The sequence below is a fragment of the Rhinolophus ferrumequinum genome, chromosome 2, assembly GCF_004115265.2.
Source record: "Rhinolophus ferrumequinum isolate MPI-CBG mRhiFer1 chromosome 2, mRhiFer1_v1.p, whole genome shotgun sequence".
Classification (NCBI taxonomy): Eukaryota; Metazoa; Chordata; class Mammalia; order Chiroptera; family Rhinolophidae; genus Rhinolophus; species Rhinolophus ferrumequinum.
Window position 1 is genome coordinate 106,720,234 of NC_046285.1, and position 69,333 is coordinate 106,789,566.

Sequence of the window (69,333 nt, forward strand, 5' to 3'; positions counted from 1 at the left end):
TGTGAGAAGAATAGGACATTTCTGCATGGCCAGCTGTACATACGGCCCGTGGCTTCCAAACCAGTCCCGCAGTTTGAGAGTCCTAGGTTTCCTTCAGAGTCCCAAGTCGTACTTCACCTTTGCGGGCAATGTGTAGGACTGTTGATTTAAATGTAATAATTCTAGATGAAAAGGTATTTCATCTATTTTAAAATTGGTATTTCTTTAATTACTAGTGAGCTAATATTTCTGCACGTGAAGATTGGAAAGTTGTGTGTTCTCATTTGTATTAGTCTGGCTGGAACTCTTGAAAGGGCACCAAAGTGACAACATTATTAAATGATGTGTCCTTTTTTTATTGGGTGAAATTTGTAGAAATAAAGTGGACAGAAACTATGTCTAACCCTTGAACTCCATGGTGGTAGAAGTAGGTCGGGTTGGCAGTTCTTTGAGGTAGATTTCAGAGCCCCATGTGATGTTGAGAATTAAGACACTTGTTTGAGTTTGAACATAGTATTTACTCTTTGTGTAACAGGATTGTTTTGTGTAATGGGGATTGTTTCTAAATCTCAAGATCGCCTTTGGTTTTCGTGTAACGCCTACTAAAAACAGATTGTCACAATCAAAGGTGAGCCTGACGACCATCGCCCTTGGGTGGGGTCCTTTCACTTGTCTCCCCGGTAACGACAGGCGTCACTCAGGCTACTCAGGTTCTGTCTGGGGCCCGTCGCCGAGCAGATTGACTGAGACCGTGGCCGGGAGCAGGACGCCTCCTCCCAAACCCAGGGGGTCGTGCGGGATGAGCCCGTGAATTCTGCGGGGAGCTGTTTGCCTGCCTGCTTGCGGGACCAGTCCACGGGGTGTATCGTGCTGGAGACTGGAATCTGAGACGAGGAACGAAACTGCAAACGCACCTTCCGGGCGGTGGCGCTGCGGGCGGCGTGTGCGCGGCCCTGGCCGCCGGGGGAGCAGGTGGCGCCCTCTGCTGGCAGCTCCTCTCGGCTCCTTCGGGCCCTGTAGGAATACGGGTCACTTCGGTTCTCTGCCCCCTATTTTTTGCTCCGCAACACACGTTAGTCATATAGAGTTGCTTTTTAAAAATTCCTCACATGGTCTTCCATTGTAGAGAAAGGATATATTTTCAAAGGTTTTGACACAAATGTAAAAATTTTCCTTTAGAACAGTTGTATCAATTTATATCAGATATTGAAATTTTAACTGGTTTTGATAGAGAAGGAATGCAAGTCCATACGGTTTTGAAATAAAATTCTGATTTACCGCCAATATTTATTATGGGCATTTTGAAACACACAGAAGTTGGAAGAGCAGGACTGGGATCCCCCCAGCACCTCCATTCAACAGTTGTTGACTCGGCCGCGATTGGTTTAGTTGTGTGTATGCTCTTGTCCGTTTACAGGACACGGGGTACCATGACCATACCCCGGAACACCGCAGCCCTGCTCCTCTAAACAAAGCTGTGTCCGTGGACGGGCGGCGGCGTCACACCATGAGGAACCTCCGTCTCATGCTGGCGCAGACCAGCTTCGGATCCCCACGGTTCTGCCCAGAGTCGCCTAAACTGTCTTTAACAGCTTGTTGTTTTAACCAGGATCACACACTGCATTTGGTTGTTGTGCTTTAGTCTCTTAACCCAGAACAGTTCCCTCACCTTTTCTGTTTTGGTTTATGGGCTCGGCCTCAGGATGGGGCAGGTCTGGCCGCAAGTTCCGTTCTGTGTCCTTTTTGGGAGGCCCATCACGTTCACGTGTCTCACGACCGATGATGTGGTTTTCTACCTTTTGGTTAAGGTGTTTTCTGCCAGGCCTCTCCACTGTGATGTCACTGTGTTCCCTTATAATTCACAGGCTCTTGTGGCGGGTCTTCTGACACCACATGCCTTTCCATTTCTCGTCATGCTTCCACCGGCCAGTAGTGCCATCGTGAGGCTTCCTGCCGGAAGCGGTGATTACGTGCTGGTGGGTGGAATCCCACCCTCACCGCCGAATCGTTGGAACGCTACTGGTCTTTAGAGCTCCCCCCCATTTGTTTCTTTGCTTATGTATTCATATAAGTATGCACTTGTGGATTCTTATTTTATTCTCAGTTACCATCATTTTGTTGCTCAGATTGTCCCAGATTTGGCCACTGAGAGCTCCTGCAAGCTGGTTTATCTGTCCTTTTGACATATCCCCATAACTTGTGGAGCACCATTCAGGCTCATCTTATATTTTATGTGACCCAACCCTGGAATCGGATCAGCCATTTCTCTGAGGAGTCCTAATTCTTCTTATTGAGAATATTTATCAACCAAAATATAGGTGTTTAGTGCCTGTTGCTACTGGGCATCATTGCGTCGAGGCCCTCTCAGTGGACAGAGCCAGGCAAGTATGTGTTTTCATGCATGTGTGTCTTTACATGTGTGCCTATACATGCGTGCCTATACATGCGTGCATATGTGAGACACACACATCGATATGTCTTTCCAAATATCTGTGTATGTTGAAAACCATGAACTCATACTGACACCTCTTGCTTCCGTCCAACAGCAAGGATTCATTCTAGCCTCTCCCTTGCCCTATTTCTTGCTCTATCCTCTGGCACTAAGAGCCCTAAATTTCTCTACCATATATTTATGTTTCTTCTCAAACTAGAGCACTCTCCCAATCTTTAAAAAAATCTGCACATTTAACCTTTAACTAAAAAAGAACCCAAGGAAGTAACTTCTCCAATTTAAAGTCACTTGGTTATTGCAGGAAGCTCTAGGTTGATGTCCTTGCCAGTGTCCCGCCCATCAGGCGTGTTTGTGACTTTGTGCCTCAGCAAGGTGAAAGCTGTCCTGGCGCTCAGTGGCAGGAAGAGCGGTTTCGGACTTGAGTTCCAGGTAATGGGCTCTTTACGTGTGGGGCAGGAAGGCCGCATGGGCTCAGTGCTGCCGAGTCTCCTCTGTGCTTCTGCTTCTCCTTGGAACGTCACATCTGTTCCAGAATGCTGGTACCCTCAGGAGACTCAGGGCAGCTGATCAGTGCCAGTTCTCACACCTGAGTCCCTGCGGACGACGGAATGAGGGGCAGGTATCTAGTGTCTGTGATTGTCCCCCCCCCCCAGCAGGGTGCTGACCTCCCTCCCACGCCTGCTCGTTGTCCCTCCTCCGTCAGCCAGGTTAGCTCAGAGAGCCCGCGTGGTGAGACCTTGAAAATAGGCGTGGAGAAGGGCCTCCCAGCAGAGAGACAGCCCTCGCGTGGCTGTCCTGTCGTCTGCGCCTCTCCGTGCTTGTGCTGTCGTTGGTTTAGTTGCAGCTGTTTGGAATGTAGTGTGTCTGCAGACACCCCTGTAAGTGTGACACCAGTGGGTGCGTGCATGCAGACTCCTCCTGACACCAGTGTTTGTGGACTGCGTGACCTTGATGCAGAACTGTCCACTGCAGCATCGCAGTTAGCGTGGGGCCGTACTCTAGAGGACGACCACCAGTGGAGCTGGCAGCGGAAGCTCACGGCTGACTGTCCAGCCTGGTCAGGAAGGGGCTTGTCCATGGAGAGGAGGGCCCAGTCTTTTCCTTTAGTGTAGCTGTTGTTTGAGTGAGAGTTTTAGAAAATATTTTCTTTTGCATTTTGAGTGGTCTGAGATTGTCAGAGTACACGGACGGCTGGTGGAGAGAAGCCTCCATCCTCCCTGTGCAGCCCTGAGAAAACGGCTGCCAGGAGCCGAGTGCCAGGTACTGTGTTGACCCCCCCCCCATTTCCCGGGTAGGTCTGCCGCCTTGGGTGTCTTCGCAGTAGGTGAGGCTGTCACGTCCTTATTGCGGGTGGGGGTTAGACACATAGCACGGGTGGAAGAAACCCCAACAGATGCACCTTTCCTCCCACACGCGCCACTCTGTCTCTACGGCCTGGGGAGAAAGTTGTGATGTCAGGGAGTTACTTTCAAAGTCTGCCTTTTATGCAGAAAGTCACTGAACGAGGAAGAAGGTTTTCTCCATTTACGTGTATGTATGTGTGTGCTTGTGCGTGTATGTGTGCAATGTTATCATGCACACGTGTGTGTGTACACGCACATGCAGTGCACACTTGCATTTGTGGACATGTGTTGTGTGGCTGTGCATGTGCGTGTGTATATGCACACGCTAAGTGCATGTGTATGAAGACATGTGACATACATATGTGCATGTATGCACGCGCCTGTGCACACATTATGCACCCACATTTGTGCATTCACATGTACACATATGTGTGCATGTACGTGTGTGTGCGTGTAAGTAGCCTGGGAACTCGGATCACCCCGCAAAGCCTCCCGTTCCTCAGTACCTACCTGTCTGTTGGACCAGGGCTGGCAGCCAGCGGCTGTTCTGCTATCTGTAGGCAGAGTCTGACTCAGCACAGAACCTGGCCTTCATAGCTTTCCTTCCAGCAACTTCCGTTTTTCCCCGAAAATAAGACCTAACTGGAAAATAAGCCCTAGCATGATTTTTCAGGATGACATCCCCTGAACATAAGCCCTAATGTGTCTTTTGGAGCAAAAATTAATATAAGACCCGGTCTTATTTTCAGGGAAACACGGTATGTGAATACCAGTGATAGAAACTAGTGGTGGCCCAGAGTGCAGCAGGAGATTCTGGCACCCCTCCGGCAGGAGGGTGAGCGAGCTGGTGTGAACCCTGAGTCCGACATGTGCTGCGTTGGTGGCAAGCACTAGGTCGAGCTTGGGAGTCCTTCCTTTAGACGCCGGTCTTCATGTGGCACCTGCTTTGTATCCAACTGTGCTGGGGACGCAGCGGGATGGGCCCTTGGGCCTTAAGGAACTAGTAGTGGAAATAAACCACTGAGACAGCACAGGGCTGAGTAGGCTGTGTGTGGAGCCCAGGAGAGATGTACCCGTGGTGGGGGTGAGCCCCTGGGAAGACCTTGAGGGAAGGTGGTATGGGTGGCGACTTGTGGTCAGCAGGTGGCTGTACACGGAGAAGGCCAGAGCGTTTGGGTTAGAGCATCTGGGTGACAAGGCGGCCTGCGGAGCAACTACAGGTGGCCATCCTTTGTGTCCACACTTGGAGTGGGGGAGGGGTGGTGGTGGGGGCCGCTGTGGGAGGGAGGTGTTGACCCAGGGACTTGATCGGCCAGGGTGGTTTGGACCAGATTTGCACTTTGGAAAGGTGGAGGATGGAGGAAAGGAGGGCAAGACTAGGCCCACACGAGCTCCTGCTGTGGTCAAGGTGTGGGCGCTGGTGGGAGGCTGGGCAGGTCAGGGCGCAGGGAGGAGGGCAGGGCTTGGTCAAGGTGGAGACCATTGGGAGACGCGCATGGCAGGTCTGCAGGTGTGTGGGCCCGCTGTCAAGATTGGGGGTTCCGGGGACAGAAAGCAACGTCATGACTGTACGTGAGCTCCTTCCCAGCACAGCGGTTGCCGAGTCCTGCTGTCCCATGTGGGGCAAAGGTGCAACGGACACCATAGGGAGCAGGTACTCTCAGACCGAAGGACGAAGCAGGCAACTGCACAGAATATAACAGAATTCAGAACGGGGTAGTCTACCTGTGGGAAGATCCGCCAGAGCAGAACCATCAGTTCTGCACAAATTATTCCCTCCCCAGGACGACTGTTACGGTACTGTTTTTGTCATATGACTTAGGTACTAAGGATTGACTAGACAAAGGACAAAGAATGCCGTAGCAGCAGGGGCCTACCTCCTGCTGGCCTGACGAGTGTCACCAGTGGGATATTCATCTTGGTTGTCACCCCCACCATTACTAACAGAAGTACTTAGGTTACGGTTTAGGGGACAGAGATCATCACTTGATAAGCTTACTAAGGACGGTGGGGTTGGTCAAAGTCACAGCGGGGAAAGGACACGGAGATGGGGGTGGTTTTGTTCACACTTACATGTGACACCAGTTCTCTCCCGCCGCCCGCCCCGGGCAGGCTTTCCTCTCCCCTCCCGGCCGGCTCAGCCTTTCTCCTCCTGCACCCTCAGCTGCCTGAACATGGCTGACACTCCCCCTCTGTCCTTCTCCTCCCTTGGCATGGGTGGCATCACTTGCTTCTTCCTACTCCTGTCCCGCTGGCTGCCCCTCATTCTGTGTGGGTCCCCGTCTTCCCAGCCTTCTTGCACGGCCCACTTCCTCTCTCTTCTTGGGTGGTCTCCCCAGTCTGGTGGCTTTGCCGACTGCTTTAGGGTCTTGGGGCTGCCGTAAGCAAGTGCCAGTCCCTGGGCGGACAGGCACAACAGGAATAGATTCTCTCGGGTCCCAGTGGCCACACCTGGTGTGGGGACCACGCTCACTCTGGAGGCTCAAGCCTTCTGCCACCTGCTGGCTCTGAGCATGCCCCAGTCAGCCTGATTCACAGCCGTCCCCCCTCTGTCAGGTCTTCCTCTCCGTGCTCTGAGAGGACACCAGTCACGGGCTCCAGGACCTCCCGCCCTCCAGGAAGAGCTCATCCCGAGATCCGTAATAATTACATCTGTGAAGACCCTGTTCCAGATAAGGTCCCGTTCACAGGGACTGGGGTTAGGACTTGGGCATATCTTGGGGGACACAGTTCGCCCCTCTACATGTACTAACCATCCCCTGATGATTACTGAATGTGTATTTTTGGACCAGACTCATTGGCTCAATTCCCTCTTGGATTTCGGAGAAGCTCTTATACCGAAAATGTCCTGACTCTTGCTTTCTCCTCCCAGGCCACAGGACGGGCTCCTCACTGTCTGCCTCTCGCCGGGACATGTGGCTCTGCACTGCCAGTGGCTCAGGTGGGAACCCTGAGCCCGCTCCCTCACCCGCCCAGGCCATCTGCAAGCCCTGTGCTCCTGGCTCCCCTCGTCACACGACCGCTGCCTCTGCGTGCGCCCCAGTCACGTAGCCGGCCCTTTGCACAACCACAGGGACCCTCCTCAGGCATGAGCCATGTGACGCTTCTGCTTGCACCCTCCCAGGAACACCCCCAGTGCTCACTGTGGCCCATGAGAGTCTGTGTGACCTGGTCCCATGTCTCCCGGGCCCTCACCCTACCCCCCTCCACCCCTCTGCTCAGCCACGCAGCTGGCACTGCCGGCTCTTCTGCCTCAGGTGTCACAGTGTCTCCCTGAGTCATTCTCTGTCCTCGCCTGGTTCCCTCCTTTCATCACCTTCCGACATTTACCTGTTTGTGTGTTGACAGGTAAACAAGCCATGGTTCCCATCTTTGTATTACATAGACATGCTAAAAGGGTGCCCGCTCCTTCCTGGGGCAGGTCTCTGTCTCCTGCTGAAGGTCCAGTCTCCCGGTCCCAGCAGTCCTTGGGTCACGTCCTTGAGGTCTCACAGCCAGGGGCCACTGTCCCCCAGCAGGGGAGCCCGTCACTCTCTGACTTTCCTCTTGTTTATGGTCCCACTCCTCCTGGCCTGTCTGCCGGGAAAGCAGGCCCCCCCAGAACGGTGTCCTGCGTGTGTGGACGCGCATGAGACACTTGTCGGGGGAGTGAATGAATAAATCCAAATGGCTGGAGAATGTGACAGCACATGAGGCCCGGGTGCAAGAACAAACCCGCGGTCGCCGAGTAGGTGGGGGATGCCGAGTGGATTTGGCCGGTAGCACCATTAGGATGGGTTTTTCTCTCCGTGTAAAAATACGTATTTAAAAAATTATATGGATACTGGGTGTTAGGGGGCCAAAAACTGCACTACAATGATTAACTCATGCTTTTCTGCTTGTTTTGCAGACACCACTTGCTTTTGAGTCAAGATGATTTGATGCTTTATAATAAAACTCATTAACCATGATGGCAACACAGACGTTAAGCATAGACAGCTATCCAGATGGGCAACAAGTGAGAGCTGGAGTTTTATTCTGCACTTTCGTTACCATCCGTCGTCCTGGTGCTCGTATAGTAATAATTCACTTCCGTGAGGTTCCAGGTTCAGTTTTAGTGCGTTATGCTAAAGTATCTACTGTATGTTGCTGCTCTCAGAAGGCTCAGCTGTACAATTGTTCACATTATTTCCTCAGTGATACCCAGATTGCCAGTAGTTTTTGCCTACCCCAAATCATATTTTCTTGGGACTTTCCCAAGGCCCGAGTGCAGGCCTGCAGGACTTTCCTCGGCCTCCCACAGCCCTGGGTGTCAGGGGGGCTCATGGCAGGGCCACAGCAGGCTCTCGTATCGCCTGGGGATCCCCCCCCAACATGCTGCTCCCTCGAGGGCCAGAGGCATGGCAGCTGGGAACGGCAGGTGGGGGATAATCTGCTCATGGGTAATTGCAAGTTTACTGCAGCGGTTTTGTTTTTTTTTGTAAACAGAATTCTTTATGTTTAAGGATTTAAATACTTTTTACCTAACTTACAAATAACATAGCTAGTTTAAAGCAATTCGAATGATAACATCTTGAAGACTTCCTTTTATGTTTAATACTGTTTCTTTAAACACAGCTGGTCTTTGCTTTCTGAATACAGTGATTTAAAAAAGCTTTATGATTCTGTATTCCCGAAGTTTAAGGGTGGATGGGAGCATTTCAGCCCTGTCGCGCACGTAGCATATTGGGTCTGAGTGGCTTGTGGTAAGATAAGAAGGGCTTGGGCTGCTTGCTTACACTTGTCTTCTTGTCGTGTCATCAGTGTGGTGTGATAAAGTAGAGACAGGCAGCCACATTGCGTATGTCCCGGTTCCCTTCAGCGGTGGACAGTAAGTGTGATTTGGAAAATCATAAGCATTTCACAGGTGTCAATCCTCGTGTTTAAGTGGTTTGGAAATTTGATCTCTGTTTGAGCCATTTCATAAACATGAAATTCCAAGGAGCTTGTGGGTGGCAGTGTTTGTATCGTTGCCAGTTGGGGAGATGGCCGTGGCCGTCGCCACTGTCGTCCTGTTTGAGAATGGAATACTTAGTAGCAGTTTGTTTCCTGTTCAGTAACAAATTCTCCTCCTCCTTTCACAGATGCAAGTAGTAACAGAGTTAAAAACGGAGCAAGACCCCAACTGCTCTGAACCGGATGTGGAAGGAGTGAGCCCCCCGCCTGTGGGGTCCCAGACGCCCATGGATGCAGACAAACAGGCCATTTATAGGTAACGGAGTCGTAAACCCTGTGCGGTTTCGGAGGAATCGCAAGAGCAGAAAACGTTGTTAAACGCGGCATTAGAGCTGCTAGCGAGGCAGCGTGGTGAGGTGTGATGTGGTAACTCCCATGCTGAAGACTTTCCCAGTTTAAGATGTTATTCCTAATGTCTTTTTTAAAAAGTTTTGGAATATAAATCTGCATTTCAGTTGACCTTACAAAAGATAATCTTCAGGCCCAGGTAGTTTTTTTTTCTGGAGAATTTTACCAAAATTATAAAGAAGTAAAAAGCAGCAAGTCTATACAATCTCTTACAGAAAAGAGATGAGGGAATGCCTCCCAATTCATTTTACAAACAGAGCATCACTGATAACAAAGCCATACAAACGAAAGTATGGATAACTATCCCTCATGAATCTAGACATAAAAATATTAGCAAATTGAATCCAACAACAAAAAATAGTAGGACCGGGTCTTATATTAATTTTTGCTTAAAGATGCATTAGAGCTGATTGTCCAGCTAGGTCTTATTTTTGGGGAAACATGGTCTGTAGTGACCAAGGGAGTTTATCCCGGGAATGCAAGACTAGTTCACTATTCAGAGCTCAATAACAGAAACAGAACTGGCTCTATGTACAGAAAACATGATTGTCTGCATAGAAGATGCCAGTAGCTACCAGAAAACTTCCAGGACTAAATAAGTGACTTTAATAAGGTCACAGGTTACAAGTGCAACACACAGAAACAAATTCTGTTTCTATACCAGTAACATACAATTGGAAACTGAAATAAAAAGAAAATACATTTATAAGAGCTCCAAAAAAAATGTAAGTGTAAACCTCACAAAACACATGCAGAACCTTTATGTTGAAAATTATAAAATGCTGCTGCAAGCAATGACAGTAAACCTAAATACATGGCAGGACATACCATGTTCATGAATTGGAAGACTAACATAGTGAAGACGGCAGTTCTCCTAGAATCCTCCTGTACAGACTTAATGTAGTTCTAATTAAGTTTTAGCAGGATATTTTTGTCATATATACAAGTTAATTCTAAATTTTGTGTGGAAGTCAAAAGAGCTAGATCAGCTAAAACAATTTTGAAAACGAATAAAAGTTGAAGGAATCAGCCTATTTGATTTTAAGGATCTCTGTCTTACAGTAATTAAGACATTGTGATATTATTAAACGGTTAGACATGTGGATCAATGCCACAGATAGAGCCCAGAAATAAATCTACACAAATGTCATTCATTTGACCTTTGGCAGAGGTACAGAAACACTTCAGTGGAGAAAAGGTAGACTTGCTGACAAATGGTGGTGGAACAATCAGACATCTACAGGCAGAAAAAAGAGCCTTGACCTACTCTCACATTTTATACAAAAATGTCCTCAAGGGGCGGCTGGTTAACTCAGCTGGTTAGAGCGCAGTGCTCTTAACAACAAGGTTGCAAGTTCTATCCCCATATGGGCCACTGTGAGCTGCGCCCTCCACAACTAGATTGAAACAACTACTTGACTTGGAGCTGATAGGTCCTGGAAAAACTTATTCTTAAAGTAAATAAAAGTTTTTTTTAAAAATACTCAAAACGTATTATAGACTTAAATGTAGGATTTAAAACTGTAATACTGGTATATCCATACAGTGGAATATTATTCGTCCATAAAAAGGAATGAGGTTGATGATTGTTACAGCATTGATGAGCCTTGAAAACATCATGCTAAGTGAAAGAAGCCAGACACGAAAGGCCACATGTTGTATGATTTCGGTTATATGAAATGTCCCATTCTAACGGCAAATCTGTAGAGACAGAAAGCAGATTCGTGGTGGCCTGGGGCTGGGGCTTGGGGCTAACGTGGAGAGTGACTGCTCAGGGCGCCTGGTTTCTTCTGGGGTGATGACAGTGTTCTCACACTGACTGTGGGTGTGCTAAAAGCCATTGAACTGTACACTTGGACTGAATTACATCTCAATAACCCCACGTACATACATCCCAAAACATTCTCGTGCAAATGTACAATGTCCGTGTTTTCTGGTTTTCTTTCCCCCAGGCATCCACTATTTCCATTATTAGCTTTGTTGTTTGAAAAATGTGAACAATCCACGCAGGGCTCAGAAGGCACAACTTCTGCCAGTTTCGATGTGGATATTGAAAATTTTGTAAGGAAGCAGGAGAAGGAAGGAAAACCCTTCTTTTGTGAAGACCCGGAAACTGACAATTTAGTGAGTAAAATAAGTGTTTTATTTTTTATTTTTTATTTCTTCTGAACTTAAATTCTGTTCAACAAATTTTAAACTTCCGGTTAGAGCTGCAGACCGTTTAGGGGAGAACCGTCCAGTTCATGAACTGACTTCCTTTAGCGTGTGTGTGAGAAATGGCTTCTGGCCTTCTCTAGTTGCCCTTTGCTGTGATAACCAGAGAAGCTGGTTTGAGCCTGTGTCCTCGTGGACGGGGGTTCACTTCTCCCCTAAACGTTGGTACAGGTGTCTTAGGGCTGGTGTGCTCCCCTGCTTTCCTTCTCAGGCAGCATGTCTGCCCAGCTTCAGCACCTGGCTTTCCCCGATCATGGACCCATGACGGTTTTCCAGGACAGCTCTGTGTGGAGGTTCACACTGATTTGTGGGGGTGACAAGCTTATGAGACGGAGAGGCCCACGGGCACACAGCAGGGACAGGCTTACCGAAGGGCATGAGGCCCCCACTGCCTCCGAGGTCCTTCTGTGAGTGCCTCCTCCTGGTCCCGGGCTCTAAGGTTCAGGGTTCTCTGTGGAGTTAACATCACTGCTGAACCCCCAGGAGTGGTGCCTCTCCGTCTGCTGGAGCACGGTCAGCCGGGTCTGGGGCACGCACCTGCACTGGGTTTCTGCGAGAGCCTGCCGGCTTCCAAAGCAAACCCCATCAGGGCCCTTCTCAGCAGGCTGGGGTCTAGGGACCTTTCCTGAATACATTGTCCAGGTCTTAGTTACTTTTTAAAAATGTGTTATTACATATTCAGCCCTTACAGATTTGATAGGTGAGTTATCTAACTTGGAGTCTGTTTCCTCATCTTTGAATGGGGCTAACAGCGCCTGCCCCTTTGGGCTGAGGATCAGAAGCTCTCTCTGCTGTCAGTGAGTGGGGAGCAGGAGCGAGAGCGGCCAGAGTGGTCCCAGGCTGGCAGGGACAAGGCTCTGCTGACTGCTGTCACAGCAAAGCTTGATGCTTGTTACCAGTGGTTCATCCCACAGATTCGTGGTAATTGTCACACACCAAGGTCACGGGAAGGACCTGAGCTTTGGGTTGTGGATTTGCAGGCAGGTTATCACTGTCAGTTATCTACTGCTGTGGGACAAATTACCCAGACACAGTGACTTCATGTAAAACTATAACACTGAGAAAAATCGTAGGAGAAAATCTTCAATGTCTAGGGCTAATCTAGGCCTAGGCAAAGGGTTCTTAGGCTTGACAGCAAAAGCATGTCCATAAAAGGCAGAGGTGATAAGATGAACTTCATCGAAGTTAAGACCTGCCGTGAGGTGGGTACAGATTCATCCTCGTTCATGGAGGAAGAACCAGGAGCAGAGTGAGGGGTAGATGCGAGTCGGTGAGGCTGGCTGAGGCCTGGCTGGTCCTGGCACTGGACTTGCCGAGGTCGGCATCGGAAATGTCCCTCTTGTCTGCATAGCAGATGGAGTCGAAATGCCAAACCACGGGTCGGGGGGCTGGAATGATTTGCCATTTTGTGTGATGTCTGATGTTATTCCACTTCTGTTACTGGCAGCACAGATGGCAGTGGCTGCACAGTGTTCAGGCTGATGACTAAGAACTGTTGTTATATGGTGATCATTGTAACTTAACTCGATGCTGCCTTTTTCTCGTCTGAAAGTCTTCATTTTCTCTGCTTCTAGATGGTAAAAGCAATCCAGGTTTTGCGTATTCATCTTCTTGAGCTGGAAAAGGTTAATGAACTCTGCAAAGATTTCTGCAGTCGATACATTGCTTGTCTAAAAACGAAATGAACAGTGAGACTCTCCTGAGTGGAGAACCTGGAAGCCCGTACTCCCCTGTCCAGTCCCAGGTATTTATGTTTGGTCCCGCTCTACTTCCTGGTCATTGTAACACCGGCGAGGGTGGAAGGGGTTGGTTCCCAAGGCCACCAACCCTTTCAGCAGTGTCGCGGGCTGCCTTCATGGCTGTCCTGCTCAAGGGTCCTCCTGATCTCTGACCTTGGCCCGGGCTGGGAGAGATCTCTCCAGACAGACAGACAGACAGACAGCTCCCCTGGCTTTGTGTACTGAATGCAGTGAGGCCCCGATCTGTGCCCTGGACCCCATGTTTCTGGAAAATAAGTTCCAGCCATTTCTCGCTTTTTTTCTTTTTTTAGCATATATTTTTAAAAATTGTGGTAATATGCTCATATCATAAAATTTACCATCCTAACTGTTTTTAAGTGCACCCATTCAGTGGTTATAAGCACATTCACACTGTTGTGCAGCCATCACCAACCATCTATCTCCAGAACTTTCCATCTTCCCAAATAAAACACTGGCTCCCCATTTCCCCTCCCCAACCCCTGGCACCACCATTGACTGTCTGTCTCTTTGGATTTGACGACTAGAGACCATATCTGAGGGACATCATACCACATTTGTCCTTTTGTGTTTGGCTTCTTCACTCTTTGTAATGTCCTCAAGGTTCCTTCCTGTTGAACTACTGTTACATTTTAGCCGTTCTGGTCCTGTGTAGTCACATTTCGTCGTGGGGGTAGTTTGCGTCTGCCTGATGGCTAATGATACTGGCCATCTTTTCATGGGCTTATTTGCCATCTGCACATCCCCTTGGATAGAATGTCTGCTCGTGTTTTTTGCCCATTTCTAATTACTATCTTCTCCCATTTAGTAGGTCGTCTTTTCATTTTGTTGATGGTTTCCTTCGCTTTGCAAAAAGGTTTTAGTTTGATGTCATCCCATTTGTTTATTTTTTCTTTTGTTTCCTTTGCCTGAGGAGACAGATCCAAAAAGATATTGCTAAAAGTGATGTCAGAGATTTACTGCCTATGTTTGCTTCTAGGGATTTTATGGTTTCGGGTCTTACATATAAGTCTTTAATCCATTTTGAGTTTATTTTTGTTGATGGTGTAAGAAAGTGGCCCAATGTCATCGTTTTGCATGTATCTGTTCAGTTTTCCCAGTACCGTTTATTGAAGAGACTGTGTTTACCCCATTCTTTACCCTTGCCTCCTTTGTTGTACATTAAATGTTCGTATCAGTGAGGATTTATTTCTAGACTCTATTCAACATTTTTAAATATTGACAATCCTGTTTATTAACTTTTCCTTTGATGAGTCATGCTTTCCGTATCAAATATAAGAGCTCTTTGCCTAGCTCTAGGTCCCCAAACTTTTCTTACTTTTTTTCTGAAAGTTTTATGTTTTACATTTTTAAATCCATGACTCATTGTGAGTTAACGTTTGTATAAAGTGTGAGGGTTTAGGCTTAGGTTCATTTGTGTGCCTCTGGAGGCCACTTGCTCCAGCATCGTTTGTTTAAAAGGCTGTCCTTCATTAAACTGCTTTCGTACCTTGTCACAAGGTAGTTGGGCATATTTATAGGGTCTATTTCTGTGTCCTTTGTTCTGTTTCATTGATCTATGTATTTATACCATATAGTCTTGATTACTGTAGCTGTGTAATAAATTTCAAAATGGATAGGCTGATTCCTCCCACTTTATTTTTTTCAAAATATTTTAGCTATTTCTAATTCCTTTGCCTTTTCATGTAACTTTTAGAATAATCTTGTCTATTCTAAAAAAAAGTTAGCAAGATTTTGGTAGGAATTCATTAAACCTATATATTATTTTGGGGAGACTTGACAATCTTTTACTATGTTAACTCTTCCAGTTCACAAATATGGTATGTTTATTTACAACTGTTTATTTATTCTATGATTTCTTTCATTAGAGTTTTACAGTTTTCAACATATAAGTTTTACACATGTGGTTTGCATTATACCCAAGTATTTCATTTTTTGAGCAATTGTAAGTGGTATTAACTTTGCCAGTATATAGAAACACACTTGATTTTTATTTATTTATTTAGGGAATATTGGGGAACAGTGTGTATCTCCGGAGCCCATCAGCTCCAAGTCAAATCGTTGTCCTTCAATCTAGTTGTGGAGGGCACAGCTCAGCCCAAGTTCAGTCTTAGTTGCGGGGGGCGCAGCCCACCATCCCATGTGGGAATTGAACTGGCAACCTTGTTGTTGAGAGCTCGCGCTCTAACCAACTGAGCCATCCAGCTGCCACAGAAACACACTTGATTTTTAATGTTTTTCTTGTATCCTATGACCCTGTTAAACTCACTTATTGGTTCTAGAAGGTCCTTTTTATAGATTCTTTAGGATTTTTCTACCTATTCAATCATGTCATCTGCAAATAGGGACAGTTCTAGTTCTTCCTTCTGATCTATATGCTTTTTATTCCTTTTCTTCCCTTATTGCATTAGCGAGAACATCAGTACTATCCTGAATAGGATTGGTGACAGGCAGGCATCCTTTGCTTTTTTCCCAGTCTTATGGGAAAAGTGTTTGGCTTTCACTATTAATTTAATTTCAATGGTATTTTTTTTCCTAGATGCCCTTTATCAAGGTGAAGTTCCCTCTATTATTTTTCTGAGAGTTTTTATTATGTTGAATTTTCTCAAATGCTTTCCCTGCATGGATTAATATGATTATGTGCTTTTGTTTTTTACATTTTATTGGGGAATATTGGGGAACAGTGTGTTTCTCCAGGGCCCATCAGCTCCAAGTTGCCGTCCTTCAATCTAGTTGTGGAGGGCGCAGCTCAGCTCCAAGTGCAGTTGACGTTTTCAATCTTTAGCTGCAGGGGGCGCAGCCCACCATTCCATGTGGGAATTGAACCTGCAACCTTGTTGAAAGCTCATGCTCTAACCAACTGAGCCATCCAGCCACCCTTCCAGAAGCTCAGTGGCAGCTCATCTTCAATCTAGTTGTGGAAGGTGCAGCTCACTGGCCCATGTGGGAATCGAACTGGTAACTCTGTTGTTTAGAGCTGGCGCTCTAACCACTGAGCCATCCAGCTGCCCCTGATTATGTGATTTTTCTTCTTTTGCCTGTTAGTAAGTTACATTACTTGATTTTTTTTTTTTTTTTTGAATATTGAACAATACTTGCATTCCTGGAATAAACTCTGCTTGGTCAGGGCACATAATTCTTTTCATATGTATGGATTCCTGAATTCTGTTTGGCAATATTTTGTGAACCAATTTTTGTGTCTATATTGAGGGATATTGGCCTGTAGTTATCTTTTCTGGAACAGTCTTTGTCTAGGTTTGATGTCAAGATAATACAAGCTTCAAAAACAATTTGGAGAATAGTTCTTCCATTTTCTGGGAGAGATTATCAGAATTGGTATTAATTTTTCTCTACATGTTTGATGGAATTCTTCAGTGACAGTACCTTGACCTGGAGATTTCTTTTTGAAGGTTTCTAATTACGAATTCAGTTTCCTTAATAGTTATAGGGCTAGTCATATTTATCTACTTCATGTTGGGTTTTGTCTACAATGTCAAATTTATGTGTGTCAAGTTGTTCAAAGTATTCCCTTTTTGCCTTTTGATGTCTGTGGGGTCTGTAGTGATCTCTCCTATTTCATTCCTCATATTGGTAGTTTGTCTTCCCTGTTAGTCTTACTAGTCTTCTTTTCTGTTAGTCTTACTAGAGGTTTATCAATGTATCAATCTTTTCAAAGAATGCTGCTTTTTTTCATTGATTTTTTTTTCTGTTGTTTTTTTAGTTTCATTGTTATCTGCTTTGATCTTTATTTTTTCCTTCCTTTTGCTTGCTTTGGTTTTATCTTGTTCCTCTTTCTCTAGGTTATTATTATTTTTTTTTTGGAGGGCACAGCTCACAGTGGCCGTGCTGGGATTGAACCAGCAACCTTGGTGCTACCAGCACCACGCTCTAGCCAACTCAGCTAACCGGCCACCCACCTAGGTTCTTGATATGGGAGCTTGGATTATTAATTTGGATGGCTCTACTTTTACTTTGACCAAGTTGATGTGGCAGACTTTACGTGTACCTGCCAACACTTACACTTGCACATTGTAAGCTCACTACTAGCCCACAGAGTAGTCGTCTCTGGGTGATAAGCCCTTATGCTATGTTACTGCTCAAATACATGGGTGCCTGCGTGCGCCAGAGCCCATGCTACATGCCAGGTGCGGAGATCTCTTCCCTTGCCAACCACCAATCCAGCCATCACAGTCAGTGATGACCTAACTTCCGATGAGTAGAATCTTTGACATGGTGTTTACAAGCATTTGCATGGAGCGTGCTGCAAGCCAGGCCCAGCCCCAGCACTCCACACACGAGCACACAGGGAGGCGGGGCTCAGATGGGCGCAGTGCTGGGTAGGGCAGTGTGGAGCTGTGTGGGTGCGGGGCTGACCCTGCACCGCCCTGAACCTCCCCAGCCTGTGGCATCATCTTCTGAAAATGCTCATCCTGTCCAGGAGGCTTCGGTTCTTGGAAAATCAAGAGTCTGAGCCACACCGAACGGAAAGATGTGTGATGGTATTGGTAGTTCTGGTCTCTTAGTCATACCTCCAGGACCGTAAGGTGTGGTTAACATGTCATGAGATGAAAGTTAGTATGTTGGAAGCCAGACTGAAGCTAATGTCTCGGTACTGATCGTCATGTTTAATATTCAGCCAGCTTTGCATCTCTCGGTTTCCAGGTACGCAAAGCGGGCTTTGTGGAAGGCTTGTCATCTGACTGTGCTCTTTGCCTCAAGCATCTTTCCTTTACTTCTGAGGCCATTAAGCTGCTTGTTTTGAAGTTGTAAACACGGTGTTCTGTTTTCTAAGAATCCCTTCCTGGTTTGTTTCTGACCTACAGCAGATTCAAAGTGCCATCACAGGCACCCTCAGCCCCCAGGGAATCGTGGTGCCAGCTTCCGCACTGCAACAGGGAAACGTAACCATGGCAACCGTGGCAGGTATGGCAATGGGAAAAGGGACACCTTTTCCTGGAGCTTTTACAGAAGTCCTTTATAGTAGAACAGAGACGTGTATAAATACCGGGGGTGCCAAACATATGTACACATGGACACTCTGGTCAGCGTTGCTCAAGCAGTAGTTCACCATCATCAGAAGTGTCTGGATGCTGATGGTAACCACTTGAGCACCTCTTGTCATTGCAGAAATCAAAGGTGACTTGTATTCATCTGTTGTTATCGGTATATATTATTACAATTTTAATACAGATTTTTCCTTTCTTAAAATGTATGCGTGAAAAAACATTTTCTAGCTCCCTCTGTATAATTTTTAGTCAAAACAGTTCCCTAAAAGGAGTGCCAGCATCGACAGCTCTCTGAGTGCTTGTTTCTTGTTCTTGTTCAGTAACAAACACTTGATGCAAATTGTGTTTCCCTACCAAAAAATACTGGGAAGCAAGGTTTTATATGGGAGGGAACTATAGAGCAAAACCCAATTGCAATTTTCAAATAACGTTTTTTAATTGTGCGCTTAGCAGCACCTGGAAAATCTTAACTTGCATCCTTAATTGATGACAAGCAGATAAAAACGCAATCTTAGTCTCAGTGTTACTTGTGTAATAAGAACCACCCCAGGAAGGGGACACACTCGAGCATTCCCTGGCACACTACCACCATGAAAATGGGACTAGGCACATAAGGAAGCGGGAGAGATTTACGCAAAAAAGCCCCACAGGACAGCACAAAGGGAATCCTCCACCGGGAAATAAAGCACATTTCATCCAAAAAATAACTGTAGTTAGTTGCCATTTAATGCCTTTGGCCAGGTCCTTTGATACGTGCAACTGGGGAGAGTAGAAAACAGAGGCAAGCAGAAGGAAGGGGGTGCAAACCTCGGAGCCAACCGTGCCCTATGCCGCCTGCCTGCCTGTAAGGGGCACAGGGCTGCCCGTGGGCACAGTGCCTCCCTCATGGGCCTGAGCGCAAGTCGGCGAGCAAAGTGTTGGTCATTTGAAATGAAGTGAAAAGCTTCTCAAACTACAGATTTTATTCTTTCCATTGTATATTGAGAAGATTGGTTTTTAAATCACTGACATTTGAATGTAATTTAATTTTTTTCTTCCTTTTCGAGGTGGCACAGTTTATCAGCCTGTCACAGTTGTGACTCCTCAAGGTCAAGTAGTGACACAGGCGCTGTCGCCTGGTACAATAAGGATCCAGAACTCCCAGGTGCGTGTGCCCTTCCTTTGGAACAGTTCAGGGGGGGGGGGGGGGGGGGTGTTGCACAGATGGGGACGCAGGTCGAGCCAGACGTGAGCCGTTCCCTCTGCGTGAAGATACTTGTCTCAGATTTGCTTTCATGTAGCCATCTTCAGTTAATCTGTATGTCACTGTTTTGGTTTTTTTTTTAACTCTTCATCACCTTTATTGTAGAAAAGTTGCGAAGTTTAGAAAAGTGTAAAGAAGCAGAAAAAAAGCCGTCCATTATACCTCCCCTCAAGCAACCAGTGTTGTCTGGTTTGGCGTTGGACTGTGTAGCTGTCTCCATGTCAGGAAATGTGGGGCCGCGTTGACGGGCTCCCCCTGTGTCACAGCGGGGCCACAGCAGCTTTTCAGACCACACCCAGCTGCCTGCACCTCTGGTGTGTGTTGGCCGAGCTTGGCCTCTGACTTTTCTGCTGTGCCCCCTGCTAAGCCAGAGGAGGGCTGGTTCTCATGGTGTCCCAGCCACTTGGGTGAGGTCCTGCCACACCCTGGGGAGACCCTTGAGAGAGGGTTCCCCTTCCCCTCTCTTCACTGCCCAGTGGGGCCCTGCTCCAAGAAGGCTCATCTGCTGTCCTCCCCACAGCCCACCACCTGCTGGGGGACACCAGCTGCCAGAGCATGGGGACAGCTTTGCAGGCAGAAGTGACAGAGCTGCAAATGCTATGACACATTGTGACCTTGGGAAGGTCCTACCCTCTCTGCTCAGGGACCCTAAGTCTTTGGGAAAATAAGACAGACTCGATGGTCTGCCAGAACCCTCTAAGTTGTGGGGACACACCACACACAACACACACACACACACACACACACAAATGCACGCGTCACATGTAGCTGCGTTTAAATCAGCGACAGTGTTTCTGTTGTACGTTCTTATTTGAGGGCATCGATTCTTTCTGTCTGTTAGTTGCTTGTCTTTGGTCTGCATAGATGTTTTCTGTATCCTTATTAGCAACTTTGGGATCCCACTTTGGGGCTGCGGGTGTTTTCCTGCTTCAGACAGCAGATAGGAGAGGGCTGGCGTGTGAAGCCGGGCTTTCTACTTTTAACTTCAGAAAAGGTTTCACTGGACAAAGTCGCTGGGGTGGGGCAGTGGCTACCGACAGGGGGTTGGGGGGGTGGCGAGCAGAGGTCACCTGGGCACACACGGGCCTCGGACACAGCGGTGGGGGTGGGGCTAGGCCCCCTGCACTGTCCCTGGGTCCCCAGCTGCCTTCCTGTCCCCGTAGCTTCTCATCTATAGTCGCTGAGGACATAAAGCAGGGCCCCGTTTGCAGGGCTGCCCAGGAGTAAAGTGAGCTGTTGTGAGAGGGAAATAGTTTCATGAGATGCCTTACTCACCATTAGAGCTTCACTCGTCCTGTTGTTGGAGAAGGAAGTTTTCTACTTAACTGAGTTTTCTTACGAAGATTACTGGTTTAAATTACAAACAGACCAAGTTTGGATTATTTCAGTAGAACAGCAGCCCTTCGGCAGGCTGGTGAGCATGACGCCCTTGCTTCCTGGGCGTGTGAGCTGCGTCTGCGCTGGTCCGCAGTGGCTTCCGGGGGCCTAGTCCTCCTGGCCTGTCCTCCCTGTTGTTACTGCTCCAGAGTGGCAGCGCTGGGAAGCCAGAGAAAGGAGCTGGGCCCCTGAGAGTAACTAGACCTGCCAGAGCTGGGCGTCCTTACAAAGCTGTAACGCCTGTCCGTGACAATAACGATCCTGTCATAGCTATGTGGGCAGCTCTGGGCTCTTTTTCCTCCTTTTTGGCCAAAGTTTGGGTTCTTGTGCTTCGGTAATTAGGGTGAGTAGCTGACCGGTGAGAACTGCTATGTTGTTGGGTCAGAAGCCTCAGGCTTGGTTTTATCAAGCAAGTTGGTGATGACGATGACTCCTGTTGTCACTCTGCTGGTTGGCATCACGGGTGAACCGCGGCAGTGGGGGGCCGGTGGGGGGTGGCGGGGGCCGGTGGGGGCATAGGGGGCAGTGGGGAGCGGTGGGGGGACCGGTGGGGGGTGGCGGGGGCCATCATGGACTGGTCCCATGCCGTCCGGCCTGCCCCCAGCACCAGTCCCTGCCATTGTGGGGCACGTTCTGACCCAGTAGCGATCTGTCAGAAGTGGCAGGGTTTGGATTCTCTTCCTATGGCATTTCTACAGAAGCATCTTTAATTATACTTCTAGGACAGACCCACTTACAAACATTTATTTGAGAAAACGAGAAGTAACCAGGGGAGTCAGATTTCGTTGATCTCTCCCTCCCCTTTCCCCAGCAGTCTTATTTCTACAACCCTTATTCATATTGAAGACATTCTCAGGAGCTGCCTGAAATCTCTTTTAGACTAGAAGCTCGGATTTTATCAAGTCTATTTCTAGAGGAAGCGAGATGCGAGATGAGCACAGGTGGTGGAAGAGAGGGCGTGGGGCTCCCCTGTCTGAGGGTGCATGCCTCAGGCCTTCTTGGTGTCCATCGCATCTGCCCCCCGGAAGAGGGCTCTGCACAGCTGAGATACTAGGGGAAGTAGTTACAAAGCGGAAGGACCCGTCGCCTAGACACTAGCCCTGACGGCGCACCAGTGTCTATGGCTCTGCTGGAAATCAGTCATTTATCCCTGCGGCCTTGGTTATTTGCTCCGTCTGAGGTCGTGAACTGCTGGGATGCATCATAATTTTCTGTACTTTCTAACATGATTTTTCAATTGTTTAAAAGCTTCAGTTACAGTTAAACCAAGACCTGAGCATCTTGCATCAAGATGATGGCTCCTCGAAGAATAAGAGGGGGGTCCTGCCGAAGCATGCCACCAGTGTGATGAGGTCCTGGCTCTTTCAGCACATTGGGGTAAGGGCGGCGACTTCACGGGTAGCCAGGCCCTCCAGGACCTGTCTGGGCCAGTAGGCCTGCGTTTAAGTATCTGTATCTTTTTAACTGTCCATATTGGGTTCAGCGTGGGACAGAGGGAGGGTTACCAAAAAATGGAGGACGTCGCTTCAAGAACCTGAAATGAGGGGGCTCCTGGTGAACAGGGACTCCCTCCCTCGGCTTGTGTGAACTGTCTGCGTGTAGGACTCCCTCCCTCGGCTTGTGTGAACTGTCTGCGTGTAGGACTCCCTCCTCGGCTTGTGTGAACTGTCTGCGTGTACGTGGGGGCGGCTCCCGTGGGGTGACCGCTGAGGGAGGTCGGGGGCAGGGGGAAGACGAGGCTTTTGGGCAAAACCTCAGAAAAGAGCGCTGTTTCCTATGTTGGATTTTAAGGACGATGTGCTAAGGTCGGAGGTGGAGCTGGGGCGCTGGGCGTGGACAGGGCTGCAGACGGCCTGCTGACCTTGACGTGGCGCTGGCCAGCAGCAGCGCTGTCCCCCGCCCTGTGTGAGCGCCCCACTTCCTCAGCGGGTCCGGGCCGTCCTCTCCGGGAGGACGCCCTGTCTCGGGGAGCACACAGCTGCTGGCGGACTTACCGGGGCAGATGAGCTCACTACCAAGTTGAGTCCCTCAGGCCTCAGGCTGCTGACCTCAGGGGCAGCGCCATTCGGCCTAGCGGCCAGGGTCAGCACTGACCAGGGCGGCTGTGAGCAGCGGGCGGGGACAGGCACCGCTGCGTGACAGGCGTGTCGGGGCCGTGGGAAGAGCCTGCGGGGGCACAGGTGCCGAGGCCATCCCTGAGGTCCGGGGGACACGGCAAAGGAGTCCAGCAGGAGGCTGCCCCGTGCGCGGTTCATGAGAACCAGCTGTCCAGCCAGCGCTTCCCTGAGGTTTTCTCTGTGTACATGTGGTCGCCTGCTCCTTCAGCAGCCTTGCCCCCAGGCTGTCCCTGAGAGCGGGGCTGGCTCGTCCCCAGTGTGCCCCTCTCCTCCCTGCCCTCGTTATCCGCTCGTGCCTTTGGCTGCTGGCCGCGTCCTCTCCAAGCCCATCTTTGTCTCCATCCCGGTGCTGTGGCTGTCGGCTGAGGGGTCCGGGGGGGCCCCGTCTCCCCAGGCCCTTTCTCTGCCCTCACCCTTTCTTGGTGCCCGCCACCTGCGTCCAAAGCTTGCATTGGTCCCTTGGTGCCTTTCTCCATCCTCACCCTGAGTGTGAGCCCCAACAGGCTGGCTCAGCCATCACGCCTCCCTCTGGGTTTGGCCTTGTCACTGTTGCTTGCCCCCCCATACTCTAGTTGGCATTGGGCTCCTCTGAGGAGTAGGGACCCGGGGAGACTGGCTCCCGGCTTTGAATCGGCAGGTGATGCCACCGAGCAATCCTGAGGGGGTGACCCTGAAGGAGCCCCCAGCTTCTCCCTCCTCTGCTGTCCGTCGTCCATGGAGCTGCTCCCGCCATCAGAGCTGGTCATATGTCTGGACAGGGAACAGTGTGGCCACGTCTAGAAATTTGTCCTGAAAAGATTCACCAGACAGTGAAAGATTTGACGAATAAAATGGTCCAGTGGTGTTCGTTTACTAAGGAGAAAGGAGTTGGTGTGTGGATTAGAACGTATCAATTGGATGGAATATCATACAACTAGTTAACGTGGTAAATGGGGCTGCGAGCATCAGAAGCCTCAGGTAGATGGAAGGAAGTGAGCAGTAGGGCAGACGTGCTTTTAAATATGTTGTGGTTGTTACAAGCTGTAAAGGAACCTGTAATGTAATGACTGGAACATGCACAAATCAGTGGTGGGATTGGGGAGTTTCCCGTTACGTTTCCTTTAACGTTTTAATAATTTCTAAAACAGTAACCCTGCTAGTAGTCTCGGTTAAAATACCACTTTTCCTCCTGAGAAGCATTTTCTATCTCCTTGTGCCCTCGTTGCTCTGAAATACTGTCCTCTCCCTGTAGCTTTCCTGACACTCGAGGGCAGCATTTTGGGATTTTCTGTTTGTTTTCCCATTTGTGTACTTAGCTTTCCTGCCCCCTCTTTATTTCATGAGCTTTTTAAAGGGCAATGGCAATGTCTCTGTTTCCAAAACCTGTACCTCGGGGCCCTGTGCTCGTGTGTGGAATCAGCTGAGTTACTGCCAGTGAGTTCAAGGGTACAGAAGCTCCTGCGATCAGCTTGGCACTGTTCCGTGATCACTGTCACGGGCAGTGACTGCCAGCATCCTGAGTGGCCTCGTCAGATAAAGGCCAGGTAACCCCACTCCTGACTTTGTTTCCTCACGCTCTGGGGTCCGGGTTGGTCTGACATAAGAGACGTCGGTGCGTGTAGGTTTCAGAGTAAATGTCTTGCTGGTTTCTACACAGGGGCAGTAATCAGCTGTGGAGAAATTGTTTATTACTATAGATAGAAATTAGTTTCCTTCGGTACTTCTGTGAATTCTGAGATTTCCTTCTGGTTTAATTCTGTTTTTTAAAGTGAAATGTTTTAATCATATGTAAAAGGAAGAGGAATATAACAGATGCCCCCCCTTACCCCGACCCAGGCCTCGTGTTAGCCTAGCAAGACTGCCCCTGAAAGCTGTAGAGGACACGAGTCCATCCCAGTGTCTGTGTCTTCTTGATGGGTACCCGTGATAGAGACATGTCACCCCAAGTGACGGGCTGGAGCGGCCTGCCCGCCCTTTCCTGCCACCCCTGTTAACCAGTTGTAAGGTTGGGGGAGCTTATAAACTCTGTGCCTCGGTTTCCTCCTCGGTAAAACTGAGGTGACGACAGTGTCTGTCTCAGAGCATGCTCGTGAGGAATCAGGGTGTTACTGTAGAATGTGCAGGGCTGGCCTCGCTGGGACAGAGGTTTCGTGGGTCAGACTCAACCATTTGTCCACTTTAAATGGATTGCAGTTTATGGTTCATGAGTTATGCGTCAGTAAATAGACACCGAAACCCTGGACCGTCTCAGGTGCCCGGACAGCGCCCGGACGTGACAGCCCAGTTGGCGGGTCTGGCCCATTGTCCCCGTCGGAGCCTGACTCTGGCCACACTGCCTGTGCTTTCCCCAGCTGCCGCCGCAGCTCCCGGGCGCTCTCGGGCAGCGGGAGAAAGACTTCATGCCGTTTGGGGCATTTCTAAAAGTCACAAGACTATAAAGTTTAGGTTTTCGCCAAAAGCAGCATGGATACTTGTCAGTTATTGACAAATGACTACTATACGCCTGTTTTACCTGATAATCTCGGTTCCTCTTTAAAAACTGAAGTCATGGTGACGCTTTTTATTTTTAGCATCCCTACCCAACAGAAGATGAGAAAAAACAGATTGCTGCTCAGACAAATTTGACACTACTCCAAGTGAACAACTGGTAAGACGTGCTCGCTTTCCAGAACTGTGCTGGTCCACTTCACAGAACACGTGGAAATAGTGACTTCTGGTTGCACATAGATGAGTTCTTTCACCTAGCAAGACTTGTCAGGGCTGGAATCCGTGGCAAGCCACTGAAGAGTAAACCAGCACACACTTTGAACTTGCATGTTGAATGACCAGCACCTCCCTGTGGGCTTCTTGCCTGCGTCCGCCCTACGTGCCTGATTAGGAATGTGTTCTCTGTTGCCTTACTAACCCCAGGCCCCCACGGTCAGTCAGCAATGGGATGTGTTCGTGGCTGAGCTTCTCTAGAAGGGTGCTGGATGGCCGAGATCAGCTATCCTGACCTCTGGTGGCCCCTCGGCAGCCTCCCACCTTTCAAAGCCTGCGTCCCTTCGTCAGCTATGATTGGGGGTGACAACCCCTCAGCCGCCCATGTGTGGCCTTCCCCACGGCCAGGGTGCTAAGAGGGAGCCTTCCAGGACGGTGTTCCTTTATTAAGGAAACCTCCTGGTGTAGACCTGTGGCACCCATGACTGAGGACGCCTGGACGCTGACCATGGCTTTTCCCTTCAGCACTTAATTGTGTCTATGGCCATTCCTTTCATTTTTATTTACTTATGATTCAGACGTAGGAAATGATTTTAGCTTAATGAAATTGGCACACATAAAAGAAAAGGAAGCACGAATTCTACCACTTGCAAACATGGTTATCTTATTTTAACTGGTAAAATTTAAAATTGAAGGTCAGGGAAGTCCCCCTATAAATGATAAGCCTCCCGAGTTACGCAGATACACATACGGGAGGCACGCTTTGGCACTGGGCTAAATAGTTCTGTTATCCTGCCTCTCAGCCATCAGTTTTGACTTGGGAAGCAACAGTAGACCATGCTATTTGAATTATTTCCTGCTAAATCTCTCTCTCTCTCTCTCTCTTTTTTTTTTTTAAAGTTTATTGAGGCAACAGTTGTTAGTAGTTACACAGATTTCAGGTGTACAATTCTGTAACACATCATCTATATGTCACATTGTGTGTTCACCACCCGGAGTCAGTTCTCCTTCCATCACCATATACTTGATAAATCTTTTTAAGTAAACTGTTAACAGAAACCTAAGTTGCACGTTATTGCTGCTGTGCTGTTGTGACGTCCCAGTGTGTCCCAGTAGTTCTCTCGTGTGGGCTTGTGTTGACACTTGTGTTTGGTTTTAGTCATGACACTGATTGATTGCAGGGTGAGTGCACAGTTACTTCTTTGGTCTTCTGATGCTTTTGTCACCATTCAGCCCTCACCTTACTTTTCTTTGTTTATTGACTTCCTCATGTTCCCTAACAGGCTGCTCTGTGTTGTTCACAGGATTGTCTTATCTAGAAGGTTTAACATCAACTTTTACCTTTTAGAATTACTACCAGTTTAATGACATGACTTTCATAAATTCTAAAATTTCCAAAATCTTTTAATTACTATTTGTAGCTACTTTTACTCTTTGTGACTTTTTTTTTACTCTTATATTCACAAAATACTCTTATATTACATCTGGGACTGAGGCTGACCACAGCCTCGTTAGCTTATGTCTCTGCCTCAAAGCAGCTTTGAAGAAGAAGGGTGAAGCAGCAGCAGCGGGCTTCTGTCCAAGATGCCGCTGGAGCCAGGGGCGCTGCGGGCTGTCGTGAGGTCTTCTGGTTCAGGTCATGCTTGTGCCACAGGGACCGAAGATACACTCTGAGTGAAGCTCTCGGGCGGCTGTCATTGTTATCAGATGTGTCCACATGCAGTTTTACATGTTCTCGAGTCTTCAGATTTTAACGCAAAGCAGCCTTAGTGTCAGTCTACTTCTAGTCTGTCGTTTTGCATGTGGGCCTCAGAAGAGAAGCTGCCACGCCCTGACAGACCAATTTGACCTCTGCTCCACGCAGGATGTGCTGCCCAGCCACCCCGAGGTCAGCTTTCAGGGGTTAGCACGAGTGACTAGCAAGAGGTTGGTTCCCTCTGTCTGTCCCTCGGAATCCTGAGACCAAATGACAGAACAGCTCCCCAGGCTTGGCGGGTGTGGTTTTCTGTCCTGGGTCAAGCTGACCTGTGAGTCGGCTTTGCGGGACAGCTGTGGCTCTCCTGCCATCACAGGTCGTGGGGTGTAGATGGACAGGCGCAGGGGTCATTTTCTGGGCCCTCCAGAGACTGCGGACGAGTCACTGCCTCGTCCTCCCGCTTTCCCACATTGGGAGGCAACAGCCCGGGTCCTGGGAGGGCTGGGAATTAAAGAAAGCAGTCTTTCTTTCCCCATCTTTAAAACTTACTGCCGGATCTGTTTCTGTGAAAGCACATCCTGCCTTGCTTGCTGCTTGAGCGCTTTTGCGGCTCTCTACGTGGCGCTCAGTCTCAAAGAGCAGCGGAAGTCCATTTGATTTTATCCTGGTGCTAGCCGCATGTCCAGGGCAGTTTGGTGACTCGTGACTTCGCCATCTAAGAAGTAGCCTCCCACTCAGAATAGTCTTTGGAAGAGATGGACTCCTGCCTGAGACCACGCTCAGTGGTCACGATGGAGCAGCGACTGCACGCTCCAAGGTCGGGCTTTGTCCTCAGGGACACACGGCGAGGCCACGTGGGACGGGTAGTGCCGTTGTAACCTGTCTCTCCCTGAGAGAAAGTAATGTCACAGGCACACCTGACAGTGTCCGCACTGCATGATGAATGTCACCTTCACAAACGTGGACTAGATCAAAGTGGAGAAGAGGTGACAGGAAGGAGGTGGTCTTAGACCGTGAGTGGTTTTAAAACCAGCTCGCCCTCTTTTTCTGGACACGTGGCTAATGTACGTGTGCCTGGCGTCAGTGTCTGCTGGGCTGGAGTCGGAGCTTTTCCGACCGGCTCGGACGGTCCTAAAGCAGCTCGTTCCCTAGAGGCCCTTGTCGCTCCCGCACAGGCCTTCCCAGAGGCCGCTGTGCTGACGGCTGTTCCTTTGTTGGCCTCGGTGTGTAGGTTCATCAATGCTAGAAGACGGATTCTTCAGCCCATGTTGGATTCGAGTTGTTCCGAAACTCCAAAAACAAAGAAGAAAACTGCTCAGAACAGGCCGGTTCAGAGGTTTTGGCCCGACTCCATCGCGTCAGGAGCCGCACAGCCGCCGTCCGGTGACCTCGCCATGTCGGAAGGTACGGGCTGGCCCAGGGCGCGCACGTACGGTAACACTGCAGGGCGGTGATGAGCCGTCGGCACGAAAGGCCGCGATTGACCGCTGCTCCTGGGAGTGTAGGGAACGTGAAGTGTGTGCAGTTGCCTGGTTTTGCATCTGAGGCGTGACAAAGGCCTTAGCTGTGGACGCGTCATTCTGGGTGCCAGTGTGGAAGGGGCACCAGTGCTAGGGACCAGACGACACTCGGCATGATACACGATCCACACCCAAGACCCAGCGGCGACTGCCCTGGCCTGGCTCCTTCCCACCTCTCTCTTCCCTCGCACTCGGGGCAGAGTGTGGCATTGTCACATTTTCACACCTGGCCCTGTGCTTCTTTCCCTTTTAGTCCCTTCAGCCTGTGTCTCGCTTTTGCTTATCTGCCTTGACCCGTCCCTCTCTCCCCAGTCACAGGCCACCCCTCCGACATGTTTAATGTGCATCTTTCTGGCTTGTGTGCATATATATTTTTTTCCTTTTTTTTTTTTTGGCAGTTTTGTAACTTTATTTGACGACCAGCAGTTAGTTCTCATCCACATTAACTGTCTGCAGATTTTTGAAAGTGGTGACAGGTACGTAGGTAACCAATGTATAGAGCTTATTTGGTGAGTCTTCATCCTCATTACGCTTCCTGGACAACCGCACCCAGATGTGGTATGGGACATTCCTTATTCCTTTGGCCCAGACAGCTTTGTTGAGTCTGGTGTCAGTGCGCACATCTGGTGTTCCCATCTCCTTCATGGCAAATTTCCGGATCTCTGAGTGCCCGTGGGGCAGGCTTCTTGAAACCCACTCCATGGATGCGCTTGTGAATGTTGGTGGTGTACTCTCTGGTCACTACCTCGTTGATGGCAGAACGGCCCTTCTTTTTCTCGCCACCCTTCTTTGCGGGAGCCATCCTGCCCGGCCCAAGTTGGAAAGACTTGTGTGCATATATTTTTAAATGTATTACCAACGGTGTTACCATCTCATTCTCACTTTTTCATTCTCCATCTTTTTTTCACTCAGCAGCACGCTGTTACTAAGTTAGGAAAGTTTGGGCCATTATTTCTTCAAATATATTTTGTCTTTCCCCCACCGCCCTACCCCTTCAGGACCCCTACTTCCTGTATGTGAGGTGGTTAAAAGTCACACAGGTACAGACGCTCTTTCAGGTTTTGGATTCTGTTTCTGTTTCTCCACGGCTCGTTCCTATTTCCGCCCGTCGGCTTCAGCAGTCTCTTTCTTGTGCTGTGTTGAATCTTCTCTAGCCCCCCCAGCGGGCTTCTCACGTTACACATGTAGTTTTTGTCTCTAGGAGTTCCACGTGAGTCTTCGATGTCTCCCATGGGTCTCCTTAAGTGCTGAGCACAGAGAGAACAGTCGCAATACCTCCTTGGGACCCGTCGGTTGATTCTGTCCCGTCAGTTCTGGTCGGTTCCCACCGATGCGTTTTCTCCTCATTCTGGGCTGTTCTCCTGCCCGTCGCTGTGCCCGGGGATCTCTGGCTGGGGCCAGGTACTGGGAACGACCACAGGTCTTCCTGAGCTCTGTTCTGGAGCTCAGTCCATGAGGACAGTCTGATCCTCTTGGGCCTTTGGGGTTCCTTCTTGTTCTCTGGGCCCAGCAGTGCCTTGTTCCAGGCTCTTTGCCCCCCACAATTGAGCAAGACCTTGAGAGCGCCCCCGGGGGCCATGCACTGGCTGTGTCCAGTGCGGCTCTCAGCCCTGGACACTGTGCTCGGTCCTTCCCCAGCTGTGCTGGCCCAGGGCTTGGGGTGGGCCCCTCACAGTGGGCCGTGAATCATGCTTATTTTATTTCCACCTAATCCCTCGAGTTGTGGCCTGTGCGTTTAAAGCTTTGGCTTCATCATGTGGGTTTTGATATGTAGTGATCCTACATTCATATTCAAATAACTTCTTGTTTTCTCTTTTCATCCAATAATTAGAACGGTATTATTTCTCTCTCTCTGTCTCTCCTCCCTTCTACCTCCTTCGGAAAAGGCAGTATGTATCTATTAGGGGAGAAGTTCAAATAAGAATATGCAGTGAAAACAGATCTTTCCTCCATCCCGACATCTGTTCTTCTCCAGAGACGAATGACCCTTATCGCCGTGTCCTGTCCACGCCCCCAGCACACATGTGATGTGGTATTCTGTGCACAGACGTGAGTGAGCCTTTTCCCCAGACATGAACATATCCTGTAATGGTGTCTCCTCTTGCTTTCACCACTGGTAATACATCTGGAGATTTTGACAGATGAACACATGCCGCCCCTGGTTCCCAAGATGGCCAGGGCTTGGCACATCCCAGCTTTCTTGTTTCCCCTTTCAGACTGGTCTTCCCTGCTCCGGTTGTGTTCCCTCTGCTTTGCTTCTCCAGTTACGTCCATCTCGGCCTTTGTCCCACCTTCTCTGTTCTCTCTTGTTCCCCTTGCGGCACTTGGTTTCCGAGGGCGGAGGCCGCATCCCAGAGCCACACGGGGTCTTAACGTGAGGTCAGATGAGCAAACAGCACTCAGCTGGGGGACGAGGCATCTTCCCGCACGAGCGCCTCTGATTCGTGACCACCCCACTCTGCCGCAGGCGCCGTCGTGACGATCAGCACGCCGGTGAGCATGAATGTGGACAGCCTCCAGTCCCTGTCCTCGGACGGGGCCACCCTGGCGGTGCAGCACGTCATGATGGCGGAGCAGAGCGAGGACGAGTCGGTCGACAGCCCGGGGGCCGGCGGGGCCGCGCTCACCCCCGCCCACATCAGCGGGCTGGTCCTGGAGAACAGCGACTCGCTGCAGTAGGACCGGCGGCCAGGACCCGGCGGCGGGCCTGGCTTTCGACAGTTTGCACAGCAAACATTTTACACGGTTTTGTTTCTACCCTGTTTTATATGTAGATATAGAAGCGTGCACTTTTGTATTTCACGGTGAGCTTTGGGAGCGTCTGTGCAGAGCGGCGAGTTCTCTCACGTTGTGTGTGTGCGTGCGTGTGTGGGGGGCGGGGGGCTTCAAGGAAATTCTTTAAAGGTTTAACGCTAAAAATGTGATGAATGACAGACACCCCCGTGAGCCCCTCATTAGCTGAAGGAATAGTGTTGCCATTTTTCTAAAAAATTATGCAGTTTTCATTGAGTTCCGTGGTTTAAGCAGGTTTCAGTGGGCTGATCTGTTTGTGTGGCCCATGGATTTGAAAGAAGCTGCTGCGCTGGTGCGGGGTGGGTGACAAGGCGTGACAACAAACTGAGTGACTCGTGGCAAATTTACAGCAATCTAAACACAGTCAAGTTCTCTCCTATTCAGTGAGCCCTGTTTCGTTGGCTATCTATAAAAAGAAACTCCTATTTTTACCTTGCTGGAATTATTGGAATAAAAGCTATTTTATAAATTCGTGATGAATGGACTATACTATATTGAGGATGAAATTTCTAGAGAAGAAACCATACTGCTTACTATTTCCATTTGGAGTGTTCTGAATTGACCAAATTTAATGAACTTGCCTGCCCTAAGTTCGCTAGGGTAGTACTTTGCATTTACTACTATAAAAGAAACAACTATTTAATGAAATTTGTATCTTAAAATTTTGGTTTCTAAGTAAATGCTCAGATTGCATTTTACACTTGATCTAAACATGTATCTAAAGACATTTGCTAAATAGGACTTAGGTAAGTTAAGTGAAATGGTAGCCAGATATCAGTCAAAAGCTCTTACCATACATATTTCAGTCTAATTTAAATTTGACTACAGTTCGATGGTGACTATACCAATGTCAGCTGTGTATTGTTTTAGAATTTTTTAGTCAGCCATGTTATGCATAGAATGTTTATTATAAACTCATATAAAATGTTCTGTGTCCCATTGGCTCAGGGCTAGGGTATAACAAACATTCACTTGGTCACATAATTGACAGATATCCATGAAGTGACCAAACGCACGGGATGGTGCTGATGGAGTGACACGGATTCTCGTGTGCGGGCTATACTCGTGGCTCTCAGTCCCAGGGTCCACGCTTTCTCCTCGTACACGTTGCTCTGGAATTCCCGGAGCCCGCCTCTGACTCGGTCACACGAGATGCGGAATAGTGTTAGGACTTCCATTTCCTGGTGACAAGAGGAACCAAAAGCGCAGACTGGTTTTGTTTGCTTGGGTTGGTTGGTTTTCATCTATTCACTTGTGGGTGGGGCTTTTTCTCTGAGGAAACGGGGGCACCTTGTTTCATAGAGAAGGGCTTTATATAATCTTAACTGGGGTACCCGGACGCTCGGCGTGTCTCTAACGGATGGTTTCATGGTTTGGGAAGGTCACCAGTTCTTGCGATTCTACAATAGTAATGAGTTCTGGACCCAGGTTACTTTGAGGGATATTTGAGCTAGTGCAGAATTTTTTCTGGGACTGACTTCTCCTTCAAAATTTATTAATTAAAGTTTAATCCTAGGAAAGTCCTTCCGAGATAACTAGAAGACAGCAAGAAATAATAGACATTTCTTTTAAAACATTTCAGCTTTAAAAGAAAAACTTGACTATCAACTCTTTAGGGAGAGAATAAACATTCTTCAGCAGGTATTGAATTCCTTATTTATAAAGGTTTTTAATATTTTAAGTCTACACAAGTATGAAAGATCATTTTAGCTTTACTTCAGACTGTTGGATGTTTTAAGAGTAGGACCTGTGGAAGCCAGCCAGCCCTCCCCTTCTCTCCTCCCTCCCCTCCCTTCAGGTTGGTGAAAACATTCTTAGAACGTGGCTCCTCATAGGCCTTCTTCCCCCAGCAGAAGCCAAGCCCACTGGAGCGGCCAGTGGTTAGCTGAGGCTGCACAATCCATGTCGGGGTTACCCCCCCCCCCCCCGCTGGCCTGAGACTCCACCTTCTGTGCCCGGTGACATTGGTGTGTGCCCTGCAGCCCAAGTGGGTGTCCTTAAGCTCCAGGGTGTTGCTGCATTCAGAGTAGGGTAAAGGTCATTTAGAGAGAGGACACCTGTGCACGTAGCCTGAGGTTCCTTTAACCGCTCCCCAGTAACCACCCGACTGACCACCTGACGCGGCAAGCTGTCAAGGGTTGCTAAACCGCCGCCCAGCACATTTGCTGTCAGTTTGCACCTTATGAATCCCCATTTTCCTGCCCTCGGACATCTGAGAGAATCTGAGTACAGCCCACTGTGCTTTCATTGTCCCCAAGCAGATCCCATTGGACTTCGTTCTTGTTAGGTTCTTTCCTGATCATGAAGGACGCTTTTGAATGTGTTGTGAGCCCCGAGGGCAGCACGCTGGTGTGTGCGCTGCTCAGCTGACCGCAGGTAGCGGACGGCTTTGCCAAGCCCAGCGAGCCCCCTGAAGGACGCACCCAGCTCCGTCTTTTGGTTCCAGGTAGCACAGCAGGTTTAAGCATCTCTCCACGTGCAAAGGAGAGTGAGCATGGCGCCAGCTTGTTCAGACCACAGAGCAGCGAAGCTCAAATCTCACCCCTGGAGCTTCGGGAGTCTGTTCTGTGTTACCTGCCGGGTGACCCGACTCTGACCTGTGTGACAAAGTGTTGGAGCACTTTTTTCTTTTAGACAAACCACACATACTCGGAAGGTGTGAAAGGCCTATCTCTGGCAGTTAGTGACAGAAATTACTCAGTAATCTTCCTTTGTTTTAGTTGTTTGGTCTATGAACTGACAATCTTTAAAATGTGAATACTGTAACAATATGTTTTCTTGGATTGTTGTCTTTAAAAGGGATTTTTGTGAAGCAATTGGTTTATCAAAGCAGAAAAATTAAAAATAGAAACAAGCCTTATGGATGTTTTATTTTCTAAAGCTCATGTCACCACAAGCTGCTTTTCTGTTTCAAGTAAAACATTCAGATTGTTGACGTGTTTTGCTGGTGACACTTAGGGTCCATAGTGACCCCCGTACATTTTAAAAATGAGGATTGCACTGCATGGCGGCCTCCAGAGCCATTCGTTTTTCAAGAATCGCAGATTACTTCAGTTAGTCCTTGGTTTCCCAGGGAAAAATTAGAACATTTTTATTTGCTTTTTTATTGTATTTTATCATAAATCTCTTTGACATTAATGAGAAGAAAATGATTCCTCAGTGAGCCATCGCCTTTCCTGGGTCACGTTGTAAGCGAGGCCGTCGCTGGACACCCTGGAGAGGGGCGCTGGGACAAGTCCAGAGTGGTGTCTTCTTTGTGGTCAGTGTATGGACTTTGTGCTCCAAACTGTGTGCTCCCGGGCCACCGTGAGTCCGCAGACTCGAGTGTTTTCTAAAAGTGTACCTGAAATTGTCAATCTTGCTGGAGGCTTGGCTCCCAGCTGTGAAGTGTATTGTTTCAGGAAAAGTTCTGATTGATTTGATAGAAAGTGAGTCACTATGTTCTCTCTCCAACTCTGTAGGTCAGAGGTGAGAGGGTGGGCATGAATTTTAACCAGGTGAGACCTCGGCCCAGCCCTTGACCGGCACCTCCAGGCTTCCAGTGCTTTGTTTAATAAAAGGGAAGAAATTGGTTTATATGGTTTATTCTAGTTCAAAAGTACTATTTATGAATAGTGGAATTCTGGTCTCTAGAGAGAGATGAGTAAATAAGTAATGATCCAGCAAATCCTGAAAATAAGAAATATATTTGGATTAAATGTTTAGTGTTCACATTTTGTTGCATTTTGCAGATGTCCTTAATAACGTAGATTATGTTTGGCCTACATGCGTTGCTGGATACACTCTAAGGAGAAATTCTTAGCATAAACGATTTTTGCCCTTTTACAATTAGATCCTCTTAAACCTTCATTGAGACCTAAGATGTGTGTGCTATTTTCTAACTGAAATTTGCGAAACTATAGCACTGTATCGTCTAGATACACGTGACTTAACACAGTGCGTGCTGGTCTGGGAGGTGGGGCTGTGGGCCCTGGGCCGGCTGTCCATCACGCGGCCCCGGCCAGGGCTGGCTCTGCACAGAGAGGGTCCCCGCAAGGTCTCATCCAGCTCTACCCTTCTTAGTCTATAGAGGACTAGTTAGTGTTGTTAACTGAATAACTTAGTAGGTGTTTTACATATAGATAGTATGTGGAAGGCATTATTTTGCACAGAGGTTTGTTTTTTCTCTCATGATTTAAATGAACCCAAGACTTCAGCCTGTAAAAGCCAACGATGGCTTTGGCACAAACCAGGAGTCCTCTTATCCCACCGCGTTTGACAGGAACCTTTAATGATGTTGATGGCTTTAGTTGCTTAGACACTTTTAGGAAATGGCTGGTAGATAAAATCAGGTATATTTTTAAAACATTTTGCTGTATGTCAACTCGTGTTTTCCTGATATGATCTCTACACAGCATCCATGTCAGAGTAAACTGTGAATCCCTTAGTGGCTTATGCTCTGGCCATGTTAGTGTAGCCCCGAGTTTGCAAACCAGAAGGTTGTGCCAGAGAACAGCCAGGGGCTGGAGGAAATGCTCGACGAATCGAGCCAGAGAAGCCGGGAAGCTGCGTTTCCAGAAGCCGTGGCTGGAGGCACCTGGTGGCTCAGATAAGAGCAGTGCAGAGGAGTGGGGTAGGGACAGAGGCCGGCTCTCGGGTGACAGAAGGAGATGATGTGGGAGCTTGCCTCTGTTGCTTGGGGTGAGGACGACCTTTGAAGACCCCACGTGCGTAGGTGAGAGGGCAAAACTTTGGTGGGTTTGGCCAGACCCAGAGGACGGGTTCCTGTTCCGTGAAGGATGCCATGGACTGTTCAGTGGGTGACAACCTGAGAAGTCCTTTTCCCTTGTTTAACAGCAAAAGCTGACAGGGAGTTCCTACTTAGGATTAAGTGGGGATTCCTGCACATCAACAAGAAAAAGACTGGATATCAAGAGAAAAATGACAGGATATTCACTGGATATAAGGAAAACCCAAAAGGCCAACAAGCACTTGAAGAAGTGCTGCGCCCCCATAATCACAGATGCATAAATTAAAACCACTTTCTTAGGCAAAAGTTGGGAAGGGGCACCGCGTATTTGTGGAGGTGGGAGCCTGCTGCTGCTGGTGGAGTCCTAGCTGACGGCACTTAAGGAAATGGCACTGTGCTCGGGTCCTGCAGCCTTGGCCAGAGCACTCAGGGTCACGTGGGGTCCCACAGAGATGTCCGGGGCAGCACATCTCTTTTGACAGTGGGTTGTTTTCCCCTTGTTCAGTGTCTCATAATTTGTGATTGCCAGATTTTTTTTTTTTTTTTTGTAGAACAGTAGAGACCAAAGTAGGGAGTCCACATGCCCAGAAATGGGCATATTTCCCCCAAACGTGCCTTTGCTGCTTTTGTTCAAGTGTAGATATTATGTAGTAAGGTCCTTTTGACATTCGTCTGGCTCACGTACCCCTTCGCACTGTGTGAATATACTTCTATTGTCTGATCCTTCCAATAGTTTTGCAATAATTGGAGGTACATCGATATTCACTTTAGACGGTTATGATGAAGCAACCGGCACTCCTCGCTTAGGTGTTACGTAACCACATTCTCATACAGCCTTCCAGTTGTTGTTGTTTTCTAGGTGCTCACGCAGCCCCCCAGTCTACCAGACTTGAGTCTCAGCGCCTGCGCAGACCTCGGATGTTTCCTCCCCCCTCAGGGCATCACTCCTCAGCTCTTTCTGTTGCAGTCTGTCTGCCTGGCCCTGTTGTCCTGGGCTCTCCCTTCCCCGTCCTGCGGGGGAGTGCCCTCCATGACTTCTTGTTTTACTCCATTTAGGTGGGGTGCACCTTTCAGCGCTTTCCTGGGTAAGGAGGCCACTTGCCTCAGTGTAGACGTCCACACCCCTCCACTGGTAAGGAGTGTGCCGCGTCAAGGGTTCTGCACGGCACCCCTTCTCCTCTTGGATGTACTCAGGCTCCTCTCTCATCTCCCAGCCTCCACGTGGAGATGGAGAAGTTGGATGCCTGTCTCATTCCCGAGAGTTTCCACGTGAGCTGGGTTTCCCCAGGCACCTCTGGAAGCTTCTGTGGGGTCTTCTTGTCCCAAGTCATCTAACATCTCATGATGATGTTGCCCTGTGGGTCGTTCTCCATCCATTGTGCTGGGAATTGGGGGGGCTCTCTCAACCTGCAAAATTGTGTCTTTTGGGAATTTTTTGAATTAGTTCCTTTTTTTCTTTCTGGAGCTATTACTAATCAAATATTGAATCTAAGAAGCTCAAAGAATTCCAAACACAAGAAACATATTGAAAGCGAATGAGGACGGAGGATTTGCACTCCCTGACTTCAAAACTTACTACAGAGCGCAGTGATCAAACTAGTGTGGCCCTGGCGTAGGATACACATACAGACCCGTGGAACAGCGCTGCGAGTCCAGGAATAAACCTGTGCGTTGACGGCCAACTGATCTCCAGCAAGAGTGCCAAGACCAGTCAACAGGGAAAGAATGTCTCTTCAACCAATGGACATCCACATAGAAAAGAATGAAGTTGGACCCCCTACCTCACAGCACATGTCAAAGGGAACTCAAAATGGATTAGTGAGCTAACAAAAAGTATACAACTGTTAGAAGAAAATAGGGGCAAATTTTCATGACTTCGGATTTGGCAAGGAGTTCTTAGATATAATTCCAAAAACATAACAAAAAAAAAAATAGATAAATTGGACTTCATCAAAATTAAAAACTCTTGTGCACCAAAGTTCATTATCAAGAAAGGGAAAAGACACCCAACAGAACGGAAGAAGATATTTGTAAATCATAATTTTATAAGGCTCGAGCATCCAGAATACATAAAGAGCCCCTACAACTGAACAACCAAAACAACCCAATTTTAAAATGGGCAAAGAACTTGAATAGACTTTTCTCCAAAGAAAACATACAAGTGCTCAAGAAGCTCATGAAAGGAAGCCCAATGTCATGGTCATTAGGGAAATACAAACGCAAACCGCCAGATGCTAGGTCACACCCACTGTCATGGCAAAACATAAAAAAGGAAAATAAGCGTTGGTGAGGACACAGAGAAATCGGAATCTTTATGCATTACTGGTGGGAATGTAAAATGGTACAACCACTGGATTCCAGTTTGGCAGTTCCTTAAAAAATTAACCATAGAATTACCACATGACCCAGCAATTCCAGTCCTGGGTATATACACAAAATAACGAATGATTGTTATACACAAAATAACAGTCTGATCAAACAAATACAGCATCACAATTCACAATAGCCAGAGTGGAAACAACCTAAATGTCCATCACCTGGTGATGGACAAACAAAATGTCCATCCATCCATGCAATGGAACAGTATTCAGCCATAGAGGAATGGAGTCTGATACTTGCTACAATGTAAATGGACCTTGAAAACATCGAGTTAAGTGAAATAAACCAGACACAAAGGTCACAGATTGTATGATTCCCTTTTATCTGAAATAACCCCAATAGGTAAAATCCACAGACAGAAAGCAGATAAGTGTTTGCCAGGAGAGGAAGGAGGAGGGGGGAATGACTGCCTACGGGGGAATGAATGACAAGAATTTGGAGCTCGATGGAGGTGGTGGCTGCACAACACTGTGAATGTCATAAATGACACTGAATTGTACATTTAAAATGTGTTCATTTCAGGAATGTAAATTTCACCACAATTTAAAAAACCCCGAACACTCAAGCCACTGTAACCAGCACAGCCCCCAGCGGGTCCCTGAGCTGCCCCACGCTTCCCAAACTCCTTCCTGCTGCTCCCATTCTGGATTCTTCTCTGGAAAAGGCACTTCCTTCTGCTAATGCCCACTCTGCCCCAGTCATTGCATGGGTTCATCTTTTAATAAGAGTTCTCTTTCAATAAGATTGTCTTGTTGAAACATTTTAAGAGAAAGTTAAAGAAAAGCACATCTAATCTACTGAATCAGATTCCTTTAGGTCCCAGGTGTTTCTAAGAGGGAAGCTGTACCCCTGCTGCTGGCCCCGGGCTAAGCATCCTACACCTGCTCCTTGCTCCCTGCAGGACCGAGCAATGCCCAGCGTCCGGTGGTAAAGCAGCACGGTGCTTGTCAGTGTTCACGAAAGCACGACGGCAGGTGGCAGGGGGACTCAGAGCTGGGCTGCGGCCCCGCCGGCTCTGGGTTCCAAGGCACTTGCTGACTTGCTCATCTTCTGGTCCCGCTCCCGGGCAGCCACGAAGTTCAGCATGTCAATGGCAGTGACAACCCCGAACACCGTCTGCTTCTGACTGGATTTCTCGTGACTGTGGTCTGAGGAGGGAAGAAAGCAGCAAGCTCAAGGCATGGCCACGCGGGCCGCGGGGGCCGAGCCCCAAACCGCAGCCCTCAGCCGTCCCAGTGCCTACAGGCACCTGTGTGCTGTGGGAGCCCGACAGCAGGTGCCATCTTCTCCCCACAGGCGTCGTCTGGGTGAAGCCGCTGACAGCAGCTGCTGACCCCTCAGCCACGCCCAGTGGTCAGATGCCCGAGGGCCTTGCCGCTTCACAGCAGCCTGGGGGTCTGCCTAGGTGCCCAAAGCAGGACCTCCCAACTCCTCTCATACCCACGAGCTGCACTGCCTCACACCTCTGGCCTGTGATCGTCTTCAAACCCACGCTTTGCTCTCAGGCTTAGAATGAGTGCTGGCCCTGGCCTGCTCAGGGCAGAGAAGGACGCTGAGGTGGTTAAACACACGTGTCAACCTGACTGGGCCCCAGAGAGCCCAGATTCACTGAGACAGTCCCCTGGTGTTTCTGGATGAGATCATCTGAATCTGCAGACTGAGGAACGCAGATTGCCCTCCCCAGGGTGGGTGGGCCTCGTCCAATCAGTTGAAGGCCTGAATAGAACAAAAAGGCTGATGCTCCCCGAGGAAAAGGGAACCTTTCCTGTCTTTGGACTTAAACTGAAACATTGGCTCTTCCCAGGTCTCAAGCCTGCCCACCACCCTACAGGTGCTGGGACTTGCCAGCCTAATCGTGTGAGCCACTTCCTATGACAGGTCTTTCTCTCTGTACACGTATCCTGTCAGGTCTCTGGAGGGCCCCGACAGCTGTTGTAAAGTGCACAGAAGGCAGAGCTGAGGGGCCTAGGTTACATTTCATCCTCCAGGCCCCCTCTCAGCACCTCCACAGCCATCTGTCCCTGGGGTAGGGGTGGGGGACACGGGGCTAGGCCCCCTGCCGGCCTACTCTGAGCACCTCAGAAAATCAAGGGGATCCTGGAGGAGACCAGCTACCAGCATTTCAGGGACTTCTAGGCAAAGGGGCACTTTGGAGAAGCGTGATCCCCACAGCCTCTGCAACGTGGCCCTGCAGACCCCTGGGAGGCTCGGTTCAGGCATAGTCGGGGCCAGTCTGTCACAACCCTGCGGATCTGACAACAGCAGTGTCAGGCACAGCTGTGTCCAAAGACACTTTATTTATAGAGCCTGAAATTGGAACTCATACCCCTATTTTGGAAATGTTCAAATAGGAGTAAATGTGGGAGGAAGCAGAGGGACCCTCCCACCTGCGCTTGGGGGTCTGGGAGCCTGGACACTCTCCACGGCCCTCGGAGCCACAGTTCTGACTGCAGAGCCATTTCCGAGACAGGACAGTGGGCGTACATACCTGCAGGCCCCCCAACCACTCCTGCCAAGGCCTGGTCCTGCGCTGTGGAGCCAAGGACGGGAGAGGGGTTAGACTCAGCCCGCAGCTATGGGGGGAGAGGACGGTTCCAGGGTGCTCCCAATTCTCATTTCTACAACCCTCGCCCTGCCGGGCACCCGGGTCTGACCCACACAGGGGCCCCTCTGAGATCCGTGCCCAAGCCTGGGGGCGGCTGACAGTCAGCGCCAGGACTCCCCAGCGCGTATGGGGGAGCGGGGCCTCGCTGCGAACCCGAGCAAAGTGCATGTGGAAGGAAGCCTGGGGCGGGTCTCCTGCTTCCGCCCGCCCCCAGCCCCACCCACTTACACTGGATCTGCTCGTGGACCACCAGGGCGAAGTGGTCCATCTCCAGGATGTGGGACAGCTTGCCCAGCGGGTCGGTCAGGCGGATCTGGAAGGGAAGCCAGGATCAGTGCCCACGGGGCATCCCAGCAGGCCCTCGGCGGAAAGGAGCGTGAGGCAACGGGAGAGGCCTGGCATCGCTCCAGGAGGTTCTCTGTAGCCATTTGCTGATTTAGAAACTGCAGAAATCGGAGGGTGACGTGACACACAGAGAAAGACGCTCGGAGGAGCTATGTACCCACGGAAAGACGTGGAAGGGGCTCCCTGTATATCGTTAAGTGGGGCACAGGCAGCCACCGAATTTCCAACTCCGGGACATTCTGGACAAGGTGAAACTCAGAAAGAGATCAGAGGCTGCCAGGGCTGGTGGGGGGCTGGGAGAGAGAAACAGGCAGAACACGGGACACAGGGCCATACAGTGTCATCCGGACGGTGTCACGGGTACATGTCACTACACTTGTCACAGCCACAGGGCTTTAGAACACAGGTCAATCCCTCATGTGAACATGGGACTTCAGTTAGTGACCCAGTAATGCTGGCCACCAGTGCCAAACACCATTGTCTGGGAGGGGGAGGGGAGCGGAGGACCCGCTCTGTGCTACCTGCTCCACAGACAAATCATGGGGCCTTCTGATAAAAAAGAAAAAAAGGCACTGAGGATCCAGCTTTCAAAGGTAAGTACAACTGGACTTGCCCGCATCGTCATGGGGAGTTTGGGGAATGCGGAAAGGAGAAGACCCAGGAGTCAGTTAAGTGGCAGTTGGGGAAAACAGCCGAGGCACAGACCTCGGTCCTCCTGGGTGGAGGAGGGGCGAGCCTGACCATGGCGGCTCCTCTCCTGGTCATCATCCGTCAGCCCCCTCGGTCACGTTGCCACCAGCTGCCCCAGAGGCCCCGCGTGTCAGACCCTGCCCTGCTCCCTTCCGCCAAGTCTAGGTGGGTCCACGTGTAGCCCCCCCACTTGGGAAAGGCTGCCTGGACCTCCTCCTCCCACATCACCAGTGACCGGCCCGCAGTGGCACCTGGCACAGCTTGTCTCAGGGAAGACCCTAGAAATGGGTGGGGACGACCGCGGAGCCCCTCTCTCAGCCCGGGAGCTGGAAAGGGGACGTTCGCTATGGGCAGGAGGCCTAAAATGGCCCCAATCGCTGTTTCCCTGTTCTTTCAGAAGTCACGCTGTGGCTCCCTGGCCCCTGGGGGACTGGTCAAAGTCACCGCCGGCAGGCACCCCACGTGTCAGAGAGCGCGGCCGGCAGCTGCACTCAGGTGAAGACAGAAACGCCGCTCCTTGGGGAATCTGGCTTGGGGCAACAGGTTGAACTCATGTGAGGCCATAATTCCATTTTCAAAGGTCTTTTCTGGTTTTACATGTTCAGGAATTTCAAAGACAAGGTTAAGGGAAGAGCAGAGAAAACGGAGCGAGCTCACTACACACCCCCTCAGCTTGTTAAAAAGTGCTGAAGACCTGCAAGATTTGGGCGGCCCAGTCCCCTGCGGCCCCTCCACTTTTGGGGAGTTACAGGAGCGGGGGTGAGACACAGGCAATGGCCACAGGGCTGCAAATGGCGAGAATATACAGCTTCTGGTGACCTTTCAGCTGCGTGTGAGTGTGACGCGTAAACAGGAAGGCTAAGTTCATCCCTAGGTTGGGGCTAGTGCCCCTCACCGGGCAGCCGGAGAAAGCAGGGGTGGAACCTGGCCCAGGGATGGGGGCTGACCCCAGGCGTGGCCCTCAGGGACACGGAAAGCGCGTCCAGTCTGCTCTGCCCAGACCCGTCAGACAGTGGCCACCTTTGTCTCAGGACGACCAGCCCCAGCACACAAGGGGCAACGCGGTATTTCTCCCAGAACATTCTGGTTCTTAGTACATAACTAGGCGTGCCAGGTTCTTATTCTTAAATGAATGCTACACAGGAAAAAATGAGGGCCCGAAGGTAGGAGACGGAGCAGACTGGCAGATGCTCAAGTCAGCTTAGACGATGGTCCCTGACCTGGGCTGGCTGCTGACCCCAGGCGTGGCCAAAACACAGTGGGCACTGATGCGCCCTTGCCAACCGGGCGTCTCCCCACCTGGGCTTTCCCGTTTGCAAAACTGGGGTGAATTCTCAGATGTACGGGTCTATGGGGATGCAGCCAGCTGACACCCGAAGCAGCCCCTCACTCCGTACCCCGCTTTCAAGAACAGAGCTGGGTGTCAGCACCCACTGCTCTAGCTGCAGAGCCCGTACCTGTTTGAACTGCTTGTAGAGGACTCTGTGAACCTGGTCTGACGGCTGAACCTTCCCAGCGAGCAGGTACGACAGCATGTTCCCCAGGGTCACCATCCCAAGGATCACCCTGGACAGTGGGGAGGGGCGGGTCAGTACAGCACCCTCCCCTGGCCCGTCTCCAGCAGAATATGCCCGCAGCCGCCCCTCCCTCACCATCCATGCGGTCTTTGGCCAAATGTGCTGAGTGCCCACACGTGGCAGGAAGACAGCGGTGACCAAATGCCCTGCCCTGGCTGTGCCCGTCCCACACGGGCAGACAATAAAGGAATGAGCTCTCTGGGTACTTCTGTCTGACAGGAGTCATGGGTGAGCAGCAGTGGTGTCCTGGGACATGGGACTTTGGGTGCTAAAAATGGGACAGTCCCAGGAGAACTGGACGGTTGGTCACTGAGGCATGTGTGCCATGCCTTCCACTGTTAGACATGTCCTCAGAGCAAGGCCACCTCTGTCCCCTGCCTCCCGTGCTCACACTGAGGGGGAGGTGAAGGACACAAGCGGCCAGCCCCCTGCTCCGGCGGGCCAATGCTCTGGACGTTTCTACGCAACGTGGCCAAGGCCAGCTGGCCAGCGGTGGGGTCCAGTCGGTGGCCCTGTCCTGGGGTGTGGCTGAGACTGACCCTGATTCATCGACGACGGGCGCCTGGTCGAAGCCCTTCTCCCGGAGAATCTGGATGGTGTGCTCACAGGTGACTGTGGGCAGTACCGTCAGCGGGGCCGACAGGCTCAGCTCCTGGACCCTGTGGTGCCACCACCTGAGGGAAGAGGGGGCAGGGACGGCCGTGAGCTGGGCGGCGGGAGTTGAGAACACACGCTCGCAAAAGGCGGCACCACACAGGGAGACCATGGGGACGACAGCCAAGCGTGGGACGGCACGAGTGGCCTGGACATCCTCACCAGGGCTTCTTCTCCGTGAGGTCCTCCTTCAGGAAGCCCTTCTGTAGCATCCACCTGTCACTCAGGAACTTGGACCTGCGGGCATCAGGAGGTCGGCAGGGCCAGAGAAGGGTCAGCACTGCCTGTGCCCACACCGAGGGGCTAGCTTCTCGCAGCCCAGTACCACCCCCAGACCCCGCGGGACCAGCACAGACCCCAAGTGGCTGCAGCTCCAGGGACAGGCTGGGGAAGGCCCCATGGGACTGTGTGTCACTGGGGCACCTGCCCATCAGGGCCGAAGGCGCTCAGAGCACAGAAGGTTCTGCACGGGGCCCCTGCTGTCAGCCCCCCTGAGGCTCCCTGGGTGACGTCCCCAACCCACCCAGGGTCCAAGCCTCCCCTCCAGGCCTTGGTGGCTGCCGGGGACCTGTGTGGACTTTAAACACGTCTAGAAGACCCAGATGAGGCAGTTAGGCCGAGAAAACATGAGCTCGTGACACGTGGGGGGAGCCCTGGCCCAGGAGGTGGAGCAGAGCTCAGTGCCCCTGGGACCCCCCACCTCCCTGCTGTCAGCTGGCAGGGGACGCCCAGCGGGAAACAAGGAGGTGCCAAAGGGGGGACAGGAGAAAGGAGGTTCTCACATGTAGTTCCGGACAGAGTCGGGCAGAATCACCACGCAGCGCTGGCCCTCCTGCAGCTCCTGGGCGGCCTTCACGGCCACCGACATTGCACTGCCCGAGCTGCCACCTGCCGAGAGGGCCAGAGTCAGACCCCGTGTCAGAGTGATGGGAGAAAGTGGGGGGAGAGGGAGCAGGAGGGAGGGAGACGGAGCACGAGCGCACACTGAAATGTTCTGGAAGCATCTGTGGGAAGCCATCAACAGTGGCTGCCTCTGGGGAGAGGAGCTGGACTCCGGGTGCTGGCAGCAACCCCACTTCTCACTGTCCACCCCCATTCTCTTGCACCACTGAGCACCCCACCTGCTCAGGGTTTCACAACTGAACCCTTATCATGGAAACCCAAGGACCCCGAGCAAGCGGGGTTCCTGAGCCAGGGTGGGGGCCGTGCTGGGGAAAGTGCCACCGTGGGCCTGAGCCCCCAGGCGAATGCCCCAAGACTGAGACCAAGCACAGGGACAGCCTTGCTGAGCGCGCCCCGGCACGGTCTCATGTCACTGACCACGCAGAGCCACCCACTAGGCCGGTGCCGCTTTACAAAGAGCCGCCGAGTTAGAGCCAGAGGGGGGGTGCTGAGAGGTGGTACTGTGGCCCCGCTGGGCTCAGCTCATGGAAGTGCCATGTGGCCACCGAGGGGGCCCCCCTTCCAGCATCGAATGCTCACTTGTCACCCACTGAAAACGGGGACCAGGGGAGGCCTGACACCAAGTCCAACGATTACGAAGAGAAAACTTCCTTCACAGGACATTTTGGAAATTCCTTTTCAATCGAAAGGGGCTTGCTTCCATTCTCTAAGTGGGGGCCTATTTCCTCCCATTTTCTCTATCCCACCCCCAAGGTGGCGCGACACAGGGCAGGCACATTTCAAATGACTGCATGTTATTTCCCCACACAGGAGTTCTAACGTGGGTGAGGGTGTCCCTTCTCTGCACGTAAGTCCCCTGAGACCTAAGGGACCCTGGACAGGCCTCGGGCCTCCAGAGGAAAGTGAGCTGGCAGGAGCCTTGTCCCGTCTCAGACCCCATCGATGGGGAGCCCCCACCCCAAGGACAATGCTGGTCTTGACTGAAAACCCCTCGGGTCCTAAGAGCTCTGGCCCCAAACACAAGTGCACAACAGTGCTGCAGGGACATCCCGCAGGCCACCGGCCCTCACGGCCAACTCTGCTGGTCACGCTCTCAGGGCTCTGTGTCCCCAACCCCTCGCATCTCAAGCTCCTCCCCTTCCCGGGTTCTCAGCGAGGCCGTCACACAGAAAACAAGACATGTGGACCACAGAGAGCCCAGACCCCGGACACTGGCCCAGAGCTCCGGCCAGTGCGGAGTGGCAGGCGACCTCCTAGTGGCCCGGGCAGGTGGACGGCGCCGGGAGAAGCGCGGCCACAGCCACCACACAGCCTCAGAATGAGGATGGCGCCACGCGTCTGCATCTGGAGCCCAGGTGCCCGGGCAGCCTGCCCGCCACTCACCACACAGCAGCCCCTCCTGTGCGATCAGCATGCGTGCGAAAGCGAAGGCCTCCTCATCGTTGCTCTTGAACCACTTGTCCACCACCTGCAGGGAGGCCGGGGATGGTGCGCAGTGTGCGTGAGGGCCCCACGGCGTGTCAGAAGCAGACGGCCTCGGCCTTGCTCTCCGCTCCCCCGACCCTGGCAGGGGCCCGGTCTGTGCACACCACCCAGAGCTGGGTCACAGCACAGTGGGTACTGTGCCCTGTGGTGGCTAGTCTTGACCTCACGACTACACAGCCTCTCCCTGCTTGTACAGGCGCTGGAGGAAAGCCAGGCCGGCTCCTGTGCTCCCCGGGCGAGCTGACGTGCGAGCGGCTAACGGGCGAGACCCAGGGGCTGCCAACAGCGCCGCGGCCCCACCTACCGTGCGGTCCAGCACCGTGGGGAGGAAGTCATAGCCGATGCCCTCCACCTCGTAGGCGGTCAGCTCCGTCTGGTTCAGCTCCTCGGGCTCTGCGAGGATGGAGCCTTCAGGGTCCACCCCGACAATCTGCAGAGGGGCCACGTGAGCGCTGGCGTCTGGCAAACCTCACGGGGACGTGCCTGGCTCGCGGAGTGGCCCAGACCACCCTACTGATGTGCCCACAGAATGCCCGCAGGGGAGATCACTACTCAAGGGTACGGCTGGGGAAGGGGTTTCCCAGGGGAGCCCCTCCTGCGCAGCCCCAGGTGCTGGGCAGCGACCTCTGGACGACAGGGCAGCATCAGAGGGAGTGGGCGCAGCATTCTAGCCGGCTCTCCCCACAAGCCCACCCCGGCCCACTTGCAACTCCAAATCCAGTGCCCTTCCCAGGTGGGGTGGTCACAGGATCCGAACACAAGAGCTCAGAGCTTCTTAATGGTCCTTGGGGGGCACCCAAATCCACTCCCACCTCCAGCTCATTTGAGCACCTAGGTGGTGGGTCACGGTTTGGCCCGAGGGCCCCGCAGCCCTGCTCACTCACTTTGCACCCAGGGCACTTCTCCTTTAGCTTCCTTGCAATGCCCGTGATGGTGCCGCCTGTGCCCGCCGAAGCCACCAGCATGTCCAGCTTCCCTGAGAGGGGAGAAGCCGCATCAGGGAGAACATTCTGATAGTAAGTGAAAACGCACTCAACCAAAACGAAGGCAGACTATCAAAAAGGTCAAAAGAGAAACCATTCTCCAATTTCCACCGCCTCTCATCACCGCCCTTCATCTTTAAGCAGCATTCAGTCACAGGGATGCGGTGAGCTTCAGTTAAGTCTTTGCCAAAGGGCCCGTGGCCACAAAGCCCTATTTGGTACAACTCTGTAAGCCCGTCTGGACGCGTGGGCAGGACACACGTGCTGGCTGCCTGGGCGGACGGGGCCCAGGTGCTCTCCACGACGCACCTACTTATGCTGTTGGTTTTGGATGATGTAAGTGAACTGAGTGATAAAGCAGACAGAGGCAAACACTCGGGCCGGGCTCCGAAACCCGCTGGGCTCGCCCACTGCTGAGTGCCAGCCCAGGCCTCCTGCAGACAAGTCCGAGCGGGCCACCGAGCCGAGGCAGTACACTGCTTTTGCCAAGTGATAGAATTCTCACCCCCGAAAACCTGACGAGCAAATGCCTGGCCTTCGCTGCCTGGCTTCTGGGCACTGAATGAGGTGGCAATGAAGCCACGGCCAACACCACCTCCAAACAGGAAGCCAGGGTGCCAGCTGTCCAGCAGCAACCCCCTAAAACCTCAGCCCATCAGAAAACACCAGAGCCCTGTGGGCCTTGGCTCTGGCTGCGTGGAAGGGTTCCAGGGAGCCTCCCCTCCGTACAGACAGCAAGCTAATTACTGGCATCACCACCCCAGGCACGGAGAATGTGGAATTCAACACCAAGTTGGGGCCTGAGGCCCAGTGCCACTGAGCAACGTGCAGCCCCAGCTGTGAGCGCCAGCACCAGCAGCCGGGACACTCGCACCCTACACTCAGGTCCTGCAGCTCTGGAGGACAGACTGCTGGGTAGACAAATACGATTGCCTGATCTATTTGGTGTTTAGCAGAGGCACAAACAAAATCCAAGAGAGCACAACAGAGGGAGGAAACCACTCTAAGGAAATACCCTGGAAAGCATTTCAGAGGGGACATTTGGTCTGGGTTTTGAAGGATGAATAGGAGTTTACCAAGGAGCTGGTAAGTGACCTGTGCATTCCCAGACCACCAGGGAGAGAGGTGGTGCAGATGGACAGGAGGTTAGGATGAAGTACCCACCATCACACTGCTGCAGGATCTCTTCGGCGGTGCTGTCGTAGTGAGCAAGGGGGTTGTTGGCATTGCGGTACTGCATGGAGGGAACACAAACAGCATACGAGTGAAGGTCAACGGCACCAAAATGGTGGCAGCCAGAGGGCATCAGGCAAACAGATCAGTGCAAGCCAGAGAATGCCAGTGGCTTAGGGAAGAGGGGCCAATGGCACAGGCAGTTTTAGGAGCCTCAACAGACCCAAAGTAGTCACCTCAGCTCTTCAGAAGATGCGATTCCCGAATTTAACCAAGAAGCGAAATGAGTGAGACAGAAGAGCTTCCCACAAAAAGGTTTTTATGCGTTTTACGCCTGCAGAGAGCTCCCAGGTCCTCAGCTCGGCACATTCCAAGCTGAGCCTGACGCTCGTCTGGTCAGCAGAGACAACAGCTCAGCCCATCAGCCAGCTGCTCGCTGGAGGTCCTACCGGCTGGGAGACGCCAGCGGCCACGTGCCAGCGTGCCAGTCACCTTTGCAGCTTCCACTCCTGCTGCATGTGTGGCACCACCCCACACCCCAAGAGACCCCAGGAGCAGCCCATGCCAGCCCGCACACACCCTGAGCCTCACCTGGTCCAGGATGTGAGAATTGGGGATCTCATTCCTCAGCCTCCACGCCACACCCACATGAGACTCTGGGGAGTCGAACCTGGCGTTGGTGGGTGTCCTCACAATCTCAGCCCCCAGGGCCCGCAGGACATCCACCTGCAGAGGACAGGGCGCCTTCACCCACGCGCCAGGCCTCTGGTCCTGGGCGGGGGCGGGTCCCGGGACACAGGCCCCGCCCCTGCGCCACCTGCGCCACCTGTCGGCCTACCTTCTCCATGCTCATCTTCTCCGGCATCACGATGATGCAGCGGTAGCCCTTCACCGCGGCGGCCAGGGCCAGCCCGATCCCTGCGGACAGCACACGGGTCAGTTCCTTGCCCTGCAGCCCGGGCTGGGACCCCGGGGGTGAGAGAACGAGGAGGCCGAAATGAAAGGCAAGGAAAAGTGGGGGCACAAACACAAACCCCAATGCTTCCAGCTTTCACTGGGCACCCACACCATGTCCTGGGCGCCAAGGGAGGTGACAGTAACGACCACAGCAGTGAGAGCAAATGCTATGGAGCTCACTCTGAGCACAGGTGACCCTTCCAGGAGGGGAAAAAGGCCCTGAGGGCCGTGAGAGGTTGGCAGGGCAGCCACTGCCACCACAGCCCTGAGGGCACAGGCCTGGGGGCAAGGCGGCCTCCTCCCTGGTTCCCACAGGGTCAGGGCCACTGTCCTGAGGACACAGCATCTGGCCGCAGAGAATTATCTTGAGCCTTCAGACCCACAGCATTTGCCCCGTTGGGTTTCAGGCTTGCCGGGACCGTGACCCCTGCCTCCTTCCCGATGCCTCCCTGAGCAGTGGGGATTCTGTCCTATGCCTGTCCCACCTCCGTATTTGGGAAGCACGTGGCTGGGCCGGTCTCACAGGTTCCCAGCTGGAGAGGCGTTGCCTCAGGAGGGATGTGCCCGAGTCCCACCCCCGTCTGATTTCAATGTGGCCTCGGGCTTTAGACTGCAGAGTGGATGCCGGGAGAGTGAAGACCCTGGGGGCTGTTGGGATGAGTGCATGTGCTTTGCATTCGAGAAGGATGTGCATTTTGGGGGGTCAGATGGCAATGTTAGGGGCTGAACTGTGTTCCCCCAAATTAACCGTGTTAACTGACATCACCTCAGTGTGACTGTATGTGGAGACGGGGTCTGTAAAGAGGTGATTAAGGTAAAGTGAGGTCACTGGGGTGGGCCCTGCTCCCCATCTGACTGGTGTCCTTCTGAGAAGAGGAGATGGGGACACAGACACTCACAGAGGGACGGCCACCGGAGGACACAGAGAGCAGACAGCGTCCACACACCCAGGAGGCCGCCGGAAGAAGCACTGTGCCCACCCCCTGGACTTCACCCTCCAGACAGCGAGGGAATAAATGTGAGTTGATTCAGCTGCCGTCTGTGGTATTTGTCACTGCAGCGCTCGGCCACTAAAATCTTACTGCCAGGCGGAACTGCTCGTGTGAGCGACCCCTGTCATCAGTGCAGGCCCGAGGGCAAGGGGTCGGCAAGTGGGATGCAACACGCAGCTGCACGTGGGCATCCGGGCGAGCACACGGCCAGGGAAGCGGCCCGGCCAGGCCAGCGTACGCAGCGGAGGGCCACCGCGGCCAGGGGACCCGGCCTCTCCAGCACGCACCTGTGTTCCCGGATGTGGGCTCGATGATGGTGTCCCCCGGCTTCAGCGTCCCCGAGCGCTCGGCCTCCTCCACCATGCGCAGGCTGATCCGGTCCTTCACGCTGCCGCCCGCGTTGAAGAACTCGCACTTGGCCACTGGCAGCCAGAGGCGCGTCAGGAGGGGGCGAGGCCCCGACCCCCGACATCCTTGCCGGCGCCCACAACCTGACCCACCCAACGCAGCCGTGGGACTGGCCTTTGCTGGCGCTGTAAACCGCCCCCTTCACTCCCACCCCCCAGCACAGGGGAGGACATGCTCCTCCCACCGAGGGGAGGAGACAGAGTCACGCAAAGGAGCCCGCTGGGTGGATGCCCCGGAGCCACACCCCTCCGACCAGCAGCCAGTCCCTAGGTGACTTGCTGGGCATGCAGCGGGCAACTACCCATAAAGCCCGGCCATAGCCATGGCCCTGCCAGCCACACCCCAACCACACCCCAGCTGGCAGACCTGCACACCCCCCACCGCTGCCTCACGCATCCTCCCCCCCTCGGACACACCCTCTCCCCGGGCTCTCTCCACCCAACGTGCTGTCCTTGGCTGTACCAGCCGGTGAGTCAGATCTTTCCTGATGGGAGGACACCCGCCCGTCTCTTAAAAATACATGCTGTTTGTAGAAAGGGCAGGCACTGTACCAAACGGGATCTGAGGACCCCAGGCCAACCTATGACGCCCCGAGAATCACCTCCAACCTAGTGTGTCCTGGTTTCTGAAATCCCACTTCTGCTCTAACGCTGTCCCTAGAGCCAGGGGAGGCCCCTGCTGGCCTCGTGTATGTGGTGTGTCCATGTGCACGTGCGTGGAAGGCAGGGGCCCCCAAACGCCTGACCGCTGAGCAGGCCTGCACCCCAGGACCCTTCCGGGTCTCACACTTGAATTGTTTCATTAGATAAATCTATCTAGCCCCATGGGAAGGCCAGCTCTTTTGTCCATCGGTGAAACGGACACATGAGAACGGACGTGGGGTCACTAAGACGAGGCAGGCCTGTACTGCTGGGTACTGGCCAGGGCCTCCACTATCCTGGCTGTTCCGAGGTGACCCCAGCACCCCCGCAGAGCCCGAGAGTGTGCACTGACCTTGGCTTTCTTAGAGAAGTCTTTCCCCAGAGGGAAGGCGGGTGGAAGGTTCTGCTGTCCCCAGTGTGATATGGCCACGTGCTGCCCGTCCCACCTCAAGACCCGCCCCCTGCTCCCTCGGCTCACAGCCTACCCCCCCCACCAGAAACCCCCCAGGGCCTCTGCAGCTGCTGTTTCCTCCACGACAAGGTGACAGTCTACTTGGGCTCTGCCCTGAAGACTATGATAGGGAAGAAATCCCCCACCCTCTCATATTCCTGGAAACCTTCCTGCAAAGCAGCCCCTTCCCCAAATGACAGATAAGACTCTCGGAGGACCCCCGTTTACCTAGGACAAGGCCAGACACAGACCCCCATTCCCACTTGTCTCATAAATGACAGACTATCCCTACAAAACCAGCTAAACAACGAGACAACCACTTCCTGCCCAGCTGGTGACTGAGACACTCATTACAAAAACTGTCCTGTTGTCACATGGCCCAGCGGGCAGTGTGTCTACTCCTCCCCAGAAGAACCTAAGACAAATAAATGACTGCACTCTGCTCCCGGGAGCTGGGCCACCCCTGTAAGGGCTGGATGAGGTCACTCTCCTTCCTGCAACCTCTGCCTGCGCACGCTTCCTGGGGCGCCACACGCTGCTTCCTTCGCTCTCAGGTCCCCTCCTTGCCCACCAGTTCCAGAGCGGCCCTCTCGGTCACCCTGGAGCACATGACCCTATCATCTATTCTTCCTGATCGTATCTGACAAGGTCTTAGTCATTCCTTAGCCCCCTACGAGGGTTTAGGGGGACCACCCGCACCCCCAGACACACTGAGCCGCTGCTGGGCCAAGCGCAGCACAGAGGTACTCACGGAGCTCACACTTCAGGCCAAAGTTCTTCCCGATCTTGTTGATTCTCACCATGGGGGTATCCCCAATTTTCTTCAGGATATCTGGCAAGATTTTGGGAGACTTTGCCCTAAAATAGAGGGGCCCACAATTATTCAGCAAAACAAAATGAAATAGTACCAGCCATGGCAATCCAGCACGTTGTTTGAAATAAATCAAAAAATAAATAAAAGGACTGGCTTGGTTTGGCGAGGGACCTGGGTGGTGATCATACAAATGTACACGCAGGATCTAAGGCCGGACACACACACACACACACACTCACCCCTAGAAACCTATGAAATGAATGTCTGCAGTTGAGTGAATGGCTGCATCAATGTCACGTCCTGGGTTTGAAAATGCACTATGATAACAGAACATGTCATCAATGGACAGCGGGGTAGAGGGGACACAGGACCTCTTTGTACTGTTTTTGCAACTTGCCAATGTTAATTTCCAAATAAAGTTAAAATAAACAAACACTGACTTCGAAACAGGTCCGGTCCATCCTCTCAGAAAGGCTTTACCAGGGACTTCAATTCCTGTCATCGCTCAGTATCTGACCTCCTTTTCTCTTTCATCAAAAAACGGGTGTCAACCCCAGAGCAGAGACCCCTCGGACTGCCTCACCACCAGGCAGTGACAGTGACTACAAACAGCCCCTGGCATCACCCCCAAAGTGTCAGGCACAGGTGGTGTGAAGCGCAATGCTCAAGACAAAAGAAGAGACCTCGGGGTGGCCATTTTTGTCCTTGAGACCAGGGTCACGATCCCCCCGAGGACCGCCAGGCCCAGGCTGGGGTTTCCTTTTCATGGGGAACTGTCTCCCTTCACACGCCAGTGACTGGCCCCCTTTCCCAAGCAATTCTCCACCTGACAAGCTGGTGCCAGGCAGCATTGGGGGGTGCAAACCATGAAAACAGGCATTCCCTGAGTGGCTGCCGGGGTGTTTCCTCCCCTCACCCTCAGGGACCAGTGCCATGTGCCACGGACATGCTCCCCAAATATCCACCCAGGAATAGACACAACTGACCTGAGCTTCAAGAAATGCAACAGCTTCCTGCTCCCTTCACGTACCACTCTGTGGTCCTTAATCTTTACTGAGCCTGTCACCACCGCAGGAGACTGTTAGACACCCCCGCCTGCCCCCTGGCGGCTCTGCCCCCCAGAGGGTCCTGAGGCAGATAAGGAATGCTGCATTCTATAGGGGGGGAGGAGGGAAAGACTTGGCCACACAGACAAGCTCCTTCCAATGTGGCAAGGAGCTAAAAGGGTCACCCCTAACCACGCTGGAGGCAGTGGGCTGGGGGCAAAGAGCTCCTGACTCCACCTTGCAGGTTAGGTCCTTGGGGCCACGCCCGTGGGGGAGTCCTAGAGGGCTGGCAGGGGGCGGGGCAGCCCCTGCCCAGCAGTGGTTGTAGCAGCCAGGGGACCAAGGCCCAACCCCCACCAGGGCAGGCAGAGAACTCGGGGTTCCTGACTCAGTCACCGGAGAATTCTGCCTGAGGTCAGGACAGGAGCCCAGGAAAGAACTGATTAGGGAAGGCCCTGGGGTCACCTCCTCTTCATTGTTTTCACTTTGACAGCTCCAGGAGGACCACCCCACAGCCTCTTAGAATAAACCCCAATCCCTGCCTGCCCCCCAAGCCCTCCTCTTACTCTGCTGCTCCCACTCTGGCCCTCTTTCTAAGCTCACCCCACCTTAGATCCATTTGGAACCCCCTTCCCCAGAAATCCATTTGTAGCACCTTCTGTTTATGCAAGTACCAGCTCCAAGGTTTTCCCCAAGCCACCCCAGCTTCACTCCAACTTTTACCCACTGCTCTGGTTTGTTTTGGCACTGAAGGTTAGCCTGTTTGGCCAGTGACCAGCTGACCTCCAGCACTGAGATAAACCTAATGCTTGGAGCTTCTGGGTTTGTAACTTTCCATTTCTATCTATCGATTGGCCCCTCTGAGGAGTGTACCCCCCTTCCCACTCCCCAGTTCTGGCGTAAAAATCAATAATCAGAAACGTGTACATGAAACAAGAATCAAGCATCTAAAAGACAAGAGTCTCCCACTCACTTATTCTACTTCCGGGAGATCATACTCAGGAAATAAAGATAATCCTATAATTCAGTTAGCTTGATTTAAGTTTCTCCGCAGGTCAGGGGTTTCTGTGTCTTTTCTTTGCACCTGCTAGATTTCCCACACCTAGACCAGGGCACAAAATACAGTAGGTGCTCAACAAAAATGCAGTGACTATATGAATGCATGGTGTTTTCTACTGCAGTTATTCATGAGATAATTGCAAACATCTGAATACCCCATAGAGGGCTTAAAAAAGTATGGTTTATCCATCCAACAGTCTCTGTCCAACCACAAAAGAACCCACTATCGAAAAATATTTCATGACTGGGAGAAATGTTTACAACTCAGTTAAGTGGAAAGGTGCAGGTATGATCCTAGTTGCTGAAAAAATACACCTTCACCTCAAACACGAGTGTGCAAGCAGGACCCGCGTTAGAAAGCTCCCCTCTACCGCTCATTCACAGCGTGTGCCGGGGGCACCTCCATTGATGTATTCAGCATCGACTCTTGTTGGGCACCGACCTAGGTGCTGGGCCGCAGAGCGGACCAGCCTTGGCCTCTCTGAGCCCTAGTGACTCATCTAAAAGGCCCCTCCACCCCTGCCCTGCAGCTCACCACCCATCACAGCCCTTACAAGGGGGAGGGTCACAGCCACATGGTTCTATGGCCTCCAGGTAACACGCTCCTCCCCTCAGGTAGGAACGGAGGGTCCTGTGACCGTGAGCAGGGACTTACAAGGCAGTGTGGTGATGAGGCGAGTCGGTGATGGGCCTGCCCAGCGTCCAGGAGCACCTGCTCGGCACATCGGGGCTGATCCACTGGCGCTCCCTGGCATCCTTGGCCCCCGGGGGCACCTGCTGCAGGCTCCCTTTCTCGGAGTGAGCCTCTGACAGGCGGGGGCACCCTGCCAGCCCTTCTGCTTGGGGGGTCTCGGAAGGCATGCTGTGCTCTGTCAGGGATGGAGAAGAGATGTGGCTCAAGCCCTTTCCAAACGCTGCAGGGGAGCCTGCTTTCATGCTGCAGGGAAGCTCTGCCCACCGGCCCCTCCGGGTGTGGGACTCCACTCATCCAGACAGCTCAGCAAGTACAGGCACAGACGCGCAGGCACCAGCTGCTGCGGCCGAGTTGGCTGGTTTCTGAAAAGGTGAACCATGCAACTACCACGTGACCCTGCAATCCCACTCCCTCACATCTATCCAGAACAACGGAAGCAGGTATTTGCATACCACATTCACAGCAGCACAAGTCACAACAGCCACACTGTGGAAACACAACAAGTGTCCATCAGAGGATGAATATACAAAACGTGGTCAATCCATACAATGGAGTATTATTCCGTCAAGGCCCCGCTGTAAGGGGAGCAAAGCCTTCCCTCTGTCATACGCCCCCAGTCGCCTGTGGAGACGTGATTCTTCCATCTTGCAGAAGCTCCCCAGTCGTAGACCTCCCGCCATCAGACTTGGACAGCGGGGCAACGCCCTGGGGGGTGGGCACGCGCAGGGTTGCACTACTGGCCACAATCCCACCGAGATCCTGCCGCTGAAAACAGACAGCTGGGCGCCTCCTTCTTGGCGGCTTTCTCCACCCGGGCCCAACACCGACAAGGTAAGGGGCTGCTGGGAACATGGATGGAAACCGAGCTGGTCTGCAGAACCCAAAGGCTCTCTCTGGGCCTCTCGCTTGGCCACAGTTCCGAACCCGCCGGCTCTGGCCGCCCCCTGGGCGCCCAGCAGGCCACGCCCGTGCATCCTGGGGAGGCGGGCTCACCTGGCCCCGCCCGCCGCACCTTCAGCTGCAAGACCCTCCCGGGGTCACGACACCCCCAAGGGCAGCCCTACACCCTGCACCCTGCACCAGTCGCCCTGAGGGGGCCAGGGTCAAGCGTGCGAACGGCAGTAAACTCCTTTTAAAGTGGGAGCTTCCATGGGGGAGACGGAAACCCTACAGTGAATGTGGGCACCGCCCGGTCATCGGCCTCCGGGAGGGCACTTGGGGACACAGTTTGGGATAAACACTCCGACGTAATCCTGAGGCTAAAAGTTTTGCGTTTCCGCCCCTCCCCCACTGGAGACCGTGTCCAGGGCAGGGACTCACGTGCCCTGCGCACCCTGCCCGACGGGCACCCGCTTCGCAGGCGGTCCCCGCAGCTGTCTCAATATTTACCCACACCCCACACAATCGGAGGAAGAGAGCAATTTAAGAAACAGCCATTTTCCATCCAAAATGCCGCGAAAAATCAACGATCACCACCATTACAGCGCACCTCCCCCAAATTCCCTCCCGGGTCCCAGCCTGGCGCTCTCAGGCGCGCGGCCCCGCGTCCGCTCCGCAGCCGCGGGCGTCGGAGTGCGGGGCCGGGGCCACGTGGACCGGAACCCCGGCTCCTCGGTGGTCTGGACTTGCGGGTGGGGGAAGGGTCCCGGCGCCCGCCCAGCTCCGCCGCGTGCAGGTGCGGCTGACGCAACCGCGCGGAGGGTGGGCGGCCCGGGACCCCGGCCGGCCGACCCCTCCGTCCAGGGCGGGGCGGAACGGGGCCCGCGGCGCTCACCTGGACGGGGCGCGTCCCGGGGCGGCGAGTGGCGGCCGGACGGCTGCGCGGCGAAAACGCGAGCGGGGCCCGCGGGGCTCAGGAGGACCCCGCGGCGGAGAGTGGCTGGAAGGCGATTGGCTGAGAGGCGGGGGCGGAGGGCCGACGCCTGGCCAATCCCGAGGTGCCGAGCGCCAGGCCGCCTACACGCCCGGCGGGTCCTCGCGCGGCCCCGCCCCCGCCCCGCCCCCGCCCCACCCCCACTGGCCGTGGGCTGGGCCCCGCCCCTCCCATCCCACCCTAACTGCCGCCCCGCGAGTCTGGAACCCACCCTGCGCCTGTGCCAGAACCGTGCCACCCCCCCGACCCCATCCATCCCGGGCATCCATCCAGCCCCCACCCCACCCGCACTGTCCGGCATTAGGACGACCCCTGCCCCCGTTCCCATCCCCCACTCCCCGTTGACGCAACTGCGAGCCTGGGGCCCCGGCCCTCCTGCTCCGATCCCGGCCCCCCTGTCAGAACCATGGGCTCCATGCTTGGGCGCAGCTCGGTAGCTGATGCCCAGACGCCGTTTTACTTGGTTAATTGCTCGCTCCGCGCGGTTTTGTAAACATTTGTTGAGTTTTAAAACGTGCAGTCTGGAGACGGAAGGACTGGTAAGGCCCTGAAGATGAGCCTCAGCAAATGTCCCGCCCACCGGGTCCCCTCACGCTGGCCATGGTCCCCAAGGCCTGGGGACTCTGCGCTCGTGTCCTCTGGTAGCAGGACCCAGGAGCCTAAAGCTGGGCGAATACCCGGGCTCTGGATGGACCGCGGCGGGCGGCTTTGTCAGGATATATATTTCCTGTCCTCGTTGTCTAAGTGCGGAGCCCGGGGGCGCTTCCACTGGCCAAGCAAGGAACCCGAGCTCACGTGGAGACTTGGCCAGAAGTCACAAAAGCTGCTTAGAACAGATGTCACGCAGGCTGTCTTCATCAAGGGACGCAGGGGCTGCGGGCCAGGAGGGGCCCAAGGCGGCCACAGGGAGGCCACAGCTGACAAAATTCCCAACGAGTGTGCTCTGGGGCCCCGCGGGCTGAATGGAGAACCTCTCACCCTGAGTTTCCCCGGACCTGTAGTGACCCACTAGTCAAGGGCGGTGCGTCAGGTTTGGACACAGCTGGACTCAGTTCAGTTACTCTGCTGACACCTGTGCCTGGGCTCTGTCCATCCACAATTAGTGAGCAAGTGGTGGCCACCTGCTGGCACTTGTCCCAGGCCCCAGAAACAGAGCTCAACTCAAGGAAGCAATGCCTCTGCCCCCGCAGAGTTTCTATTCTAGGGAAGGGGGCTCAACCACAGCAATTTATAATAATGAGGGAGAGACGCAAAGGGGAGTCTTAGATTAACTTGTTGGAAGTCGGGACAGGTGATGTGGGGCAGAAATCTGAGGAGCTGCCTCTTGTTCTGGGGAGGAAATGTTCTGGCCTGAAACAGCCACTGCAAATGGCCAGGGAAGCAACCAGCTTAGGGTATCCAAGAACCCCGAAGGTTGGCAGGAAGGTCGGTGTGGCTGCAGCCAGGAGCCCCAGTGGTCAGAGAGGGTGGGAGGGGGCGCAGAGGCCTCAGGGCTGTGGGCCAGCATCTGGACTTCAGCCTCAGTGACGTGGGCCCTCGGCAAGGAGTTTCTGATTGTGCTCCGCATTATTTTATGTTGGAATGATGTCAGACTGTCACAAAAGTGGCAAAGAATTCCCAGATACTCACCCGGATTCCTAAATGTTAAACTTTTACTAACCTCTGGAATTGGTGTGACCTTATTTGGAAATAGGGTCTTTGAGGATATAATCAACTTCCCATAAAGTTATACTGGTGTCCTTATACGAAAAGGGAAATTTGGACAGACACACAGAGAGGACAAGGCTGTGGGACCACAGAAGCAGAGACTGGACTCACGCAGGCACAAGACCCAGAGAAGCTGGAAGAGGCAGGAAAGACCCCTCACCTCCTGGCCCCCAGTCCTCAGAGGGAGCAAGGCCCTAAGACACCTTGATTTTGGACTCTGGCCTCAAGAACTGTGAAAGACAGTAAATTTGTGTGGTTTTAAGGCAGCCAAATTTGTGGTACTTCATTACAGCAGCCCAAGTACTAAAATTAAAAAAAAAATTTTTTGACTCAATTTCAGACTGTCAGAAATGTGGCAAGAACAGTACAAAGACTTCCCAGAGGCCCTTCATCCAGATTTGGCAACTGTAACACTTTTGTTACATTTGCTCCCTCAAGGACAGGTGCAGTCTGGTCCCTTCTCTGGCATTGTTAACTTTGAACACTTGGTCTCTCTACTATAAAGTTACTATGTTTGCTCTTTGTAATTAATCAGTGTCTTGTGCAGATACTCTGACACTGTGTACATACCCTATTCTCAAACTCTCACTCTCTACTTCCAGCTTCCATTGACGACTTATCTGAATCAATTTCCACTGAAATGGTGGTCGAGAGGCGATTTTTCTAATCCCATCATTTCTTCTGTATTTATTATTTGGCATTCCACCGTGACAGAGTTTTTCTTCCCCCCTCCTCATTTATTCCCTTATTCATAAATAATATACCAGTGTGGATTCACTGATCCTTGTATAAGAAGCACACACATTTTGCCATTAAAAGCACACAATCCAATGGTTTTTAGTATACACACAATATTTAGTATTCATGGAGTTGTGCAACCATCACAATTTAAACATGTTTGTCCCTCCAAAAAGAAACCTGATGCCCACTAGCACTCACTGCTCCTGCCCCCTCCAGCCCTAGATAAACCACTACTTGATGTTTTTATTTATGTCGTGTGGATTCATGGAGGTTTTTTTTTTTAATTTTTAAATTTTTATTGGAGAATATTGGGGAATGGTGTGTTTCTCCAGAGCCCATCAGCTCCAACTTGTTGTCCTTCAATCTTAGCTGTGGCGGGCGCAGCTCAGCTCCAAGTCCAGTTGTCGTTTTCAATCTTGAGTTGCAGGGGGCGCAGCACACCATCCCATGCGGGAATTGAACCCGCAACCTTGTTAAGAGCTTGTGCTCTAACCGATTGAGCCACCCGGCCGCCCCGGATACATGGAGTCTTGCCATACCAAACAGATTATACTCTTTTACTGCCATTGTTTTGATGCCCACATGGCCCCAGGTCAGGACTCCAACTGGATCCTGCAACTTTTTGTCATTTGTGTGCTGTTCTTTGCACACCTGCTTTTGGCACAAGCTGTTTCAGGCTCCTGTTGATTTTCCCTGCCCGTCTTGGCAGCGGACATTTTTCCAATGGGTCCTTATTATGGGCTGGATCACATCCTCCCAAAAGGCACATGGGGAAGTCCCAACCCCCATACCTACAAATGTAACTATGTAGGTAAAGGCTTTAGAGAGGTGACTAAGTGAGAATGAGGCCATTGGGGCGGCCCAGACTCTCCTGGACCAAACTTGGGTCAGGTTCCCCTGAGCCCTCCTCTCCACCAGCCCCCACCCCCACCCCCACTTGTCCTGGGACTGCCTAGTTCAGTTTTAGCAAGAATCCTGCCAAGTCCGTTTAGAAAGAAGCCCCCACCCCACCCCACCCCCCCTTAGCAAGAATCCTGTCAGGTCACTTTAGTAAGACTGTCCCGTCTTGACGACACCCACTCTGCTCTGTCGCTGTGAACTCCCAGCTGGCTTTGTTGCACTCGGTGTTGAGCCTCTTGTCCCTGCCCTATTCCGGTCAATGGTCTTAAATTGTCCTCCTTATTTAACAATTGTCAGATGGGGGAGGGCAAGCTCTTTCCTGCCCTGTCTGTAAGGGCACGAATCTACCAGACAGCTCCATCCCACGAACTCCACCTCCCAAAGGCCCCACCTCCAAACACCATCACCCTGGGGGGGAGGGGAAGGGTAGGATTTCAACACACAAGGTTTTGTGTGTAGGGGGGTGGCCACAAATATTCAGTCCCTAGCAGGCCAAGGCCAGTATGACTCGTGTGTTAGGCCATATTGAAGCCAGGAGCAGAAACCTTATCCTAAAAGCCATCTTGTACCGTGTACCTGCCGGCTTGTATTTGTCTTAGGCCCGGAGAAGTCGCCTGGAATATAGAAACCATCTTATGCTAAAAGCCATCTTGTCTTGCTTTGTACTTTGCGCCTGCTGCCTTGTGTTTGTCTCCCAGAGGTTTACGATCAGTGGGTCTGGGCGGTCCAGACGGCGGCCTGGGGGCTTGGACAACGCACGAGAACCGCCCGAAGCACTGAAGGGGGAACAGCCTCGTTTACCCCCTCCTATAAACCTCCATCCCTCTTTGCTCGGGAGGTTACGATCTTTTCCCTCTGCTCTCGCCTGACTCAAACATGCCCAATAAATTCTAACAGACCAATCTTGGTCTCCCGCAACTCATTCCTCCGGCCGCTTCTAACATCGTGTCCTTATAAGAAGGTTGAACCGAAGGAAGAGCATGAAGACGCAGGAAGAAGGCTGCCATCTGCAAGCCAGGGAGAGAGGCCTCAGGAGACACCAGCCCTGAGGATTTCCGGTCTCCAGGACTGGGAGGGAATTAATTTCGGCTGTGGAGGAGACGGCTGCCGCTGCACTGAGTCCCGAGGGCCAGCGGGCGGGTCTGCAGCTCAGGAATTGGCAGTGCCTGGGAGATGCAGGGCTGGCAGCTGGGTCTTCCAGGTACGGGACAGGGGGAGGCGTCGCCTCACAGCTACAGGTGACAAAGCAACATCCGGGAGGTGCAGCCTGCCACCCCTCCCCACCCCCAGTTCTAGGTCTCAGGCAATCTCAGGTGTGTGGACTCAATCCACACAACTCACCCACTCAAGTGCACATTTCAGTGGCTGTAGTACGTCCAGAGTGTGTGACCACCACCAGAGGCAGTTTTAGAAGATTCTCATCACCATGGAAACCCCACCCCCCTTAGCCATCACCCCCACATCGATGCTTCCCAACTCCCAGCTCTGGCAACCGCGAGTCTACTTTCTGTCTCTCCAGGTTGCCTGTTCTGGAAAGTTCATGTAAATGGAATCCCATCATGGGGTGCCCTTTGTGACTGGCTTCCTTCACTTGGTGGGTTTTAAGGTTCACCCGTGTTGTAACGTGTGTCAGTACCTTCATTGTTCACTGTCGAATGTGTTATCGTGTGGGCACACCACAATGGACATTTATGTTGTTTCCACCTTTTGGCCATTGTGAATGTTTCTGTGGATGAAGACACAGGTATAGTTTCTGTGTGGATACGTCGTCGGTGCTTTTGGGTGCACCGCTGGGAGTGGAACTGTGGGGTCCCACGGCGTTTCACTTGTGGAGGAACCACTGACTGCCCCACTGCACCCCTCCAGCAACACAGGACAGTTCCCATTTGTCCACAGGCACCCCACCACTTGCTGTCAGTTGTTTGCATCACAGCCATCCGTGTGGGTGCCAAGCGGGAGCTGACTGTGGTTTGGATTTGCATCTCCCTGGTGACAAATGATGCTGAGTGTTTTTCATGAGCTTGCTGGTCATTTGTGTCTTTGGAGAAGTGTCAATTAAAGTCCTTTGCCCATTTTGAAATTGGGCATTTGTCTTTTTGTTGCTGAATTCGAGTTCTTTATATATTCTGGATACTAGACCCTTCTCAGAGATAGGATTTGCAGGTATTTTCTCCCCTTCGGTGGAGGGTCTTTTCACTTTCCTGATAGTGGCTTTGGTGCAAAACGCTTTCAACTTTGATGAACTAGCATTTTATTTTTCTTTTGTTGCTTGTGCTTTTGATATATATATATATATGTATGTATGTATGTATGTGTGTGTGTATATATATATATCCATATATATATATATATATCTAAGAAACCATTGCCAAATCCAAGGTCACCAAGGTTTACCCCCATTTTTCTTTAATGAGTTTTATGGTTTTAATTCTTATTTTTGATCCATTTTGAGGTACTGTTTTGTATATGGTGTGAGGTACGAATCCACCTTCATCCTTTTGCTTGTAGGTGACCGGCACATTAGTTGGAGACACCCTTCTCTTCCCTTTGACTGGTCTTGGTACCGTCTGGACCCTCCGTTTGACTCCATTGCTCTACATGCTTTTCTTGTGCCAGTGACGCAGTTACTGCTTTAACTTTGCACTAAGTTAACTTGGCACCAAGTTTTGAAATGAGGAAGTGCAACTCTTCCAACTTTGTTTTTTTAAAAGATTGTGTTGGCTATTTGGGGTCCCTTCGATTCCACATAAATTTTAGGGTCAGCTTTTCCATTTCTGCAGACACACTGTTAGGATTGTGATGGGGGCACTGAGTCAGCAGACTGCCGGGGGGAAGTGCCATCCTAACAATATCAAATCCTCTCATCTGTGAACTCGGGAAGTCCTTCCACTATTTCGGTCTTGGATTTCTCTCAGCAATGCTTTGCAGTTTTCCATGCACAAGTCGCGCACTTCCTCAGGTATTTATTCCTCAGTATTTGATTTTTTGATTTGGGGAGTAAGACTCCAGCCCCATGAACATGGGGAGTCCATCTGTTTAGGTCTACTTTGCGTCGTCACCCGTAGAGTATCAGTTTTGCAGTCGGTAACTCTTTACACTGCGTCGAATCTTCTCTTTGTGAAGCAAACCTACTAGGGTGGCTCCTTATCCCTCTGCTGTCCTCACCACCCATCTCTTACCGGCAGTGACTAGTCCTTTTCCTACTAACAAGTAACCATTACTGAGCACTCACGGCGCACATGCCAGACACTGTCCGAAGCACCACCTGTGCTGCCGAATGCAGTCTCTTACGAATCATAAAAGGTGGGTGCTCCTCAGAGGAAGACGACGCACAGAGGTGGAGTCTGCAGACTCCTGCCTCCGCTCTCCCCGTCTGCCCCTCCTGCAGTGGCAACCGGCCCAGTCTCGGGGTATGTTAGGTTGAACCACATGCACTTGCTGTTTGATCTTTACTGACCTATAAAAAATGGCAATTTCATGATTCAACTTGTTCAACAAAAAAAAAGCCTGGGATTTGAAGCAGGTGCCTCAATCTTTGCCTCCTGACTCGGGTGGGGGTTTTCTTAGTCTAAGGTTCCGCTGCACGAGGTCCCAGCGTGCTCCCCAAGGGCTCTCCAGCTGCAAGTGGGCCAAGTGCACTGGATGTGCCCGGCGTCTTCTGAGCAACAGACAGTCTGTCCTGAGACAGGGCCCGTCTGGGGGTGAGAGCTCTTGTGCTTGCCTTCAGACCCCAGGGACAGAGGGTTAGGTCCCCTCCCAGAGCCACACTGAGCCACCAGCATGAGTCATCCAGCCGGACGGACCCCACCACCAAGGGCGGGTAGTGGGCGAGCTCGCCTGCTGGCTGGCAGACCCCTGAGCTGGGGGCCTCACGGACTTCAGTGGCCATGGTTTCAGGCCTGTCCATGTTTCCCTCCTGGAACATGGCATGGGAAGGCAGCCAGCTGGTTGGCCTCAGGACTGTGTGACGGAGAAGCTTCCGTTATATAAGAAGAGACCTTGGGCTTCGTCTCTGAACTTTGAATTTGACGTGGGAGGACAGGTGCAGTTCCTGCTGGCTTTGTTCCCATCTGATCTGCACAGCTGCTGCGGGCGCGTCCCCAGACAGAGGGACCGAGCATCACGGGAGACAGGATGGAGGGGTGTGAAGGCTCAGCCTTGGCTGCAGGGCAGCCCTGGGCTTAGTTTTCGCATGCTTGTCACCTGTTCAATACCTTCTTGGGCGGCAGCCAGCTGTCTGCCGTGGACTAGGAGGGGCCATGGAGCAGCACATGAGGGCTGGTACCCTCCCCGGCCCAGCCTGGGCCACCCCCAGCTTCCCCCAGGGTACTGAGAGAACACCGAGAGATACTGGGGTACGAGTGACCCTCTAAATCCAGTACTGCACTTCTGTGACGAAGTGGCACCCACACCGGACGCCCATCCCCTCACCCAGGAGAGGAGGGTGCAGTGTCTAGAGTGACGCGTAAGCGCTTATTACTGACTAGTAAGTAAAGGGACCTCACAGTAAGTAAAGGCCACCTACCCCCGTCTACTCAGCCTCGGGAGAGAAAGTCTGCATTACCTGTTAACATGCAGCTAAGAAACAGATTCACACTTTTCCCATGTGAATTTTCCCGCCACTGGTAGGTGTTTTATTTCAGATCCTTAAGTTTAATACGGCTTCATTTCTACCCAAAGTGATTGATGGACATTGAGCCTCACTTCAGCACTGAAGACGTGCAGGTCTGTAGAGGAAGAGAGATGTAAAGACATTCCACAAGAAAAAAGTCACACCAAAACTACTGTATCACTACAAATTTTATTCAGAAACCCATCTTTGTTTTTTTTTGTTGTTTTTTAAAAAAAATTCCCATTATGAACTTGTTTGGTCAATCAACTACAACACTTTCTAGCAGACATACGGTAAAAACGGCACGGCTCAGAATCGCCCTGATCGTTCCCGGTCTCTGGAGCGCCTCCTGTCGCGCTCCCGTCCCCCGCCGCCGCCGCCGCCGCCACCACCGCGGCCACGGTCTCTAGACCGAGAGCGACGCTCGCGGGACCGGGACCTCGATCGATGCCTGCAACCAAGGAAAAAACAACACTTTGGCATCCAAACCCAGACATGTGACATGAAACTACAGCGACCGACACGTTCAAATACTGTACCTCATCCAACTGATGACACTAACACAGAGACAAGAGTCGCCCGTTTACCTGTAAGCCGCACTGTCGGCTGTGCCCTGACCCAGGCGTTAGTGCCAGGGCAAAGGGCACCTTACAACTGAGCGACGGTGTCCATCAGGCTGACATCAGGGGGTGGGCAGGAGTCTGCCTGCCACGCTTTTTGTTGCCAACAGGACAGAATACCAAGCACGTCTGCACTGCCTAATGTATGTTTAACAGGAGAGGGATGAGACCTCCTCTGGGGGCGAAACTCCGTCTCTGGAGGAAAAGCGCCACATTCCACCCTCCGATATCTGGCCTCTCTGTCCTGTGACACGACTGGCTGCTTTTAAACACCACAACCAGACAGCTATGACTATGCTCCATTCTGCCGGTGGCCTGCAGGGGCAATGCCAAGACTCGCGCCCAAACCAACAAAACCCACGAAGCCCCAGTGGAATATGCAGTATACAAAGGAGGTTACGACCCCCAGCTAAGAGAATAAAACTGCACACACGAACGAGTTTCCACGGCTTCCCACTCGGCCGTTCCCTCGCTGATTACCGAGGTTGGACCTCTGCTTAAGTAGGAAGGTGGGCACACGAATATTCTTCAAAGAGCACGTTTTCTATTTCAAACAGGCACTACATTCCAAGCAGCGCCTTGGAGAGAACAGAAATGACACGTACGCCAAGTTTTGCTTGCAAATAGTCTGGAACAAAAAACACACACCACCCAGACCCGAGCGTCAGGGCGGACACTCGAACACTCACTTCTTGCGCCGGCGCCCGTACAGCTCCCGCCGGAGCTCTCTGGAGATTGGCTTCAGGTGCATGAAGTTGCAGAAGCCGCCCCGCGTACACTCTCTGGGGGAAGAACCAGAGACCGTCACCCGGCGTGCATGCGCACAGCCCTTTCTCCACGCACGCCCCCAGCAGCCAGGCTGCCCACACCTACCCCATTTCATACTGGCGGCAGCAGGCTTCTCGGAAGTCGGTCACCGGGGACAGCTCAGCATGGATGGGCTGTCCGTTGAACCAGCGGTTGTTCAAGTCAATCACGGCCTTCTCCGCGTCTTCTTCACGGCGAAACTGAGGAGACGCAACAAAAATGTTTGCCTCCCACCTGCACTGCACCTTTCCAATTACTGATCCAAATATGTCGTGTGCTCACGCAGGTAAGGTAATTAAGGCAGAATCAAGTTGTACAGCGATTTAACGATTAGATAACTTTGTCATGGTCCAAGGTCATGCCAAATGTTGCCTTGGTTTTGCAATTCAATTGGTAAAAGAGTAAATGTAATGATTTGTGCAGGCAGCCAGTTTCATTAAAACCCACCTAGCCCTCCTGCTCCCACTCAAGCTACAGCCAGAGCACCGGAATTCAAACAGTACACCGAGCAGTGGCAAGTTCAAGGTTAACAGCTAAAACAACAGGCAAGCTTTCCTCATCCCTCGCTCATAGCCAGTCGGGAGAGAACCCCACTGGCGTCTCGCGCCTACCTTCACGTACACGTTTCCGACCAGGTGGTCTCCAAGGTTATCACAGACGTTCATCTCCTCGACCTCGCCGTACTTCTCCTCCATTTCTGTAAAGACCTCCTGAAGGAGGGACAGTGGTGTAAGGGTCGTGATACATGAAAGGTGACAGAGTAACTCCAGAACTCATGCTGGAGTGTTTTTATCAATGGAGAAGTTTTCATTCCTCCCAAACAGAGAAGGTGACCAGGCCTATCAGTTTCCAATACTCAGTATCTCACCTCAAAAAACTCATCATAGTGTTCCTGCATCTCCACGTCGCTCACAGCACCTGTCAACAACAGAGACCTTGCTGGTTAGCGTGGGGACGGCGACCGCGAACTCTCGTGCTTACATCAACCTGCCACCGTGACACACCAGCTTATCTAGAGAACCCGACAAGGCTGCGTCCTACTGAAGCACTGGCCAGACTGCACCACAGCCAACTGGTACGACCTTCAAGTGTGGCGAGACTTAAATGCCCTGATGAGCCTCAACTCTGGCTACGAAAATCACAAGTTTTAACTGGCATCCAAGGGCCACCTTTTCAGAAAGTGAGAAAAAGGTTGACTTTCAACTTAAAAATTTTTTAAATGAAAAATTTCTTCCTTTTAAGGTTTAAAATTGAGGCCAAGTAATCACATTGGTATTTTCCCCTTTATTAAAATGAAAGCTGCATCAGGGCAAGTGATTAAAAGCTTATGTCCTGACTACTCTTTCAGATTATCAGCCACAAAGAATGCTATAAAATTCTGATGCGATTAAAACCCAAATGACCATACTCAGTAGGATAGTCACCAAGTTCAATTACAGTATTTTGAATGCTCTTTGGATCACGGGAAAGTTCAACGCTTTGTTGAAGAAAGCATTCTTATTTTATATTCCCGAACTATTTTCTTCAAGTTTCTTCTCTGTAATTCACATGTACTACGTGAACTCACGCCCTTTCTGGGGGTAATTTTGCAAGTTTACATGCCATACGCATTATCATCGTCTCTACCCAATTTTAGAGTTTTCTTAACCTAAATCTGGGAAATCTCAAAGCTGGCGTGTCAATAAGCTGATGTTCCAAATGGCTAGACCAGGGCGCCCAGGAAGGCCCGAGAAGCTTCTAGGAGGGCCAGCTCAGTCTTCAATCATTATTTCCACAGGCCACGCACTTGGGCTGGTGGCCTCATCCGGTGCCACCACCGAGGGCATCTGAGCTGTGGCGCAGGGCTCTCTGTGCAGACGTCTGCCTTTCAGCAGTTTCTAAGCTCTGTTGAAAGCATTTTTATCTATAAGGACAAGACCTTCAATCTTTTGATTCTGAGAGTGATTTCAGTTCACTTTCTAACCCATGTAGATGGTGGTGGGGCGCCCGC

The 69,333-nt window shown here is 51.9% G+C and overlaps 4 protein-coding genes and 1 pseudogene across 9 annotated transcripts in view; 1 reads left to right on the plus strand and 4 right to left on the minus strand.

Moving 5' to 3' along the window:
* Positions 1–1,506, minus strand: part of LOC117033148 (basic proline-rich protein-like) — a 19,677-nt gene extending 18,171 nt beyond the window's left edge. Inside the window, exons 1-2 of the mRNA XM_033125138.1 lie at positions 1,484–1,506; positions 762–993 (exon numbers count right to left, since the gene is read on the minus strand). Of these exons, the coding sequence (XP_032981029.1) occupies positions 762–993; positions 1,484–1,506 (255 nt within the window). The remainder of the gene's footprint in view (positions 1–761; positions 994–1,483) is intronic.
* A 4,434-nt stretch (positions 1,507–5,940) lies between these two features.
* PKNOX1 (PBX/knotted 1 homeobox 1) lies at positions 5,941–36,733 on the plus strand. The gene is given in 13 exon segments (XM_033131556.1): positions 5,941–6,451; positions 6,647–6,715; positions 7,664–7,771; positions 8,877–9,004; positions 11,049–11,220; positions 12,885–12,987; positions 12,990–13,054; positions 17,891–17,990; positions 19,120–19,217; positions 21,942–22,070; positions 25,360–25,436; positions 28,417–28,589; positions 31,173–36,733. Coding segments are annotated over 11 exon segments (1,308 nt in total). The 5' UTR covers positions 5,941–6,451; positions 6,647–6,715; positions 7,664–7,720; the 3' UTR covers positions 31,385–36,733.
* LOC117036591 (60S ribosomal protein L31-like) lies at positions 29,086–29,513 on the minus strand (annotated as a pseudogene).
* A 1,519-nt stretch (positions 36,734–38,252) lies between the features above and the next one.
* CBS (cystathionine beta-synthase) lies at positions 38,253–58,003 on the minus strand. 4 transcript variants are annotated; one of them, XM_033130488.1, is made up of 18 exons: positions 57,858–57,938; positions 56,825–56,922; positions 56,045–56,258; positions 53,222–53,328; positions 51,258–51,392; positions 49,860–49,939; positions 49,613–49,747; positions 49,013–49,082; positions 47,750–47,841; positions 47,170–47,295; positions 46,764–46,848; positions 45,260–45,365; positions 44,640–44,714; positions 44,363–44,497; positions 43,704–43,812; positions 41,440–41,524; positions 41,095–41,136; positions 39,594–39,754 (listed from the first exon to the last, which is right to left on the minus strand). In XM_033130488.1, exons 3-18 carry the CDS (start codon positions 56,248–56,250, stop codon positions 39,594–39,596), a joined length of 1,749 nt encoding a protein of 582 aa, XP_032986379.1. In that variant the 5' UTR covers positions 56,251–56,258; positions 56,825–56,922; positions 57,858–57,938. The 4 variants fall into 4 exon arrangements, with proteins under 4 accessions (XP_032986390.1, XP_032986379.1, XP_032986368.1 ...); XM_033130477.1 differs by lacking the exon at positions 56,825–56,922 and having other exon boundaries at positions 57,858–58,003; XM_033130499.1 differs by lacking the exons at positions 56,825–56,922; positions 57,858–57,938 and having other exon boundaries at positions 38,253–39,754; positions 56,045–56,252.
* Positions 58,004–66,086: 8,083 nt separating this feature from the next.
* U2AF1 (U2 small nuclear RNA auxiliary factor 1) overlaps positions 66,087–69,333 on the minus strand; it is a 12,642-nt gene continuing 9,395 nt past the window's right edge. For all 3 annotated transcript variants that reach the window (XM_033131530.1, XM_033131511.1, XM_033131521.1), the window contains 5 exons: positions 68,212–68,261; positions 67,955–68,053; positions 67,410–67,543; positions 67,226–67,318; positions 66,087–66,367 (listed from right to left, as the gene is read on the minus strand). In XM_033131530.1, coding sequence (XP_032987421.1) covers positions 66,226–66,367; positions 67,226–67,318; positions 67,410–67,543; positions 67,955–68,053; positions 68,212–68,241 — 498 coding nt within the window. In that variant the 5' untranslated portion in view covers positions 68,242–68,261 and the 3' untranslated portion in view covers positions 66,087–66,225. The remainder of the gene's footprint in view (positions 66,368–67,225; positions 67,319–67,409; positions 67,544–67,954; positions 68,054–68,211; positions 68,262–69,333) is intronic.

Coding starts and splice junctions, on each gene's coding strand:
- CBS (XM_033130499.1), bottom strand. CDS start 56,250: ATGCCTTCCGAGACCCCCCAAGCAGAAGGGCTGGCAGGGTGCCCCCGC. Junction 49,940..51,257: donor GCCCACATCCGGGAACACAG/GTGCGTGCTGGA, acceptor TGCTGTCCGCAG/GGATCGGGCTGGCCCTGGCC. Junction 41,525..43,703: donor TCTACAAGCAGTTCAAACAG/GTACGGGCTCTG, acceptor CTTCCCTTCCAG/ATCCGCCTGACCGACCCGCT.